Below are 72,089 nucleotides of genomic sequence, written 5' to 3'. Positions count from 1 at the left end.
GATTTTAAAAACATTCACGACTACGACTGACCAAGGATGATATATGTATATATATTAAACAACAATGCTGTGATTTGTTTTCAATTTGGTTATTCTTTTAGAAATAACATATTTTTTTTTATGAAGATGAATGATCTCACAGTCTGTGAATAAAGCTTGCTCCCATGGTAACACAAATTTGGATCTGTCGAAATCATCTACCATTTTTAATTTCAAATTTAAAGGGGTTATTTCAAATTAAATTTTATTGTACATACATTAAAACTGTCAACATTCGTACCATCTAATGCCACTCTATACGTCTGGAACAAGCTTTTTGATATAACTGATATGTCACCAATAAATACCTAGAAATGAAAATTGAAATCATACTCAGATTATAAGTTGAATACCTTATCAGAAACACAAAAATTACTTAACAGTTAATTATGAGATATTACAGCATCACGAAGCACAAACAAAATTAACATAAAGACAAAACACACAAAGTAGAATTCAAAGTACGCACAGTTACTGACAGTGAGTTCAAGAACCATTCTTATAAATACACGAATCGTGTTCTCTAAATCTAACGCATTAATCAGAATACCTCAAAAGGATGTGGTAAAGAGAAGTCACCAACCAAACAAAGTATGTAATAGTTTGAATATTACTGAAATACAGAAGTCAGTCTAATGATTGTCGTTTCTCGTAAACAAATATTGTATTAGTTTACGTAACGATATGGTGACATATTTTGTTGTTGCATAGCCTTTAGCTATTTTGGTAAAATTATTGTTGATCATATTAATTATTTCAACATTTCACATGTGCAGTAAGAAGAGTCATGATAATGATACAAAAAAAATAAGTTGCAATCATAATAACAGTTAATATTGAATATATTTTAGTGTTCAGCTATTTAAAAATATATATTTGGCTTTGTAGGTAACAATGCTTAAACATTGTGAAAATGTATTTTATAAAATTTAAGTAAATATTATCTCTTGTGAAGATTATAATAAAAGTATCATGGATCGATCCTGTAGAATTTATACTGACTTATATAATTATATTTTTAAAAAATATGAGTTTCAAATATGTGGCATTTTTCTGTTTTATTTAATTTAAGGCGTCCATTTATATAACTGAAAGGATTGCTACCTTCAGTTACCTTTCAGAGGATGAGCTAAACATTGTGTGATTTTATCTAACAAAATGATTAAATGTATATCAGTAAGGTGTACCCTGTCACAATGAGTTTATACTGAGATGATTGAAGCTGTTTATTTTCTCCTTGATAATATGAATGCATGTTTTCTGCAAAAAGGATTATTGGCAGATATTTTAAAGCATCCATATTGGCACTGAAATATGATATCAGAGGGACAGTCGAACTCATAGATTGAAAATAAACTAACAAAGCCATGGCTAAAATTAAATGACAAGCAGACAAATAATAGTACAGAAGACACAATATAGAAAACTAAAGACAAAGCAACACGAACACCCCCAAAGACAGGGATGATCTCAGGTGCTCGAAAAGGGAAAGCAGATCCTGCCCCACATGTGGCATTCGTCGTGTTGCTTATGTTATTAAAATAGTTATTAAATACACCAGGATTATAAATCTTGCCAATAGTCTAATTCGGTAGGTCACTATATATAGCTAATTGCGACCCTTTAATGACAGTCGTGTTAGTACTGTTATGACTCACATGATAAGACTAACCTCAGTAAAGACCCGTAAACAGTGCATTTAATTGATAAATTAAGCAATATTTACAGTGATCTGGATGATATATTTTCGTTAAATAATCAAGAATTTTCGTAATATACTGCCTTACCATTATTTCACTGGACTGGGCGGGCTTAAGACGTTTGCTTATTTAAGACCAGTCCAACTATGGACAGGAGTTTTATGATACATTCATCAATGAAGTGTCCAATTATTCGTCCTATATCATACACTCAGTTCTTTTAGTCCATCAGCTGGTAGGGCAAACAATCAGTTCTGTGTTACACTCAAGGGTACCACATTTTTTTGTATAAATTTAAAGAGTAATATCTGAAGAATATTTTAAGAGGTGTTAGACTTTTGAAAAAGTGTCCAAAAGGGACTAAAAAGGGACTTATTTAAGGGTATATCAAAAATTTTGTTTTGCACATATTTACAGAAAAATGTAAAAATAACCAAGTAGTCAGTACTATACTTTTTATTAAATTGAACACATCATATCTTATTAAAACGCAGGCTTATTTTTCATAAACTTTTAAATCGTAGAGGACAAGAAAAAAAGGGGGAGGGTAATTTCCAAAAGTCATGATTTTGAATGAAAAGTAGCATACGTACTAATTTTCTGGATAAAATGGCATATCCTTTTCACATTGAAACATAGAGCATAAAGTATATACAAGCTGTTGAAAAAAATTAAAGGTAAGAAACAAAAACATTGAATCAACGACAAACACAAACATAAGCAACCAGAAATTCACGATTCTGTCACAAATTTATACATCGCATTCATTAAATAACTCACATATTAAAACACACAAAACTGTCAGGGTTTCTAGATTTCTATTTTTTTTTTAATTTAACAATCGAATCACCATATTTTAAGGTCATTCCATAGAATCATCATTAGTTTGGTCACCTGCATCTACCGAATTATCATTATCATCATTTCCATCATCTTCATCGTCATCGTTAGCAATATTAACGAGCTGATTATGCTTACATCTACAAGCTTTCGAGCATTAACAAACAGCTATCTGTTCAGGATAAACCTTGTTGAACACCTGAACATCTTTTTTGGCACAACCAGCTTGACATGAACAGCACATCAGAATTATCAAAGCATCTAACGGTTGTGGTTGGTCTAGCAAATTGATACTGGTCAAAGCGCTCTAAAACATCCAACCATAATTGTTTGGCAACAAACCAGTGTTGTGTTTAAGAGCAGATTACCAAATCTTCGTCTGAAAGTTGGCTTGTTTAATATGCTTTAACATTGCATCTTTGGCATTTCAAAATGTTCTGATCTTTATTCATCGATATTTTAAATTTCGTAGCCATATATATAACACGAAAACCTCTCCAGTGTTTTGACAACTCGTCGCCAACCTGTTCAAAGGTTACAACAAGATGGAATAGACCTTCTGAAAACTCCACATAACGTGTCAAAAAGCCGAATGCTTTGCTTTTTTTTCTTTACCAGACAAATGACTTACTGAATCACAACCTGTATTGGCGTGAAATCCTGGCAGTTTTCTACAAACATTCTCACCAAATTTCTCACACATTGATTGCACATTTAATAATTTGCATTGATATGCAACTGTGAAAATAGTATGCCAATACTTCCACATCAGTGTCAGAAGGGCTTTTAACAATGGAGTCATAACCTTTGTAAGCTGCATGTTTTTGCATTAAGAAACATTTTTAATCGGCTTCTTCCAGTTAGATTAGAAGCAAAAACCATTCTACGCTATATCATTTTCAACATATATTTTGTGGCACATACTTCCATGTGATACAAATAAATCAATACATTCAAGTGTAAATCTATAGGATTGTTTCTCTTTTCAAAACCAAAGAATTCAACGAAACCAACTTTGTTTCCCCCAACTAACAAATATTTCTTCCATTCCCAATACACGACTGTGATGGTTTAGAAATTATCGTTATGATTTGCCCTCCCAAGGACTTGTCGTTCTAATTTCTTTATTCATATTGTGGGATACTTATCAGTGCCAAAATCAATGCCGGACCATTTTTCGAAACTAAAAGGATGGTTTTAAAAATAATAATTACCAAATCGAAAACAATGCTTGGTATCCTAGAAATGGTTTGAATAACTGCCATGTCATCAAATATCCACATGCTTTCCTATGGAACCTTTTCTAAAAGACCACTCAGGACAGATTTTGATTTTTCATTACATGTGTACCATCAAAGTTTGCAAGAGACATTGGAAGACCTAATTCAAACTGGAGAACCTATCGCATAACCAACTATCTTGTCTGGGCTATGACAAGCAGGCGACATTTTTTTTCATCTGCTTTCAATGTTTTGTTGTTCTTATCAGCCGTTAACTGCTTGCCTTTTGTTTCCTTTTTTAAAAATGTAAGCAATGTTTTTCTTTTGAGTGTTTTGAAGATATCGGTTGACTTTTGAATAAGCCGTTCCGTAATGAAAATTTCTGAATAAAATTTTCCCTTTTCATAGGCTTTAGAAGGTCGCACATTTATTCCGAAGAAGCAACATAACCCGAGAACAAGCCATATAACTGCTCAGATGTTATAATGGAATTGGCCAGCTTTGCAGTGTCTGAAACAATTTCAAAACATCAGTTTCATCTCGCTTCATTTGAGTTTTTCTGAGTTCTTTTTTGGCGGATGTTTCAGGGTATTGAAGCTCTTTTATGTGCCATGACAAAAAAAAATGATTTAGCAACCAACGTTTATCAGAATCTTTATTTAAACTGAAACCAACAAAATCATTTTTTTTGCATCTCTAAGAAACCTAAGAAAGTAAAAAGTATTACCAAATCCCACAACTGACTATTTGACTTTCGTTCAAAGCGATGTCTGTCGATTGAATGACTTAACAATCGTTAGTCAATCACTACATGGCTAAAACACAAAATGTTATCAAGCACACCTTTATTGAGTTCGATAGAGTGCACCTTTTCTGAACGCAAAACAATCACCTTAATTTGTAATTTTTTCATATATATTTCGTTACACATTCACTTTATAAAATAATTTGTCTCACAAAAACATCATAAATCGACAATTAAATGTTTGTTTTCAGTTGCAAATTGATAATGCTTATGTGTAAATACATTGTACATGTGGTATACTGAATCAAAGCCGGTAATTTGATGATTTCCAGTATTTCACGAGTATTTGCACGTACATATATTTTATTAAATAATTAAATAATTCATATTTTTGACGATATATAAATACTGCAAATGAATTAAACATTGCATAATGATTAGTTCGCAAGTTTAGTTAACTAAAACGGGTAATTGTATAACGAATTTCTTTATGAAAGGAGAAAATATGCCTTAATTTGAACCCAAAAAATTAGATTGTTTGTAATGTAAAAATAACCAAATTTTTAAACAAAAATATCTTCCGAGTTACATTTAATATAATAGTTTTGTATCTGTTTTAGTTGTTTAAACCATTACTTTATTTTTTTTAATCGCTTTATATTAAAAATTTTAATTAAAAATTATTTAGTCGTGATTGCTGAATGAGGGAACCATTGGATGGGACGTTTTTAATCCTCTTTTGGACACTTTTTTTTTAGTCTAACACCTTGTATTTTATCAATAAGATAATGAAGTTGAATTCTATCAAAAAAAATTGCGGTACCCTGGGGTGTAACACAAACTCCTTAACTAGCGCGCTTTTGAGAACAAGCTGATGGACTATTTTGTATATGCGTTTGGTGACACTGATAGGTGATTAGAATTCAATTATAATTTGACGGCAATCATCTATATCACACATCTTCAAATAGACTGTCCTTACGCAAATTAAAGCATAAACTCCGCCAGATCAGTTAAAATAACATTGGTAATAAATGGTAATAACTGTCCTTTCCTAGATTAAGATATTTCAGTTTTACACAGTCAGGTAATTCCACATTAAAATTTACGACAAAACATTTCGTTTTATAAATTTTCTTTTTTGGGATAATGATTTTACTTTGTCACAATATCATATTTAGGTGTTTATATTTCACAAGACGCCTTTTATGCCTGTGTTTGTTTTTATGTTTTATGTTTTAAATTTTAACGAACATAATCTATGTATTACTGGTAAATTATTAAGTAAGTGATTTCGTTACCACAAATTATTTTCAAATTTTACCCAAAAAAGTCCATAAATATAAACGTTTCTTTTGAAATTAGGTTGTACCTATAGAAAACTTATTTCAAACGGGATAGCACATCCTTTTTTTTCGGAGATGTTGGTAACCGTGTCTGGAAAATTATAAAGGATCATGGTAATCTGATCAATCTTTTAAATAGATTTATTAAAAAAAGGTTACCAATTCAATAATTTCATTATCTCTTTGAATATTGTTTTTATTGGTATTGCTATTGATTTGTTTATCACTCAATTAAAAACAAAATAAATAGTATAGTTATATTCATATGTACTTGTATGGACCTACAATATTTCCACTTCTGAATATTTGTATGCACAAGGGGATCTTTTTCTGACTTTTTATGACGTATTCACATTAAATCCATTCGATGTTGAATGTGTCCTGGCTTAAGTTTTATTCTTAGATGCATGATTGTTTTTTTTATATTAGTTGTTATCGGCTCTGAAGTACCTTCTAGAAACTGCTAGTACTCTCAGTTATTTACTTTCTGTATGAATGTGCCTGTTCCAAATCAGGACCCTGATATACAGTGGTTGTCGTTAGTTGCTATTACATATTTATTAACTGACTATGCGGTATGGACTTTACTCATTATTGAAGCCGTACGCTGTAAATTTCTGTGTCATTTGGTCTCTTTTGGCGAATTGTCTCATTGGCAGTCATACCACGTCTTCTTTTTCTTAAACATGTAAAGGAAATTTATCCATCAATATTTTTGAAATCGAATATACACGAAAAGACTACTACTGGGTGAAAATTAAAAACAAATATTTTACTTTAAAATGCTAATTAGGTAAGAGCGTCTTTATGATTTTATCTAGATTGTAGGAGAAAATTGTTTTTTGTTTTTAAACCCTAAATGCTCTTCAACTTTGTACTTGTTTGGCTTTCTAACTATCTTGATCTAAGCGTCACTGCCGAGTCTTATGTATACGAAACGTGCGTCTTGCGTATTATAGTATAAGCCTGGTACATTTGATAACAACATTATATTGACGCAACATATTATATTTACAAGTCCGCGTATAATTATGAAGAATATATTGAAAACAACTATAGGTATCCAAGAGCTAGATTCTGTCGTTCACCATTTCAAATTATAATGATATTCAAGATAATTAAAAACATAAAATAAAAAAAAATCCTTTCCTCTGCTCCAAATTTATGCTTTTAAATGTTTTTGTTGAACAACCTTAAACAAAATGGGCAGCTCTTTAACCTCGGAAAACTTTCCAGGTCTCGGTTATATTCACCAAATATAAGTGTGCTGAAAGAAAAGATATAATAATGGTTTATAGAAAACGTAAAATCGATTATCCCCGGCTTAGTATATATCTAGGATTGTGATTGGTTAACGCACGTCGTTACAACACCCATAGCCCCTGGGTGTTGCTAACCCATATCCCCGGACGTTGTTAATCATTATCCCGGGGAACTTCACGCAAGTTTTCCTTAATTTCATGATTGCTCCTTGTGAAATATTGAATTTTGTAGATTATCCATGATGTTTGTAAGTAAAAATTTAATTCATTTACGATTTTGTCCTATTATGCTGATCATTTACACTAATTTCATTAAATGCATCACTTGACTGCCTCACTTTCAAGGAATGGGTCACCTGTCCTAGCTATGCAAATGACCCACGTTGACGTCACACCATCTATGACGTAACTCTCACAACATTCAACGCCAAGACTCAATCCATTTTCTCTGTCTCCGTATTAAAAACATCTTATATTTGACTACCTGTAGGGTTCTACCAAAGGTAATACCATACACCCCGTAAAAAATATGTAATCTTTTTTAGATGATGAAAAAACGTTGTTTTCACGTTACCCTTTGTATCCGAATTTCCATAAAACTCGCCAGATTCGGACTAAGAACGGGTATAAGTTCGTTATCTACGTTCATATCCGTAGATGTGGATATTTTAACAGACGTCAGTACACTGTACACCCGTCGGCTACGCCTCATGATGTACTGGGGTACTTCAGGCTATTAAAATATCCATATCTACGGATATGAACGTAGATAACTTATATTATTTTTTGTGCAGCAAAAATACTGCAATCTGATTGGTTAATAACCACTGTGTTAATAACACCCCACCCTGGTTCAACCCGGGATAAATAAAATTTGGCCCAAAACTTTCAAAAAATTTGAAATATAAATTTTGCCCAAAAAAAATTGAAATTAAAAAAAAAAAATCTTGAAAATTCAAAGGACACAATGATTTTTCTGAACCTTCCCTAAAATACAAAAAAAAAAAAATATTTGAAAATGCACAACAGCATTGACTTGTTACACTTGAAATTTTATTTACCATTTTCAATTTTACATCTTTGTTTAAAAATGAGTAAAGGAATTGTTCATAAGAAATAAATTCGTTATCTTGGTGTAATAAGGGGTGTACGAAATTTTACACCGTTGTTGACAATTCATACACCCATTCGGCTGCGCCTAAGGGTATATGAATTATCAACAACGGTGTAAAATTCTGTACACTCCTGATTACACCAAGATAACTAATAATATTTCTGAAACAATAATTTTAGAGGTCTTCACTACTTATATAGGTACTGAAGACCTCTTATCATTATCTAGAAAAGTTCTCAAGTTGTGACCATTTGCAACTGTTTTTCTCTATATTTCCAGTAGACTTTGATAGTACCCTTCTGTATTATTTTACCAATTGGGACTATGTTGTTTGTAGAGCAGGGCCGTCTGATACATTTGTCGATCAAGATGCTCTATAGTAATATAATAATTGTGGCTATGTTTAATTTAATTTTGCCACTAAATTTGAATGTCATAATGTTTTTCAGTTAAGCCATTTGCGTTGTTGTTAATATTATACATGCAAGCAATTCAAACAAGACGGTGAATGAAATAAACAGGTTAGGAAAAACAAAGGTGAATAGGTTATGGCACTGTTGAATGTTTTTAATTTTTGAAATTTTGCTTACAACTTTGAATGTAAAACTAAAACTGAAAATCAAAGAAAATAAATGGTGCATTTATTTCGAGTATTGATATTACTTAATGAATTCCTTCATGCTTAATGATACTCGTTCGATACTTATATGCGGTATGGGCTTTGTTCATCGTTCACCGAACGGTGACCTATAGTTGATAGTGTCTCTGTCATTTGGTCTTTTGTGGAGAATGGTCTCATTGGCAATCATACCACATCTTCTTGTGTATATAAAAACACACAGGATACTGCAAAACAACAAAAAATATGTTTCCATCAACGACAAACACCAGAGGATATTACAAAACGCCAACATACAGTATTAGCATTATGCCGAATGGAACATGTGTTATGTTATTAAATTGATCTCTCATTTCATATCAAAAACCTTCTTTAATATTTTAAATGTAGTTGACATCAAAAGAACCAATCGATTGTTTAGGTTTAAGCGTACCTTATAAAGGTAAATCAGGAAAAGAACAAAATTAATAAACAACACAAAGAATATATTAGGTTATTCCCATTACCTTAAGTGGTGAAGTCTTCAAATGAAAAAAATCTTTTAAACTTCCATGTTTCATCATTTCAGGAAATGTTTTCTCATCAAAATCATACGTTTTGACCTCATTTTGAATACAGAAACCGACCACTTCATCATTGATCATATGACATCGAACAAAAAAGATTGATACTTTGGGTCGTTCTGTTGTCATTTGGTCCGCTTGACGTATACTTGAATTTGTCTCTGAAAATGATAGACATTAAGCTTGACTGCAGCGTTTAAATTGTCATCGATATCATATTATAAAGTGACTTCATTGTTGATCAAACTGAATACGTATTTTAACCATTATAATACTACTGGTTATGTCAATCACAATTGTCCAGTTTGGTCATCATCAGTTCAACATTTTAAAAATAAACGAATATTATGTGTGGCGACATCTACACCGATTAGAACAAACTGTCTTCGACAGATCACAATCAAGCCGCATCATGATAGTTATGATCAATCATCTATCTCATCTGCATACAAATAGTTTTATATGATACACACTATGACTCTTAGAAGAGAAAAACCCAAATCGACCTCTTTGGCTTAATTATAAGGTCTCATTAAGTTCATTTATAGCTCTCATTGCCTCACAATTTCAATTTATTTAGGTCAATCAATTAATTAAACTTTTGGGGTAACAGTTTCTCATTAATGACAGAAATGGGATAACAAATTTGTAATTTAAACATCCAAGCTGATGAACTATCCATATATATATATATGTTACCCCAAAAGTTTAATTAATTGATTGACCTAAACAATTATTATTACATTTTAACGGCCGTTTGTTCGCGATGTTTAAATATTCAGACTCTGTTGTAGCTACTGTACTTAGCATATTAATATATTGCAATAAAAAATCATAATATCTAATAAAATTTGTAGATTCAGCTAACTAAGTCCTTATAATTGTATAAGGTAACATTCGTTTAAAGTGAATAATTGTTTTAACGTTCAATCAGGTACAATTAAAAATTGCACTTTTTCGAATTGGCACATAATACAACGGAATGTCACTCTTGCATACAAATGGCACATCAATAGAAATAATTAACTGTGCAATCGTCCTCCACCTTCAATGATGATTCTAAATTATAAATATAACCAAAAGTTGTTTATCTATAGATAGTGAAGACTAATGAAAGCTAACCCACTGTAAAAATATTGCTTTGCAATTTTTTAAAACTTCCTCAGAAAAATGCTCGAGCCACTTGACTTTCAAAGCTCAAAATTAACGTTTTTACACAATATTTGAATAAAGTAGTTAAAGAGTATTCGCTTCTCAAAGTGTAACACGCAATAAAAATCGTATGCTTGCACCATCCTACCGAAATACGGATTTAATTAAGTCCTGAACATTTCGACATTTCTTCGTATATTTATATCAAAACCGGTTTTAACCAAATCACAAGTACGTGTTAAGATCCGACTAAATACCTATTTCCCAATATGGTCAGGTAAAGTTGCTACTGAATTTACTCTGTCAATTTCAAATATTTCAAAATTTAGATCGTTCAGTGCTGTCTATTTGGCAATTTTACAGACGTTATCATGCTTATACATGTTATACCATCATAATTGTCGTTCCCGATAAAGTTTTAAAATTGTGCTAGTTCAAATCGCACATAATTATTTTATTTAAAGCATATATGTGAGCTTTCTGTTGTAATTAGCCGTATAACCTATGTCATGTTTAACAAATTTTTAGAATGGTGCAAGCGTCTTAACTGATGTTCGGTTTGACTTTTTTTATCGATACATTTCAAGATTCAGTAAAAGTTTGATTTTTAGGAAGACTTAAAGATGCATCATTTAACAACAGAATCCAACTGACGAAGGCTATCTGTAATCCGAAATATTTATAATAATTACATTTATAGTTACCTTTTTTTGTATTTGGAGTTTTTGTGTACACTTTTTGAAGCGTTTATATAATTTATTTACTGTGTACATGTAACGTTAAATAGTCCCGTTTGTTTTTACATACAATCCAGCCTTTACTAAACTTTCACGTTTGATCCGTGCCAATTGACAAACTATTGCCAAACACCCTATATTATCCAAGATCTTTCCCAATCCTCCTGTCTTAGCTTTTCGGAGACCAGCAAGTCTGAAAGACTTATTCGTTAGAGCTGACTTTTCCTCAAATAAAAGCTGTTAAATTGCAGGATGTCGCAAGTCATGTGGTAACAGACGTAGTCTGACTTGTCAACAAATACTGAATACTCAAAAATTTACTTGCCACTCGACTGGGTCTGTGTACACTATATATTGCAATGTAACTTGCAAAACCCAGAATGTTGTATACCTCTCTCAGTGTCGATGTGGCATGCAGTATGTTGGCGAGACTGAGCAGCCATTCAACAAACGCATGAATGGTCATCGAAGTGACTACACTTGCAAGCCCGACCTACCCGTAAGTCGTCATTTGAGATCACCTGGGCACACACAAGCTGATCTCAAAAACCTTACTATCACAATCATAAACCACAACGAGGGTTGGTCGAAGGTCGACATACTCGCTCGGCAAAGATTTTGGATAAGAAAATTACGGACACTTTCCCCAGAGGGCATAAATGAAAAAACATAGAATGAGTCCCTCATTTTCCTGTCATCACCTGTTTCTAATAAGTCCAGCTTTAGTACTGGCTTTACAGTTCGAAATTATTTTTAAAAATAACAGTTGAAATTGCAGGGCTCCATTCATTCGGGATGGATGTATAAGTACGTAGCCACGTTCAATTATTTTACCTCATTAGATTATTTTTCTTATCATTATTAAACTGCTATTCATTAAGGAGGCTTATATATGTAGTTTCTGTTGCAATTGCCCTACCGTTGTTAAATTTGAAATATTATACCAACTTGGATCGTTTAGGACATTTTTTAACTTTTCGTTTGAGGACTGCCCTCAATGCAGCTATAACATCAAAACTGTCACAACCTTTGGAAATTTAGAGTTGTGCCAGTTCACATCGAAAATAACTATTTTTATTTGGCATAACTTAATTTGTAATCTTTGAGCCGTGTTTGGAAATTTTAGAATTGTATCAGCGTCTGGTGTTTGCTTAGATTGTATAAATTTCAGATTTTGAAAAAGTTTCTCAGTTTGAATATATTGACATGATTCATTTGACATCGTGCTATTATTGAAGCAGGATATATGTTATCCGAAATATCTAATATTTGTTTATTTTATAGTTATTTAATGGTGATGTTGTACCCTTTTTGAATTGTTATATATTATATTTTGTAGTGTACAGAATCATATTACATGATCCATCGCCCTGTAAGATTGATCGTTGACTATTTATTCATTTTATATATATGTCGTGTACATTTTATTATTTTGTACAGGTTATTACTTGTACAAAATTTTCATACCTCAAGTAATTACTTGTATGATGCCATCATACAGGTCATTATTTGTATGAATATAATTGTACAAGTAATAACCTGTACAAATTTTGTGGAGAAAAAGATAATAACATGTACAACTCACTCACTATCTTTCGTATTTTTTTGAAATTTATAGTGTGTTTGTTTTTCTGTTATTATTTTCAGGTGTTTATCTGTATTTTTTTTAAATGTTAGAAGTTTGAAGATGAAAGAAGGACGCAAAGTAATACTATAAGCTAACGTGACACCTTGTGCAAATTTATCTAAACAGCTAGATGCCACATAAATACGGACTTCTGGTACAAAGTGAGATGGTCATTAAAAGCAAAAATAAATTGGTACCCTCCATTCATTTATTTTCAAACATACATCATGACAAAAAATAACATACATAACATCACACATTGGAAATATAAGTCAAGCCTAATGGATTAAAAAACCTATTTGTTTGCACAAGACAAGGAAGCATTGCATCTTGAATTACACAATAAGTTCATTTTTTTGCATTTACAATTGCCTGTTTTACAGCCACCCCGACAGCTGCAGTGAACATGACCTTGGCCACCACATAAAGAAAGCAATTGTACTGCTTTTCTGACGTTAACCTCTGTGTTCTATGTTATGTCCAATATTGTCAATTCCTTTCTCTGAATCTTTTCAATTTGATTTCGACTCATGAAACCGAACATGATTCCAACTTTGGTACCTACTTTATATCCATTTTCTGCAATATCAAGCACAACACCTTTGATGTTCTTACAGTCCATCGGTCCACGGTCTACTCTTTGTACTGGTATTATAACATCGTCTCCAATTTCTAAATCTTTTAATCTTTTTTTGGAAGAAGACAACATCTCATCGGCTTGTATTTGTTGGCCTGACAGGGCTCGTTTTCTCGCGCGTATTATTTTGAAATTTGTGTCTGTGTCAACATCAGTTTCAGTGCTAGTACTAGTTAAAACATTAATTTCCGTGTTTGAGTCCAGATTGGTGTCAGTTTGAGTGTTTGTGTCCATATCGGTTTCCATTTCAGTGTTTATCTCCAGATCTGTTTCCGTGTCAGTGTTTGTGTCAAATATTGTTTCCGTGTCAGTGTTTGTGTCAAATATTGTTTCCGTTTCAGTGTTTGTGTCAAATATTGTTTCCGTGTCAGTGTTTGTGTCAAATATTGTTTCCGTGTCAGTGTTTGTGTCAAATATTGTTTCCGTTTCAGTGTTTGTGTCAAATATTGTTTCCGTGTCAGTGTTTGTGTCAAATATTGTTTCCGTGTCAGTGTTTGTGTCAAATATTGTTTCTGTGTCAGTGTTTGTGTCAAATATTGTTTCCGTTTCAGTGTTTGTGTCAAATATTGTTTCCGTGTCAGTGTTTGTGTCAAATATTGTTTCCGTGTCAGTGTTTGTGTCAAATATTGTTTCCGTTTCAGTGTTTGTGTCCAATATTGTTTCCGTGTCAGTGTTTGTGTCAAATATTGTTTCCGTGTCAGTGTTTGTGTCAAATATTGTTTCCGTGTCAGTGTTTGTGTCAAATATTGTTTCCGTTTCAGTGTTTGTGTCAAGATCAGTTTCTGTCTCAATGTAAGTTCTGACATTGTCGTCACTAGTCGCTGTTGTCAATGCAATTAAATCTTCTTCAGTTTCTATAGTATCAAGTAATTCTTTTGGAAGGGCTGATGATGACAAGCCAACTTTAGGGTCACTTCCGAATAAAGCTTTATACGGCGACTGATCAATTATTCTATGGTGTGACCTGGGGAAAAAAATAAAAACATGGAATTATTTTAAAAAATAACTAGGGAATGCTAATAGTTCAATATCAAACATAAACAACAACCACTACAACAACAAATTGAATCATTAATGTTAGTTTTCTGCTTAAGTCTGATTGGTATGAACTTCTTGTGACTGGTCAATGATATTTTTTATGAAGTTGCCTTAACATCATAACATATCTATTTGACGACTATTTTGAGACACTGTATGAGCCAGTGACTTTGACTTTATAAGTAAATTTCAATGTTGATTTTACTGCTTAAGTAACTTTGATATGTACTACTTTTAATTACAGATCAATGCTATTGTGTCTGGAGTTGCAATACAATCAGTTCATCTCAGATAATTTCAAGACACTGTCAACGAAATTATTGTCAAGTAACATTGTACATGTATCAATAAGCATTGATGCTGTCCATCAGATATATACGCGATTCCCTTTCTTAAATTTAGGTGAACAATTGAGACATATCTCTGTGTCAACAATTTATTTAGAAAAAGTCTATATTATTTTTGAAATTACTATTTTTGGGGTGTGTTTTTTTGCTCTTTTTATTTTACATGATTAAACAAAAATTTCTTTTTAAAAAATATATACCTGTTTTCATGGAATTGCACAAATCTTACTCCCTCGGACCAGTGTGTGTTGTTGTTTTGGTGTGTCCAAGAAATCATCATACTCTTTATGTCAGCGTTTGCTCTTTCGACAGACCCCTGACTTTGAGGGTGACGTGGTCTACCATGCACTAATTTCAGCTCTGGCCAAAGGAGTTAAAGTTCTGTAATAACATTAGCCGTACATTCCCTTCCATTATCACTTTGCAGTATATGTGGAGCTCCCAAAAGTAGAAAAATGTCAGTGAGTTGGTAAATAAAGGCAACAGTAGTATACTGCTGTTAAAAACTCATAAATCCGTGGACAAAAACCAAAATCGGTGTAACAAACTAAAACCGAGAGAAACGCATTAAATATAAGAGGAAAACAACGACACAACACCGTAACGCAACACACACAGAAACGGACCAGGCATCAGACAAAATCCCACGAGAATAACAAATATAACATCTAAACCAAATACAAGAATTTGGGATAAACAAGTATCGTGCCACGTCTTATAGTAATATCTCAAAAATAAGAGAAAACAAACGACACAACATTAAAATGCAACACACACAGAAACGAACAATAATATAACAATGGCCATCTCCCTGACTTGGTACAGGACATTTTTAAAGGGGAATAAAAATGGTTGGTTGAACCTGGGTTTGTGGCATGCCAAACCTCGCACTTTAATTGCAAAGTTAAATATAACATTGAAATGACAACATAATATTACAGGACTACAATACAAATAAATAGGAGAACATATTAGACAAAGAAACACATGTTTAATAAATAACAAAAAGAATCAGGTTTAAAATTCAATACGTCAAAAACGCGCCTCGTAAGCCACTTCAGCTGCTATTTTTGTCTTTAAAGGGCACAGTACACTGAATTTGGTAAAGTGGTTCTGGTAGTGCATGATCCACTTGTATTCTCCATCTGGACATGACTGATAGTCAACAAGGTCTACTTGACAACGGGAATTAAAGTCTAGAAGTGATAGGACGAACAACTAATATTTTGTGGTTTCAGTACGACTTTTCTTCAAAATGCACTGTTCACACATCTGAATGAAAATTCGGATAATTTCTCTGCTGATATTTGCAAATTATTTTTAACTCCTTATATGTCTTGTGGATGCCTCCATTGCTAACTCCAGAATGTGCAGTTCTAATCAACGGATAAAGTTCATCAACTGTAGAATAGTACTATTTTAAATTTCGTCACCTTTACGAATGAGTTTTTCAGTGCCTGCTACACTCAAAACATCATATTGCCTTAACATATCTTTGAAGAGCAGTCTTTTTGGAACTAAGTTTTGCTTCCTTTACATTCCCAATAGTCTCTCTGTATCTTTCACAAAGTAATGAACTATATGTTAAAAGGAAAACAATTTGTTGTGAACTTCAAATAGGCCAAGGTAAAATAAGGATCTGAACAAGTTCTTATCTTTTTCTCCAAAAAAATTTGTACAGGTTATTACTTGTACAATTATATTCATACAAGTAATTACTTGTATGAAAATTTTGTACAAGTAACAACCTGTTCAAAATAATAACATGTACACGACATATATATATATATATATATATATATATGTAGAGCATGCCATCATACAGGTTATTAAGTCGGCTTCATATCTTGACTTACATCTAGAAATTGACAATGAGGGTCGGTTGAAGACCAAACTTTACGACAAAAGAGATGATTTCAGCTTTCCAATTGTGAACTTTCCATTTCTAAGTAGCAACATTCCAGCAGCACCTGCATACGGGGTATATATCTCCCAATTGATACGATATTCCCGTGCTTGCATTTCCTATCATCGTTTTCTTAATAGAGAGTTACTGCTCACAAGGAAGCTATTAAACCAAGAGTTCCAAATGGTGAAGTTGAAATCATCCCTTCGTAAATTGTACGGACGACATCACGAGTTGGTTGACCGTTATGAAATAACCGTTTCACAAATGATATCGGCTATGTTCCTTACGTCGTAACTACAATCCCCTTCTCTTTCATGAATTTGACCTACCGAATTAGACTTTTTACCGGATTTGTAATCACATAAGCAACACGACGGGCGCCGCATGTGGAGCAGGATCTGCTTACCCTTCCGGAGCACCTGAGATCACCCCTAGTTTTTTGTTGGGGTTCGTGTTGTTTATTCTTTAGTTTTCTATGTTGTGTCATGTGTACTATTGTTTTTCTGTTTGTATTTTTCATTTTTAGCCATGGCGTTGTCAGTTTGTTTTTAGATTTACGAGTTTGACTGTCCCTTTGGTATCTTTTGTCCCTCTTTTATTACTTGTATAAATATACTATGGTGGAGGAAAAGATAATAATTTGTACAAATCATTATTTTACCTTGGCCTATTTGAGGTTCATAACAAACTGTTCCCCTTTTAACATATATTTCATACTTTGCCTTAAGGTATAAACTCTCAATATGTGAGTACATTTATATATCAAATATATGAACAAAACTGTGCATTTAAGTAGTCAAAAAGAGTGGTAAACGTCAGAAAAGCAGTTCAATTGCTTTCTTTAAGTGGTGGCCAAGGTCATGTTCATTGCAGCTGTCGGGGTGGTTGTAAAACAGGCAAATGTAAATGCACAAAAATTAACTAATTGTGTAATTCCATGTAATTGTCTTGGGTAAAAGCTTGACCTTTATTTCCAATGTATGATATATGTATGCAATTTTTGGTCATGATGTATGTTTGAAAATAAATGAATGGAGGGTACCAATTTATTTTTGCTTTTAACTACCATGTCACTTTGTACCAGAAGTCCGTATTTACGTGACATCTATCTGTTTAGCTAAATTTTAACAAGGTTTGACAGTCACGTTAGCTTATATTTTCACTTTGCGTCCTTCGTTCATTTGTAAACATTTCAAAAAAAATACTGATAAACACTTGAAAATAAGAACAGAAAAACAAACACAATACAAATATAAAAAATGCGAAAGATAGTGAGTTGTACAAGTTACATGTATTATCGTTTTCTCCACAAAATGTGTACAGGTTATTACATGTACAATTCTATTTATACAAGTAATTACTTGTATGAAAATTTTGTACAAGCAATAACCTGTACCAAATAATAAAATGTACACGACATATATATAAAATTATATAAAATAATAGGTCAATGTCAGGAAAATTAAAACTTTTTTGTATGAGGCTGAGACACTGGGGATGGGTGAGGTTCTTCCGAGCCCTTTCCCAGTTTTGCACCGAGTACAAAAAAGTTTATATCTATATGGTATTGACATAATATTGTTTTATATTGCAACTTAGATTAATACATTGATAGCTTTTAAAATCGTAACTGAAATGTCAAACTTATTTTCATCCCTTTATGGATTCCTGATTGTGGAAAAAGTGTCCCAGAATGAAATTGGCAATATACAAAATATATCTACGTTACTATATTTAGGAAATAAACACATGTAGTTTCAGTATAAACTAGTTTACTGACTCCATGATGGTTGTTATAAGTCTTTACGTGAAACCTAAATTCACGCCGTGTTCCAAAGGGAGGAAAAAAAACATAGAAAAAGTTTATATCGTAGTAAAAAAAAAGAAGAAGAAATAGTAAAAAAGAAATTCTGTATGGAAGTATAGTTTTCGATGTCTACTAATAATCATGGTATAGTCCTTTTTCTTATAAAATATGTTTTTGAGACTCAATCAACTCAGAATATTTCATTTTTATAATATTTCATTTTAAGATCATGCAATTTTAGCAAATGAGAGTACAAACAAGGTCAAAGTTGCACATGCAGCTTATCATTTATGTGTAATACCACCATTGATTTTTCCTTAATAGTCTTCGTTAAATTTTCACTTTTCAACAACATTGTGCAGAATTTGTCCTTGTTTAAAAAGAAGAAATACTTGGCATGAGTTAAGTTTTATTCTGAACAGTTTAATGATATAGACAAAATTCCCTGTTACATTTCATCGCATGTAAAAGAAAAACAACAACCATCTCTGGAAGTTCATCAATTTAATGTTCACCTCTTTGTAACCTGTGTACAAGTTTTAGTAACCATGTAACCTCAGTTTTCCAAAATATTCTATACAAACACGAACTGAAAAAAATAATGCTGCTTTGAAAGATCCAAGATTTATGTATATGTAATGAAATGTAGGATTGATTTCCTACAACTGTAAAATTTAATGTAATTGTTTTTTAACCTTTTTTCGTATGCAACTTGATACGACGTACTATGAGTTGGGGGTATGACACATTAAGTACGGATTATTTCCACCACTACTGGTGTTTATAATAAAATAAAAATAGTAACCTTGTTTTAATATTATAGTCACTGTGTCAAAAATACCGTCCATAATGTTGCATAATGTCACTCATCTTATATGTATTTCTCTCAGGCAAAGATGTACATCAGCTAATCCTATTGGATTGTTTATGTATAAATTCTCTTTTGGTTTTCATACCGCGAACGTAGAATGTTTCGACAGTACCTTGTTATTTTTCAAATAAATGCTGCAACTATTTCGTAAACAAATGTGTCGTTTTGACTTTGGCAGCTCTTAAAAGGGTAATTAATCTCTTAGTAAGTCATGTTCAGTCTTTCTAAACACTTATTTACTGGGGAAAATCATGATTTTTCGACATTTTGCTTGCCTTAGACAGAGGAAGATGTCTTATGATCTGTTTCAGCTGTGTTCTACCCCAACTAGAATATAAAAATAAGCAAAAATCATACAAAAAGAAGTCGGTCAAAATCTTTGATAACAAATGTGCAATAAATAATATAAATTTACTTACGACGGTGATGACCTTTTTTCTGTGGTTGAGCCTTTATATTCTGATGTACTTGCTTAAGAAGGAAGATACTATTATTAAAATTTAGTGTACTGTGTTTTGCGAACACATTTTGTTAAATTGTAATTGTTTGCTTAATTTCAAATGCAGTGTATAAGTATGCAACTATAAACTATAAGTGTTGCAGCTATCAACTTCTAACAGTGATAAGTCAGTGTATGTAGCCGGCAAACGTATCGTATGATTGAATTGAAGACGCATATTTAAAAAAAATATTCATCCCTTTATTTTATAAAAAAGAAGATGATGTATGATTGACAATGAGACAACCGTCCACAAGACTAGTGATTGTCAATAAAAGCTGAACACAAGTCCAAAAAACAAAAACAAAACTAGAGGCGCCAAGAAGCCTGTGTCTCTCGTTTGATATTTTTCTCTACAATTCATGCATGAAATAATGCAGCCATTATACTTTTGCAAAGTCCAGCCATGTCGGCCATGATGGTTGGCTTGTATGGTTATTGGTCCTTGGAATTATATGTTTAAACTAAACACCACTTTTTGTAAAAGATAACAAAAGTTACGAAACATTGTTAAGAATTTACTTTTAAAGGGGTGTCGATTGAAAATGTTGATCATGTTGACCTATTTGTTCTTTCTTTGCACAACGTTATTGCTGCTGACAGATGACAGTTTATCTCTATTTGTAGATAAATTCAACTCGATGATCAAATTCTGCACAACTTTCTTAAAATCATTAATTTAGGGCAGCAACCCAACGATGTGTTGTCTAATCGGTCTGCAAATTTGAGGGCAGACAGATGTAAACCTCATATATCATTTAACTTCATGTCAGATAACTCGAAATATGAGTTTCAGAGATATAAGCAAAACACTGCATTTTACCGTATGTTCTACTTTTAGCCATAATTATTTCTAAAGAGTTACTTTGACTTGAAATTATTTCAGTATAAAAGGTAGTATGAATTTACAGATGAACGCTCAGCCTAGAGTTAGTGTAAACACAAGCATCAATAAAAAGTATCAATTAGTAAGGTGACCACATCAGACGATTCAAAATAAAACATGACATTTCTTTATTACGACATTAATCTTACCGCTTGCACAGAAGGAATAGAAATTTTAAAACCGCTTTTTCCGGAATGCTGTTTTTTTATATCCATACTTTGAATGACAGCATCTAAAAAGTTCACAAAATATGTCAGAATAAAGTATTGCCAAAAAAAAATGAAATGGTTACCAACATTTCTGATAACATATACATGATCTACAAAACATTCTTTCTATAAAATCAATGCATACTAATACGGTCGGCTTCCATCTAAATTACGCAAATACATGTTAACATCAAATCTTTAATCAAGGTATATGATGTCAAATTTGTTTTTATGCTTTAAAGGGGTGTATATTGTACGTCAATGATAACGCAACCATCAAACAATAAAACTAACGAAATCACTTTTAAAGGGCGATGTACAGTTTCCAACTATATACTATTGTCCATGCAATACTTTTGATTATTAAGTCTATTAAATTTGAGTACATTTATGAAAACCAATCATACATTCGCCATCACAACACATTTTTAACCAATGCACATACATATTGTGTATGATTAAACAAGCGATCTGAGACTTCAACATTATCTCAACACAGTCGGTTTAAATCTTTGATAGGATACACAAACTTTCAGAGAGTAATGCAATTCGTTCAAAAGACAATACATCTTATTTAAGGTGATTACTTGTATGAATTTTATTTGATCATTATGACTGTTTTCATATCATATTCCAGTGAACATAATTCATAAAATACATTTGTAGCAATAGGATTGCTCCATCTCATGATATTTTAAAAGATTTTAACACAGATTGAGGATTGGGAACCTACAAATATACACTGCACTACAGTTAAGAAGTTTGAGGCCATAATGCCAATATGTAAAACTCAATTCGAAATTATAAATATACGGTTGTCTAACAGAATGATGTATTTTGAGCACTTGAAGAATGTTAATTTGTAAATTCATAATGCTTTTAAAATATTATTTTCGAATGGCAGAACACTTAGTTTTAGTATACCTCCTTCGGAAGTAGTTACCATATTTGTGTATGTGCTTGTTAAAAAACAAATACATAGTAATATATGACAATGTTCAACCGTTTAAAGCTTTGTGGAAACACAAAGTTTAACATCCATCAGAAACAAGAATCTGAGACTTCAAATTTTTTGACTTTCATGTTTAGTTTAATAGATCAAATGTACCAAAAATAATATATACTGTGGAATCATTATTATTCGTTGGATAACAATTTTCGTGGCTTTCGTGGGTACAGGTGAACCACGAAGTTAAATGTTCAACGAATAACAAATTTTCTATAGGCTTATATGCAGACTTCAGCAAAACCACGAAATTAAATATCTACGAACATGCAATTTTTTCGTAATCCACGAAAAATGGTACCGACTAAAATAAATGAATCCACAGTATTGTTGTTACTTACTTTCTTGTTGAAATTGATTCTGTGGTTGCACTATTATATTTTGTTGTTGTTGCTTGAAAGACATGATACTATTATTAAGGTTTCATATGTAAAATCAATTCTGTAATTTGTCTTTGATGACGCATTTTAATTACTTTTCAATTTATGTTAAATTCATAATGCAGTACTACACGTGTTGCAGATATATATTTGTACAATTCAGTAAGTGTGTAACCTGCAATCTTATCTCATGATTGACTAGAAGATACATATTCAAAATCACTGTGGACTATTTATTGCAATGTAATGTTAGATTGACCCCAAATCGGCACATCAATCCTAGTACAAAAATATCTGTGAAAAAAAAAGTTGTTATTTTATCAATAATGAAAATATGCTTATGGTTGAAATGCGTGGTGCCTGAAGCGTTACTATTTAAGTTAGTACTTATTTTCTATGAAAAAAATAAAATCACAAAAAAAACTGAACCCAGGGGAAAATCAAATCGGAAAGTCCCTAATCACATGGTAAAATCAAATAACAAAACACATCAACAACGAATGGACAACAACTGTCATATTCCTGACTTGGTACAGTCATTTTCAAATGTAGAAAATGGTTGATGACACCTGGTTTTATAGCGCTAAACCTCTCACTTTTGTACAAAAGTCTCATCAAATTCCGTTATATTACAATCATGCGTGAACTAAAAAGACATTATAAATAAAAAAGTCAAAATATGGGTACAGCAGTCATCATCGTGTTACAATTTCGCGTGTCCGACGTCAGCAAATTTATACGTCACATATCTTTGTTGTAAAACACGTAAGACGGGAAAGATATACATTCGAGATTGACTGAGTATAAGTGAATGTAATGGACACTCAAATGATTAATAATTAAAATGACTTATATATTTAGAATGAATTTAAAGTGGAGTAATATCAATTTATAAACATGCAAATTCCTACCCGAATGATCAGCCTTGAAATAGTTTTAGAGCAAACACCACATAAATGTCTTTCTTTCATAAAAGGTCTTTCCATCAAACCAATGTTTTTTTATATGAAAGTTGTGAAACTAACTTTAAAATGTCATTACAATCGTCAAATGATAGCTCCTAGTAAGCTGATTCCAAAAATATATTGTTTCCATACATTTTTTTTTAATAAGGGAGATAATTTTTTACTTCCGGTTTGAAAAATGTTACTTACGATTATATTTGAATATTTACTTGACACTGATTCCAAAAATATCTGGTTCTATATACTTTTATATTTATAAAGTACAAAAATAGCTACTTCCGGTTTACAAAAGGTAACTTCCGGTTGTTATTTTCAAGGTTAAATGGTTTGACACCTTTTTCTAAAAGTTTCATAGCTTTATCATGTATACATATAGAATAAAAGCAAAGGTCAAAATCTGGAACGTCAAATTAAGCTATGACCTTGAGATCAATTTCAAGGTCATGAACTAAGGACCTCAAATCAAAAGACCATAGGTCTTAATTATATTTGGTTAAGGAGTTATATCACTTAACGCGTATTTTTAAATACAAGAGAGAAGAAAACTCCCTTTAACGTTCATCGTGCCCTTGCAATAAAAAATTATGTGTTACGACATATCGCAACTAACAATTTAGTAAAAATAATTTGTTGATATCTTATACGGTCTTTTGATATAAGCGAAAATAAGCCAAATTCAAATATAAGGATATGACCCTGACCTTTGACCTTGACCTAATTTTCATTTTTTTGGACCACGGACCTCAAATCAAAAGATGCTAGGTCTCTCAGATGCATAAGGGGAAATAACTCTCATATGGAGCGGTCATATTGCTTCGGTCAAAATAGGACAAATCATGCGAAGGATATAACGAGCAATTTTGTAAAATAAATTTGCCGTTATCTTTACGGTTGCGAAGGAGTTGTGAACACAAGGAAAACAGTGTTTGGGGAGATAACTCCTACATAGAAAAGTATTTGGTTACTCAGGGTAAATTTCAAAAGCGCATAAACTGTTCGATATCATATACCAAATATCAAAGCGACATATTGCGAAACAAATGTTTGAAGAAGAAGAAAACTAATCAGAAGAAAAACAATAGGTCTTTCCACAGAAAAGTGGAAAGACCTAATTAAAACATAAAACATATCATATGACATGTTTTCTACGAAATTAAACTTACTGATTGCACATCAGGAGTAGTTATACTTGAACTGAAATGATCATCGACTTCCATACTTTCACACGGAGGATCTAAAAAGATTTTGAAATATTTTAGACTAAATAGAATTATATCCTACATCGCATTTCGAATAATAACCACAACATAACATAAATCAGAACTTCAACACATTACTCCTGTCTGATCCTGTCTTGATTTGATTAATATCATTGTTGTCAACGGTTAACTGGTTAACCGTCGGAAGGACCAAATACTGAATACCAAACATGCAAACCGGTTAACCGGACTTTTTGTCAATTTTATTAGATACTATATAAGTGTGTATTGAAATCATTTATAAATTTGCTCTCTTTAAAAATAATCATCGTGTAATCAATTTGACTGATCAATTATCAGCTATTGTTCATTAATAAACATGAAAAAATTTATAAGAATTACATTACATTACATTACAACTTGTATATCAGCTGGGGGCAAGATATTAAGTAAACCTATTTATTTAACATGATTTTTTTTAAAAGTAACTTTAAACCAGTAATCTTTTTAAATTTTACGGTTTAATTCATTATTTTATTTTTGATCTAATACTGCGAAGACCTACATGTACATCTGAATGTGCAACCTTCATCGTGGAAAACTTTGTCATACTTTTAACCTAATGCCATCTCTAAACATGTGAAATGCAAATAAACCTGAATGAAATTAATGTAAACTCGATGGTACGAGTAACAATCTTAACCCTTTCAATTTCAATCACACCACATTATTTTGTGAGACTTCAAGAAAATATGAAAGTATCATCGGTTTCAGGCATTTTCAATTTGATGAGACCAAGAAGTTTTTTTTTAATTTTCAATACTCGGACGCCATCACGAGTTGGTTGACCGTAATGGAATAACCGTTTCACAAATGATATCGAATATGTTCCTTACGTCGTAACTACAATCCCCTTCCCTTTAATGAATATGACCTACCGAATTAGACTATTCACCGGATTTGTTATCACATAAGGTACACGGATGCGACATGTGGAGAAGGATCTGCTTACCCTTCCGAAGCACCTGAGATCACTGCTAGTTTTTGGTTGGGTTCGTGTTGCTTATTCTCTAGTTTTCTATGTTGTGTCATGTGTACTATTGTTTGTCTGTTTGTCTTTTTTTTATTTTTAGCCATGGCGTTGTCAGGTTATTTCCGATTTATGAGTTTGACTGTCCCTCTGGCATCTTTAGTCCCTCTTTTAAATACATTATATTAATCCTTGACATAATATAAAAGAATTTTACCACTTGATTTTTTAACAGAAATATATTTATTTTTTGTAACAGCCTCATTTGCATGATGATGTAAATTTATTATGAAACAAAGGAATTATCCAATTTTTAGACCTTTTTAGACTGACCCAGAAGCATATTGAATAGGGTAGTTGCGTTTGAAAAGAATTATAAGCTGAAACCCATCCATTTTACTATGTTATGATCAATACAAATAAAATGCATTTACTTTTAACTTGCAAGACCCATTCCAGATATGTTTTAAAGTTTTATGGGGATTAACCATGAGGTATTTTTTATATTACAACAAAATAGTAAGCTTGGCAAATGACTATTATATCTTCATTATATAATTTATGCCTTTGAAGATTGGTGATCTAAGTCCCAAAATAACACATTTTTATTTGAGTTTTAATCAAATTCTAAAGACAGTTGGAAATTAAATACCATATAAAATTTAAAACAGTATAATCAATCTGATCAAAAAGTGAATAAGACATTAATGACTGCAAGTGCAAAAATCAATAAATTATCTGAAACTAGAGTCCATCTGCTATGCTCTTCCTTAAATTATCTCCCTTGGATAAGATCACAAACATGTCAGCTTCCAATAATGTGGTTTTGCAGACGACGGTCTTAGATGAAGGACAGGGAATTCAAAAAGTGGTTAGAAATTTAAATGAACAAAACATATCAATATTCCTTATCATTCTAAAACAGTGATAGAGAGGAATCACCGTTGAAAACTGTATATATATATATGCTTGCAGCAGGAAGTGAGATTGAGAGAGTCAAATAGTATCAAGATTATAATTTAGTACGCTAGACACCAAAACTGCTCTGGCGCAACGTCAATCATTCAACGACACATGTCTAAGAATATGCTCCAAGTACGGTACAGGGAATTTTATAGAATTCATTGGCATAACACTAAATAGCCTAGCAAGATGTTAACATCCCGTCCAACCCTGATCCTTCAAGGAAAGCTAAAGATGAACCATTATATTTATCCTTCATAACCGGCTGTATAAAGGACGAGTTATTCCAGTAGGAACAGGTACAAATCTTACACTAAATTTTCATTGTTCCTTATAGTCCATCTGAAATAAGGAGACCATATTTGATAGACTAGATTAAAAAGAAGTGGGGATGGGAGGGGGTGGTTAGGTGTTGATGAAAGGGCGTGAATATTAATTTACACCTCACTTAGTTTTTAAACATCTTATGTATATCCTATGGCAATGGAAACAAATAATATCACTTTTATATACATTTTTCTGTCTAGGGCAGGGTAATGGTACGACTATTTGATTCTAAAAAAGCAAAGGGGAGGGTAGGATGGTAAAAATCTATATGTCTGTGGCAGCTTAGAACGGAATATTAATTTTCAATCTATTACCTAGGGTACACTATTTATTTTCTGCTTAAAAAAAAGACCCCAAAAAAACCCAGGTTTTAATACAATTTCCAGACCAGAATTATTTCAGCATGTTCAAGATTTAACAGCACCAGTTTGTATTCCCTTCCCCTTAGTTATGTTTTAGTTCTTACTGGACGTTGTTCAGTCTACTAAAAAATATTATCTCGTGGAAAAGCTCCATATATACAAATACTTATTTACATACGTTGTACAACATGCATATTACACTAGACAACTTAATCTGGAAAACAATATTTTTTAACGGACAACTAGGCCATGGAGACTAAAAAAATCAAAAGCATTGCAAACTTTGGTAAAGTTGTTCTATTTTAGGACCTTACATGTACAAGTTTGTAGATTACTTATCATGATTATAAGGCTTTTTTAAAAAAAAAATACCTATTTAAACTACATGCACATGCACAGAAGTGCTACTCAACCCTACATTTCCTGTCTGATATATTTTGTGATATAAAACAAAATTGGAGAATCATTTTACAGTTTTACACTTTTTATAGGGATATGCAAGTGCTCAATGCTCAATTAAGAATTGTTTAGATAAAGTGACACTATCTAGGTCAAACTAAATACATGTGCATTATAAATATGCATAGAAGAATATGGAATAGATAATAATACAAATTTTATGTAATCACTTATATGATAACATAATAGTACATGTTATACACCTGTTAGATTAATTGATAAATTGGTGGTTGTTGAATGTCCAATAGCAAATAGTTCATGCATGTTTAGGACAAGAACAAATTGAAAATAGATACATTATTTGCATTCTTTGATATGTTAAATATTACCATGTATTTAAATTGTAGAGTTGCAATTGAGCCCAATTTTAAATTGGTCATTTAATTGCAAATGGTCCAAAAATAAAAACTTTGTTTGATTTCTACTAAATGGAACTCTTTGGGTTCTTTTCGAATTTTGTACCAAGTCAGGAATATGACAGTTGTCCATTCGTTTAATGTGCTTTGTCATTTGATTTTGCCATTTGATGGAATACGTTTTGAATTTCTTCGGAGTTTGAATAGTATTTTTGTAATTTTACTTTTCTATAAACATATATACACTATACCAAATGCAAACATGTATTCAGATTCTGAATTTAAGTCCGGTTTTGAATTTGTCAAAATTGTAAGGTCCAATTGATTTAAATTTTTTAACTTAGTTTGATTTTAACAAAATATTAACTCTTTTTATGATTCTTTGATACATGTGTATAGAAATAATCAAATATTCTGAACATAAATATGTTTTTAGATTTTTTATTTTTATTCCAGTTTTTCAAGTTTTCAGTTTTTGGATTTTGGGTCTTGTTAATATGAACTTGATTCACATTGAGGTCTTAAGGGTTGAAAATTAAACTCATCAAATTTGATCAAAATTTAAAATCTTGGGATTCTTTGATATGCTGTATCGGTTAAACCATGTCTTTATACCATATTTATTTTGTGTTAGAAATCTATATTTATATGTTTTTTTCAACAACATGTGTCCATCTCTGAAATAACTGGTGTAATCATTTTTAAATGAAACTTTAAAGAAAGATGAGTAAAATATGTAGATGATTAATCGGATGTCAAATATTTTTAAGATGGCCACCAACATGACAAAGGAAGGCAAGAATTTTCAATTTATTAATTTTTTTTGTGAGTATCAATCACTATGTAATCATGATCAACGATGTATTTATAAATTTTAGTTCATAATTAATTGGTATGAAAAATACAAATATATAGACAAGAACTATTAGTTTTAAAATATCAGCTGCAGTTATACGAGGCTAAGACATCGGTGTAATGCGAGCTTATGTAAGTTATATCTCCTGTTTGAAGATGAGCACACATGCATCGGATATTAATACACGACATACAGTTATTATCATTACCGTGCAATTACTTCTGTTTTTTTTTTGTTTTTGCTGTGAAAGACATAATTGCTTACAACTTACAACTCTCAACAGCAATACATAAAAATAGACCGACAGTGGTATATATGTATAATATCAATATTTATTTTTATGAACAAGTCTAATTTGAAAACTACGTGCAAACCTATGATTGCGTTGGATAAAAACCGCAATAAATATACGTGTGCATGTAAAACAAATTTCGCTGTAAGCTTTCCTCTGCCAGAACTATATGTGAAAAATTCCTATTGAGTTTTAACATACATGACTTTTATATGCAGTCTTTTCCACTTATTTTGTGTTTTAGAACAAATTCTTATTGATAAAATTTAGAACCTATTACAGCACAAACAACATTATCCAAAAGACAAAAAAAGTGAAAAAGTATATTTTAACAAAGCGCATTTGACTCACAGGTCTTACAACTGATGTTCTTATACCTTGCTGACTGTCATTGGCGATTGCCAAAAAAAATGACTACAAGATGTAAACAAATGGATCTTAATATTAATTAAATACTTAACAGAGTGGCAAAGCTGTCATACAACAAACATGCGGTGCATTTATGTGTTACACCAGATCACAATTTCAACAAGAAATGTCTTGTCAATGATATTAGGGATCGAAACGGTATTTGGAAGAACATATAATTTATCTAAATTTAGGAAAGACTCTTGAATTCAAAAGCGTAAATGTAGGATGTACGGATCATATAAAACCGATAGGGGGAATATGATACAAGCCCAAACGAAAAATATAAACAAGTATAAATTGAAAACTATGTTCAAATCTATGATTTCGTTCGGATAAAAACTGCAACTTTCAAACGTGTGCATTTTCGTTGTGAAAGAGTCTAATACATCACAAACATATTTTCCAAAACACCAAAAAAAAGTGAAAAGTATATTTAAACAAAACGCATTTGAGTAACAGGTCGAACACCTGATGTTCGTAAACCCTGCTGACTGCCATTTGCGATTGCCAAATAAATTGATCACATGATGTAACAAAATTGATCTTAATATAAATTAAATACTTAACAGAAAATAATTTACTTATATGTATATATTTATATATATTATATACACCTAAACTTATATGTTTATATATATTATTGACATCTAAATTGTAAGTATTATAGCTTCTATGATATAGAATTTAATCTGCTTCAATATTGGTAATATGAACTGTGTTTATATCGACCAAGTAGACTTAAGAAATCATTGTTTCTGCTTTGTTTGTGTTAAACTTTCAGTCGGGCTACGATGCATGATCAGTAGATCAGTTTAATAGTTAACTATAATAATTACATAAGATGTATGTTTCATAATAATACGTTATTATGATTGGCTAACTGCACATCACGTGTTATTCCTTAACCAGTTGCATTACACAATAAAAGTTATCATTCATGATGACACGAGGTCCCATAATAAAGTGCACAAAAAAAATGGCATGATCATAAGCTCATACACATTAAACGAAATGATACTAAAGGTCATATTCCTGCCTTTGTACAGGCAAATCTTTACTAGGTTTTAACTTGATTTCAGCACAAACCCAATTTTCGTTGATATATCTTTCTCAAAATCTTAAATGGATTCGAGATCGATGGATGCCTATGTAGATTATTTATAGTGAAATTCTAGAATTTGAGCTGCGAAACAAATTGTTTTTGTCTTTACGCTTTCAAGTAAATTGTCTGAGTGATTTACTATTGCCGAAGCGTAATTCAACAGAGGAAGTGTTCCTTTACTACATACCCACAGATGATCCTATATCTGAATACGCTGGGCTGAGTTGATCCGCTTTTCTTATATAAGGTAAAGCAGCTTTTTTGTCAGGGTCACTTTTGAATGCTTCATCCAATATGTAACATTGTTCATTCGCTATCAATAATCCTTGTATTTCTTCATCAGAAAATGAATCGCATCTGTAATGCAACATTACAATATTTCAATGATTCCAATCATAAAAATAACCAAAATAAAATTGAAAATAAAAACTTAAATAAGTAACTAGATGTTCATATACAAATACAAGTAGAACTGTCTTCTAAAATATAGATTGCAATGTTTTCGATCCATGTAGCTGCTCTTAAAAATAAACTACATGTATAATAAAATATTGGCTCGAACTTTTATTTAAAATTTAACAATAAATAAATAATCCATTGATGTGGAGCTCGTCAAGTTATTATAACCATCAACACATTGAAAAGTTACTCTAAATTGGACATAGAATCGTTAGTCGATCGACAATACGTCATATGCAATAAAACAAAACCTTTTATCTGTGGACCATTGCATCTATATATTTAAGAAATAATTCATGGGGGCTTGAATATGTCGTGATTTTACCACGGGTTGGCCCTTTATGACAAATATTTTACCGTAAGCGATAGCGAGGGGTTAAATATCGGCGTAAAGGGACAGCCCGTGGAAAAATCACGATATATTCAAGCCCCCATGAATTATTTCGATTGTAATAGGACGAAAACGGCAATTGATTTTGATCGAAGAGCTCTAGGTGAAGGCATTATTTGCCATTCCCATAAATAAACCTACTATTAAATTGACGTAAACGAACGGAGCAAACTGCATAAGTGAAATGCTTAAGCTATTTACCATGACATATTTAGCATGTTTAGATAGGTTTGGATAAATCTTAATGATAGTTGTACTCATTGATGCCACTGCTGGTAGAGATTTTTTTCCCCGAATGTATTACCAGCCCAGTAGTCAGCACTTTTGTGTTGACTTGAGTTATTATCGATATGTTCATAATTATTGATCAACTGTTAACAAACTTTGAATTTTTGAAAAAAAATAAAACTTTTCTACCTCAGGAATAGATTACCTTAGCTGTATTTGGTAAAACTTCTAGGCATTTTTGGTCCTCAATGCTCTTCAACTTGGTACTTTTTTGCCCTTTTAAACATTTTTTGATTCGAGCGTCACTGATGAGTCTTATGTAGACGAAACGCGCGTCTGGCGTAAGTATAAAATTTTAATCCTGTTATCTGTGATGAGTCTTTTTTCAATCACTGGGTCGATCAACTTCGTACTTTTATGGCCTTTTAAACATTTGTTTATTCAAGCGTCACTGATAAGTCTTATGTAGACGAAACACACGTCTGGTGTAAATATAAATTTTAATCCTGATATCTGTAATGAGTTTATTTGTACAAAAAAGGCTTATATAATACGTTTAAGCATTGATTGTTTACGTTTACTTTTTGTGATGATTTTAGATTTCACAAGCGAATAGTTTCCCGTAAAATGCTTTTATTTTGACATCATGTTCGATGACATCATACATTGTAGAACAGCATATGACTCGGGAGTACGATCCGAACAGCCCAAACAATATATTCATATTTTACCAAGGGTGTATACTCAAAGCGTTTGAAGGATGTAATCTTATAATTGTAATTAGAAACTGATTCTCACAATGATGTTTTTTTTTCAGATACCTACTTATAAGAAAGCGATGAATGTGTTTATTAAGTTTCATCATATTTAACCAGTTGTAGATACGTAAATGAGTGGACACACATATTTTTAATATGTTTTACCCACAACTGAAACCTGTTATTCAGTGTTGTCGTTTGTTCATTCTTGAGTTTTTTTTTTATTTATTAAATTTGTTTTTAGTTATGCCGTTAATTTTTTTCGTTGGAAATTTTTCACACTTTTCCTATCGGAACCTTTCAAGGCTGACTAAAAAAGTACTGAGTTATATAAAGTTATAATCAGACTAATTTGAAAATGCAGTGAACTACTAGTTGTGCCAGTTTCAGTTACTAACTAGTATAAAGTGAATAGATTTGTTCATGAAGAAAACCCCAGGTCAATCCTCTTTATTGCATTTTTTTGCGCTGTTAACTGTAACTAAGTTCGAACGATGAATATCAAAATCATTTATTTTGTAAAAAAATGTCCTTCTTCAATTTAAACTGTATACATAACAACAACATTAATTTCATTTACCTGTGTATATTATTGTAAATGGCGGATTTTTGTACAAGGTTTTTTTTTTCTTTTTTTCTAAAAAACTGTTTAACATTTACATTTACAGCGGTAACTTACTGTTACTTTATTGATTCGCCCCTTGATTTAATGATTTTGTATTTACCTTGTTCATCATTGTATGCTATCAGTTTATATTCACTTATGTTAATATGTCTTTTTATTGAGTAATTAGATACGCCATTTCAATTGGTAATTTTATATGTGTCTTTCTATGCTGTTATGTTACACTATTGTTTCAGATAAGGGTGAAGGTTGGTACTTATTAAAACGTTTAAACCCGCTGCAATTATTTGCACCTGTTCTAAGTCAGGATTGTGATGTTAAGTAGTTGTCGTTTGTTGATGTGGTTCATAAGTGTTTCTCGTTTTTGTTTTTTCTTTTTAGATTAAACCTTTTGTTTTACAATTTGAATGCGCTTGCTTTGATTATTTTTCAAAGCTTGCTGTTCCGTATGAGGCAGGACTTCGTGTTGAAGACCGTACTTTGACCTATAAGGGTTTACTTTTAGAAGTGATGACTTAAATTGAGAGTTGTCTCATTGGCACTCATTCCACATCTCCTTAATTTATTTGATGCTATTGACCAGCTGAAACATTTGATTAGGAGTCAATCTTACATGTCAAATTATTTGTATATAACCATTCAAAATATTACCAGACTGGTTCTTAAGATATACCCTTATCATATCGACAAAAGCTGTACTCAGTATGAATATTTCAATACAAAAAAGAAGACAAACGTCTTTGATATGTGTATTGTATGTATCCGAAGATTTTCAATCCAGCAAAAGCATAAATATAACTTTCCCGATTTTAGGATGAAGAAGTTATCAAAGATTTAATTAATGAAGGCAACGACAAATTTTATAGTTGCAATTCTTTATTTCCTAAAATTGTTGCGAACAGAAACTGTCAATCCTAGTATTCTATAACCATTTAATTTTAAACGAATAAAATACAATCTTAAAGACACATTCAGAAAACGACAAACATAAGTTGCAAGCTTTCTGAAGAAAGAACATGTTTTATCAAAAAGTCAACAAACCTTTGGATTCAAAATTCATCATCATTTCCGACATATTCCTATAAGCATGATAAGGTAGCACAATACAAAGATTTTTTTACTTTCAATCTCCAACCTTTAAAATGCTGTTACTTTCTTTAGACTGCATATAAATTAATAAAATATGTATATGTTGTGTACAAGTTATCATTTTCTACAAATTATAATTTGTACAAAAATATTGTACAAATTGTACAAATTATAATTTGTATTTTGACTTTGTACACATTATAATTTGTACAAAACGTGCCGGTACAAATTACAATTTGTACAAAATTTGACCAAAATTCACTTATAACTTGTACAACAGTTTTAAATATGAATTTTGATGAAAAATTCAATAATTCACATGATAGAATTGTAATTAACTGACCACACTTTAAGCCTTATTAACAAAATACAGCGTTTTTACACAACTACAAACGGCAGATTTATTTTTAAAATTTTTGAGAGAAAAAAGTAAACAAATATGATTTTTTTTTCAAATTTTTAATACATTAACTACTTTTTCTAAAAACATATCATTCAATTGTACTGATTGATGAATTATTTGGAGGATTTATTTTTATTCAGAAACTTTGCAAAAATTATTATATTTTAAATTTTGTAAAATTTGATACTTTGAATTGTGAGAAGGATCTCGAAAGATTTGTTGCCACTTATTCGTTATTTCAAAGAGTCCATGGAAAACTTTCTTTAAACAAGTGATGATTAATATTTGTAATTGGTACATCAAAAGATTGGATTTGCATGACTTATTTCCCTTCACTTTTGTTTGTGAAAAGATTGATGGTTCAATGCAATTAGGTCTGATGATTTTATAATACTACACCAACTAGTTTATAATACTTGTCCGTTTCGTTTCCGTTTTGTATCCGTTACGTGTCCGTTATACATCCGTTAGAGGTCTGGAAGATAAATTGACCAACGGACGTCTACCGGACGTTTAACGGATAAGACGTGTGTTGAACGAATGAAAAACGGACTTCTACCGGACGTATAACGGATAAAACGGATCTGAAACGGATAAATGCCAATTGAAAGTTTCGCATCAGAAATGCCAATTATTGATATGTCAGATTTCTTAAGGTTCATGAATTCTTTTTATTCATAATCGATCTTAGTGTATAAGCACGTCTGCACAATCAAGCAGTTCTTATTCAGGCCAGACACTGGCCTTTGGAGGAATTTTGAAGAACAAAACAAAACCAATTACCCAGAAATATTTTAAATACTTATGCGATGTACATGTATTATTATTGTCGCCTTTGATTTTTCTGTATATCTTGTTCATCCGTTTTATCCGGTACGCTTCCGTTAGGTGTCTGTTTTAAGCGTTACTCGTCCGTTGGATGTACGTTCGACATCCGTTCTGTCCGTAACATGTCCGTTTCTCGTACGTTGCATATCCGGTGTGTGTCCGTTATGCATCCGTTACACGTCCGTTTTATTCTGTCAGTACATCAACGGACTCCCAACGGATAACAATTTTGTCAACGGACAACTTTTGTTTTCATCCGTTAGTCGTCCATTCGTGCTATCCGGTAAGGTGTGACCGAGGCTTAAAATGCATTTAACACAGGTCATAAACGATTTGAGAGTCAAAAAATTTTGTGCAATACCTGATTCAATAAATCACTAGATCATCTGCTTAAACGAGTGATAAAGAACTACTTTTGAATTTTGTAACTTAGGTTAACTGTGTGGTCATTTAAAAGCAATTCAATAATGTGTATCAATGCTTTTTTCACAAAAATCCATGTGACAAATTATTGTACAATTTATAAGTGAATTTTTGTCCATTTTTGTACAAATTGTAATTTGAATATTTAAGCACTTTTTGTACAAATTACAATTTGTACAAAGTCAAAATACAAATTATAATTTGTACAATATTTTTGTACAAAATGTAATTTGTACAAAATGATAACTTGTACACAACATATAAATATGTCGTGTACAAGTAGCGATTTTGTACAGGTTATAACATGTACAAAAATTAAAATATTGTACATGTTATAACTTGTATAATGCAAGAATACAAGTTATAACATGTATCAAAGTACCTCATACATGTTATAACCTGTACAAAATATTGCTTAAAAATGGTTTTAACTTGTTCAAAATTTAAGATAAATCTAAATGAAGTAAAAAATACATTTTAATTCACCAATGCATAAAGAACAACAATAAACAGACCAGAACGTGTCTTTTTCTGTAGAGGTCAATGATCAGAAAGTTTCAGAAATATATGTTTCATGACTTATGTTGGCAAAATGTGTTTTCATGTAATTGTATCTGTTATGTAGTCCATCATGGCTTAAGTAAGTGTGAAACTATTTACTAAAAGCTTTCATTTTCTCAATGACAATTACATTATATACTTGTAAATAAATTCTTCCAAACTTTTAAAGAACGATGCCTAAATGTTTTGGGTAAAACTCCTCCATCTCGTTTTATAGCATGCAAAGACTAAAACAATGTCTTATATGCTTACTCTGTAAAAGCAAGAGAGAGCTGAAATAGTTTTCATTGGACCACGCTTCATTATCAATATCTTTGGATCTACTCTTCAACATGTTTGGCCCTCAACATGACTTATGTAAATTTATATATATTTTTTTTATATATAAACTATAAGATCATTGCATGAGGCGGATGTCATATTGATGATCCTCTACTTTAAAAGCATGTATTTATGTCCTAAGGATGTCGTCTGATCCAAGGGCTGGTTGTTGTCTTTTAGAAACATACCCCATTTCCATTTCCAATTTTATTTGTAGCACATCTGTCGTGGCTATCCTCTTATGTCTTTTATTGTCAACTAGAATGAGAGTATTTTACTATTGGCCTCAAAGTAGACACTCACAATTATAATTCATCAAATAAAGATATGGTCATAGATAGTCATAAGAGGATCATAAGACATGTTCTAAGATATATCTTAAGACCCCTGTACATTAACTGTATCAAAAAAGGACAAAACACACTAACATGAAGGAATAATAAAAACGTTATGAAAATATTTTTGAGGTCAATAACATCTGTTGCAATATTCATGATAATAGAAACATATCCTTATTTTTCGATTTTGTACAAGTTAAACCCATTTTTAAGCAATATTGTACAGGTTTTAACATGTACGAGGTACTTTTGTACATGTTATAACTTGTATTTTTGCATTATACAAGTTATAACCTGTACAATATTTGTGTACGTGTTATAACCTGTACACAATCGCAACTTGCTTGTACACGACATATATAGATATAAGATTAATCTTTTAAATATATGCAATATTTTTGTTATGCAATTATTATGTAATCAATTATTATGCAATTTATGGCAAAATCTTGGTCAGTTCACTTTCACTTTCACCTTCACTTGAATGCATTGAGCTCTATTATTTCTATAACTATACAGGAAATTTTAATAGTGTGATCGATCCAGTAAATACTATGTCCAGAGCTTATTTCGTTGATTCACAGTATTTCTTTTAAACAAAGAGTCATACAACTAAAGTCTCCAAGGATAATTGTGTTTACAATTGATGCATGAAGTAATGCAACCATTATACTTTTGCTTTAATTTCAGAGATAGAAGACAAACTCTATATTTTACCATTATGTGTTATTAGTAGCTATATCTACTATGCTGACTTCCATAAAAAAAAACAATTCAGGGGCAGCAACCCAACAAAGAGGTTGTATGGATTGTCTGAAATTCGGGGCAGATAGATATTGACAATTTTACCCTATGTCAGATTTGCTCTCAATGCTTTGGTTTCAGATATATAAGCCAACATCTACATTTTATCATAAAGTTTTATTTTTAGCCATGGTGGCCTGTTTTGTTGGCGGACGACAAAGTACGAAGGACGATGGACGCTTAGTGATTAAAAGCTCAAAATATAGTTTAGACCGATAACTGACTGACTTCGGTGCTGGTATGCGTTAATGAAGTGTTCATTTTATATCCTCATAAATTGTCATTTAGATAAAATAAAAAAATTCAACCAAATTAAGTTTACAAGAAAAAGTACCTTGTGTAGCGTTTATATGTACCGGTCACTGCTCTCCCTAAGCGACTAAGACATGATTATTGTTTAATCAACACCTTTAATGACCGTTTATCTGTCGATCAAACAATCGTGGATTGATAAGTGTCATCAGTTCTGATCAAAGAGTGAAAGAATTAAAATGTTTACTTAGCAATTTGGCCTTTTTCAGGAAGCTTTTATCCTATTGAAAGTTTGATGAATGTTGCGAGCAATAAACAAACGAACAAGTAGATAGAAAGAAACACCCAAGTTTGCAGTGCCCCAGAAATAATTATAAAACAACATATGAATATATACATGTTTTTGTTTAAGATGGCTGTCAATTATCTATTCATTTTTTTTATGCTCCCTTTATTGGCCTTATGTTTTCTGGTCTGTGGGTCTGTCGGTTCGTTCGTTCGTCCGTTTGTCCATTCATTCGTCCGTTCATCCGTCTTTCTCTCTTAAGGTTAAATTATTTGGTCGAGGTAGTTTTTGATGAAGTTGAAGTCCAATCAAATTGAAACATAGTTCACATGTTCCCTTTGATATGATCTTTCTAATTTTTATGCCAATATAAATATTTTAACCCATCTTTAAGGACCACTTAACATAGAAAATGATAATGCGAATGGAGCATCCGCGTAATTGGGACACATTCTTGTTTCTTTCAAAATCTAAAATCTACGATTAGAAAAAGCAACAATCGTGCAACTTTTATTCTAACCACTAAAGTTGGTACCCATCCATAGAAGTACGTCCGCATCATGTACAGAGCACTTTTGTTTCCGTTTCATTTCCATATGGAATTTTTTTCACAGATAGTTCAAACGTTGAACAGAACTTATAATGTGTATTGTGCAATATTCCTAACATATTGTAAAGTAAAACATCAACTCATTCTCATTAGACAAAATGTTGAACAATATGGATGAGGAATACAATGCAAGAAATGATCAGAAACATGCATGTTCATCCCAAATAAATCTTTTATTTCCAATATGTATATTTTTACTTTCCGCTATATAGATGACGTTCTTTCACTAAACAATTCAAAATTTGGTGACTATGTGGAACGCATCTATCCCATCGAGTTGGAGATAATGGATACTACAGATACAGTTAATTCGGCTTCATATCTTGACTTACATCTAGAAATTGACAATGAGGGTCGGTTGAAAACAAAACTTTATGACAAAAGAGATGATTTCAGCTTTCCAATTGTGAACTTTCCATGTTCAAGTAGCAACATTCCGGCAGCACCTGTATACGGGGTATAAATCTCCCCATTGATACGATATTCCCGTGCTTGCATTTCCTATAATGATTTTCTTGATAGAGGATTATTGCTCACAAGGAAGCTATAAAACCAAGAGTTCCAAATGGTGAAGTTAAAATCATCCCTTCGTAAATTTTACGGACGCCATCACGAGTTGGTTGATCTTTATGGAATAACCGTTTCACAAATGATATCGGATATGTCCTTTACGTCGTAACTACAATCCCCTTCCCTTTCACGAATGTGACCTACTGAATTAGACTATTTACCGGATTTGTAATCACATAAGCAACACGACGGGTGCCACATGTGGAGCAGTATCTGCTTATCCTTCCGGAGCACCTGAGATCACCCCTAGTTTTTGGTGGGGTTCGTGTTGTTTATTCTTTAGTTTTCTATGTTGTGTCATGTATACTATTGTTTTTCTGTTTGTCTTTTTCATTCTTAGCCATGGCGTTGTCAATTTGTTTTAGATTTATGAGTTTGACTGTCCTTTTGGTATCTTTCGTCCCTCTTTAATCATTTCTGACTAAACAGTTGAAATAAAGATTTTATTCTGAAAACACATAGAGAAAAATCACATATTTACATAATTGACAGTCTGTTAGTTTTGACACGAAACAGCAACCCAATCTGAATAAACTGTTGTATATTAACCACTACCTAAAGTTTTACGATATATCTATTCAGATTGGTCACAACATTGGAAGTAGGAAAAAGATTCAATTCTAAAAATGTGAGTTTTTCATGATAATTGGTAAATATGTTTAGCTGATTAGAGGTGTACATCCTTAAGGTTACAATACACCATGAGATTGTAAGGGCGCAGCAATTTTATGAGCATAACATGGTATTCAGAATTACGAGTATGGCTAATCCTGATTGGTTGCTAAGTGCGCCCGTATATTTTTATTATTAGGGACTTCGCGCATTCTGCATGATATGATAGGCCAAACAAATTATGTTCCGTAGCCTCAACGTAAACAAGACGTCTTTTCAACGCTAGGACGAAACACGTATTTTAAGGTGCAAAATTTATAGGCATTAGATATAAGTACAAAATACGCTAAGAAAAGCAACACGAACCTATATTTTTTGGACCAAAAAATACTGTCCGAATAATTTCTCTGTAGTTCTAGCAAGATGTCGTTAAAAAAATTAACTTTCTAGAGTGTGTATCTCAAAAAAGGCTGTCATTATCATGGGAAAATTAATTGTTTATTTCAATCTATAAGATAGTAATTATATAGAAAAACAAACAATTAAAAGTAATTTGATTAAGTTCTTGTCTTTGATGTTTCTGGAAAGAGATGTACTTGTTTGATATTCAAGATATATAATGAAAACGTTTCGGAAACCAATGAAATTACGGATTTCGAAAAAAAAGAACATGCATTTTTTTTTTCAGAGATCACTCATTTGAAATTCAAAATATTGTTTAATCATAAGCACTGACGGAGTGGGTATCTGCGACCACGGAATATAAGTACTAGATAACATATTTTTGACCCGAGACCCCGAGTTGGTATATCAAGATCACGGATTTATTTAACCATTATTTGTATCTTTAGGGCTTCCGTGGAATATTGTGGAACACATCATTACGTTTAACAATTGATTTCAAAGAAAAAAATCATTGAATTTCTTACAATATGCAAACACTTACTTCTCCACTCTATTTTTTTCTAACGTATATGTTCGATTGTACAGTACTTCGAACAAACTATCCACATAGGCTTTACTTTTCAACTGCCAACCTTCCCTTGGTATGACCCAGGCACGAGTAATATCCCTCAATTGTTGGCGCAATGCCTTTCGACTTCCACTATCAAAACATTTCAGTTGGTAACTGAGCGCTAATATTTCAATTTGAATTATCGCTTCTACCTGGAAATAAACAATTCGACATTAAGTAAGTCATTAAAAAATAATAGGTAGCCAACGTTACCATAAGTAGTTCTGCTTAAAACCAAAGGCCACATATAACAGAGGGACGAAAGATACCAGAGGGACAGTCAAACTCATAAGTCGAAAATAAACTGTGATCTCAGGTGCGCAGGAAGGGTAAACAGATCCTGCTCCACATATAAACTTCTTGTATCTTTGACAGCTAACAAATTATCCTTTCTATTATTAGATTTCAACAACTGACGACAACGTTCCTTCTTGGGCATAACAACCATAATTGTTATTATTGCTGTTATTCTATTATATCCTGTTCAACATGAATAATATTTGTAACAAGCCACATAACCTATTTTTCTTCATGTTTAACCTTGAAATTGTATATGAATATCTCAATGCATGTATATTAACACAATAAATATTGAAGAACAGTTGTATTTTCGTAATATTAATTATTTTTGAATACACTGTCGGGAAGTCATCGAAAGCTCTCTGTCAGGCACATGTGGAATTGGGAATTGACAAGATTGCTAAATGAAATAATTTATGAAAATATTAATCTTTAAAGACAATACTGGTGCAGTATATGAATTCAAAACGGAAATAAACATATGCATCAATGTTTTGAACGACTCAGGCTACAAATGAATGCGAGTTCAGCATGTTGAGCGATAAATATACATTCGAATTCTTCTAAGTTAACTGTGAAAAGGTTTTCCATTTTTCAGACCAGTCAACACAAAACTTTATCTATGGACTGATTTCTATGACTTGAAAAAAGTCAACTGTCAACAAGCTGGTACTGAACACCATACTTCCAAATCTTAAAGCGTTTTTATATTTTTATTTTTGATTTTTTTTCTCAAAGTCATGAAATATTAAAAAAAAACATATTTTTTTAAATGTTGAAAATTTCACCAAATGATTCAAAATTTATAATTATCAACTTCGTTTACAAATTTAATAATTAAAGATTTAAGCAAACTTTCAAAAGACTAAACTGAACGTTCAGTTTAATCGTTTAATCCGGCCGATCGGTCATAAATTGCTCAAATAATGAGGAAAGCACCAAGTTTTGCATGATGGTACATTTTTGTGTACTGAGCAGTAGTAGATATGGAACCACCCTCAATATTTAATGTGGCGGCGTATTTCAAGATGGCTGCCATACAATCTTAAATATTTTCCAGTATTGCACAAGCCACAGTAGATTTGCAGCTGGAAGCACAAATTTAACATATTTGAATAATTTGGTGTACTTAGCAAGATTTTGTTTTGCTCTATACTTAAAATTCAAAATGACGGATATCTTCAAATGACCGCCTTGTAAAAAAGCAAATATTCATTGAGGAGAATTGACCTGAATTTAAGCATTTTATTAAAGTTAAGTGTTATTACGTCTCTGTTCAAGTTCTGTCTTTTTGATTTTGCCTGGCTTGTCATTTCGTATACAAAGTAGTAGCTTTCATAAAAAGCTGCAGTAGTAGCTCTCATTTATAGCTGCAATATTTGCTATCTTGGGTTACACAAAGATGGTGTAATTTGAGATTTATCTGCCCTAAGGTATTATTCATTGCCTATTATTGCTTGGATTGCAATATTTTGCAATTTTTGATATTATACTGTGATTTGAGAGTTGTATGAACACATATCAGTGAAATGGCAGGAATGCAGGACAACAAGGACAAGAACATTCAAATGGCAGAACTAAATTACTTGGAGACATGGAGAAATACACAACTAAAGACACTTTACATGCTTTAGCACAGGACAACTTCATCAATTGTACCAAGAAATTTTAGCAGATACAAGTAGGTAACAATTGGCAGGAAGTGGATCCTATCAAGTTTCTCCAATGCTGACTGCAGTGTCTACCAACAGTATCCTCCCTGTCCGGTCAAAAGCAAATCCCCCTCCTTCCAAATTAATGACTCCAACTATGACAACCTCGTCAGCTCCTGGAGCTTTAGAAGGCTTGCCACAACAGCAATCTGACTCTACTTAACGATCTAGGAAAAGGCAGAGGACACAAAAAGAGCGTGACAACAGCTCTTCTTCAGACTCCTCTCTGGAGAGAGAATATACTCGATGGCAAAAAAATTATTGTGTCAGTGACCAGATCCGACAGCATCCAAAATAGCAAATATGTAATGGAAGATGATCCATGACTTTGGAGGCGTTCACTTACCAATTTCAATCGACTGTCGGTAGACGACAATGGGAAAACAGGGAAAAGGTTTGTATATTACCTGGCCGATGTTGCCTTATAGTATGCTCGCAAGGTAAACACAGACGATGATTCCAGGCATGTAATATAGAGGAACCGAGAATCGATCAACAAGGCGTTAAAACAGTTGAAAACTTCAAAAGCAAACCAGATTGTATTCTTTAAGTCTTTAAACAGCAACGGGTCGGCCCAGTAGGCCACGCTCGACTCCCAAATCTATTGACCATGAAACATCACCTCATGATGAAACCGAACAAAGGCTCACGGGCTCGTCCGATATTGTCTTCTGACAAACCATTGGAAGGAGACTAGCACACTACTGTGGATTCACTAATTTTCGTTGGATACCAATTTTCGTGGATTTCGTGGTTACAGGTGAACCACAACCTTAAATGTTCCACGAATGACAAATTTACTATAGGCTTGTCTGTAGACTGCTTCAAAACCACGAAATTAAATATCCACGAACATGCAAGTTTTCCTAATCCACGAAAATTGGTACCGACGAAAATAAATGAATCCACAGTATATATGATCAGAATATGAGCATGATTGTGGACACTGCTGCAGTGATAAAATTAGTAAATGAGATATTAGTTCCAGCAGATAATTAAGATTCTGAGACCATAACGCTACGTGGTTTGGGTAAACAGCTGCTTACTGGGAAGATTATAAAAAACACATCTCCCGACATTGACAGAGAAAACATGCAATGGGATGAGTGCAAAGCGACTTTAACAGACGATTTTAAAGTTGGGCTAGATATTTTGGTCACACTGGGTGCAGTGATACATCTGACTACTCCCAGACTTATCATCAACAACAAATTGATAAATGTGGCATTTTGTAAACAGTTTAGACGGGATTTTCACTCAGCAAGTTTGCATAATAGTTATCAAATGTACCCGAATTATAATTTAGTACACCAGACGCGCGTTTCGTCTTCAAAAGACTCATCAGTGACACTCATATCAAAATATAAATAAAGCCAAACAAATACAAAGTTGAAGAGCATGAATGATCCAAAATTCCAAAAAGTAGTGCCAAATACAGTTAACGTAATACATGTCTGGGATTAGAAAATTCTTAGCTTTTGTAAAAAGGAAATTAATAAAAATGACCAAATTATTGATATTCATGTCAAAACCAGAGTGTTGACTACTGGGCTGGTGATCGACCCAGTGGTGTGAATATGATCAGGTTTATATGTAGTACGCAAGACGCGTGTTTCGTCAACATAAGACTCACCAGTGACGCTCATATCACAATATTTATGAAGTCAAACAAAACGTTAAAGAGCATTTAGAATAGAAAATTTCATAAAATGAGCCATCACAGTTCCGCCAACTCTAAAAAGACTGTTACCATTGAAACTAATGAAATTGCTGACCACGAGTGCCTTTTAGAACCATGATCGCTGACTTGTTTCGTATTGGTTTCGCATGTAATTGGAAAAGAAAATTGTTGTCCCTCAACCATTTTAAATGATGGCATTCGTCACATCCGTCTGAAGAAAGGTTACATATAATAATTTGACGATATAGCGGGTACGGCAGATGAATAGCCGATAAGTGACGTTAGACGTGGCATTGAAGAGACCCGAGACAAGGTGCCCACAACACTGCCTCAAAGTTCAGACAGGTTACATAATATGCCACCACATTTAACCGACCGATATCAACATTCAATCGACTCACTTCAACCTATGTCATTCCAACCATTAAAACAGAAAGGAATTAAAGAACAATTACAACAAAATGTAACATATTGATTAACATTTAAATTTTCACTATTTGCTTTTGTATAGGCAGCAATATTTGCAAATGTATGCGTTCTTGAAATTAACTGATATCAAATTCAAGAACATAAAGACCAAGAATCAAAGAAATTATATAACATTCCTTGCGGACAATCTTGATATTCATAAGGTTTTTCCGCGATTTTAAAAATGGCAGCCATATTGGATTTTTCTGAGTGGGTTCATAGCTGAAACCATAGGGTATACAATAAAGAACTACTGTGCAAAGTTTTATTCTCAAGTGAGCAATTTTGCACTATATCTGTACCTATCAGCCGGACTGTTTCGATGTTTGAAAGTTTTTGATTATTTCGAATTTTGTTTAAATATGGGTGAGGGGGACCGGACTAAAAAGTGGATACCTTTTACAAATATGAAACGGAATAAATATAGAAAGACACGAAATCAATCAAAACGAAAACTATATAACCTTAAACTACTTAATATAATATAAAGTATGATGCTAACTTGTTTGAACTACAGCGTGAACATGATAAATATGTTTCCTTAAGTCGAAATGAATAATAAGTAAGGTAAGTTCCGTATTTGATATTTGCCCATTTATAAGTTAACGTAATACAACCAACGTTGAACCAAGTACACGTATACAGCAACGTCTTGTCATAATGGGGAGTGTAAGGAGAGCTAGTGCAAGGCTCTCTGCACGTTAAGATTCCCTGTAACAACTCGTTGATTGTCTGTACCAAGTCAGTATTTGAGAGTTGTTATACAGTCGTTTGACGTTTTTGAACTTTTATCATTTGCTTAGTATCTTTCCGTTGAGAATTTACCTCGGACTTCGGTATCTTTTTTATTTTACTTTTTGCAAGTTAAAATGTCTGACCCTATATAAAATACCCCACTTGCAAGTGGTGATTTAATTTTCACTGACCATCATTCTAGACAGACTCTTTCTTCTTCGGGACCTATATATTGCATTTATGGTTAATTTGGTATCGTCCTGAACATGAATGAATTATTCGCAACTGGACGTTTCGTAACCAGTAATGAATCATTTAAGATAGACTATTCATAACTAAATTATAACAAATTCTTGGTTTCTACTACCTCATGCAAAAGTGAGATTGGGTGTGTTTTGCTATTTATAACGTCCAATTTAGCCAAACACCTCTGCAATTGTTTCGGTTATATATACTTGGTTTTCAAATTTTCAGTTTTGTGTCTTCCGGATATAGGTAAATACAGAAAAGCGCGTTGGACGCATGCAGTCACGTATTGTTTGAATTTTTATCATGATATTCAATGCAATTCAAATGTTATTGTCAACTCCAGTAAATAGATTGTGGATTGGATTTTTCAAATATAAATATATGCTTTACATTGCTTATCCGCTATATATCTGTCTTAGAGATTTTGACCAATTATTAGAAGCTTTAAGATATTTTCTTAAAAAAACGATTTGTTTTGTGTGTTTATGGCAAGCTTAGCTTACACATATGGGTATATTACCGTCACAAAACACGTCTATTTTTTAAGATCAAACGTGCAGGATCAATGCATCACCTGAATGATTCAAAACGCTTTAATAGTTTGTTCAACCTCGTACAAAAGTTTTAATATAAACTAATATTTTAAACCGTATCTTACCGCTGAAAATATTCTAAAAATAATCAGAACGTTTATCAAATCTAATATTCATCTTTAAAAATGAGGGGTGAAAAATATCAAAGGGATAGTTTAACTATTCGATCGAAAATAAACTGACATCGCCATGACTAAATAAGAAAAAGACAAACAGACAAAAATAGTATACGAGACACAACATAGGAACTCAAGACTTAACAACAGTAACCCTGTTGAAACTGAGGTTGATCTCAAGTGCTCCTGAAGGGTAAACAGATCCTGTGCCACACGTGGCCCTCGTCGTGTTGCTCATTTTATTATAAATCAGGTAAATAGTCTGATTCGGGAGGTCACATTCGTGAAAATCAAAGGGGATTGCAGTTACGACATTTAACTCATTCGATATCATCTGTGAAACGATTATTCAATAACAGTCAACCAAGTGATGGCGTTAGTTAAATTTACGAAGGGATGACTTCAAGTTCGCCATTTCGAACTCTTGGTTCAAAAGCTTCCTTGTGAGCAACAACTTTTTATCATGGAAATCATAATAGAAAATACAAGCCAGGGATTATCGTATCAATTTGTATGCAGGCGCTACTGGAAAATTGCTACATAGAATTAAAAGTTCACAATTTGGAAGCTGAAATCATCTCTTTTGTCGGGAACTTTTTTTTTGAACCGACCTTCATTGTCAATTGTAGATTTAAATGAAAATATGAGGCAGACTTAATTGTATCCTTTATCTCCAGTTCGATGGGATAAATTCGTTCAACATAGTCACACTATTTTGAGTTATTTAGTGAGCGAATATCATATAGCGGAATGTAAAGTTAATGGAAATTGCTTACTTCTGATCTTTCGTCATAAGACGTTCTGTATGAAGTAAGCATCATAATAATTAAGAAAGTTGGCAAGAATTCAAAGGGGCACATTTGGTTCCCATTGGAATGCCGACCGTCTTTTGAAAAACAAGTCCTCAACATGTAACAAATATGGTGTCAATCAGACAATAAAATGTTCTAATCAGACCGATTCTTAAGAATGTAATATGTATCCCTACCTACTACATTGTACCATTCGTTTTTATGAAACAAAGCAATACCAAATCATTCAATTTGTCTTTAAGTCTTTTCCTTACTTATTACGAAGGCAAATTTGACAATCGCGAACAGAAAAACTAAGGTATTACACGTGCCGCCGCTATAATCTATAATCCTGTATGACATTATAAATATTGCTTTAATAATTTTTAAACCATTCAAATACCTTAATCTGAGAAATAAGTCAGTGTTAAGCTGTTCTACGTTGTAACTGTTACTTATTATTCAGTATCAGAACGCTCTTATGAGGGTGTAAAATGGGCATGACGAGGTCCTTCTTTCCTTATATATTTTCCAATCTGTTCTATTCCTTATACATGTATTATTAGGACTAATGTACTTAATATTCCTAACTATTAGTAATTTCGTATCGGCAGCTGACTCACCCCGCGTTCGGGAAGTATTCCATTTAACTATCTTTGAAGATCATTCGGGATAGGTATTTCTTTTTTTTTCCATAAGCACGCAGTATACAAGAAAAAAGTTTGAACACAGATCAATTTGTTGTAAATACCATCAAATAAGTGTACATGAATTTGATTGTTTTTTTTTAGAAATGAAAATGTTATAAATCGTCTCCCGTTATTAATATATGCAGTTGTCCGTTTATACATCCCTCTGCAACAGATTCCCAAAAAAATCATAAGAGAAAAAAAATGGCCCCATGTCAAACACACATGTTTGCATGTTCAAAAAATGTCCCATGGTAAAAAATATGTTCGCATGTTCATAATGTTAATTTCCAAGGCAAGAAGAAATGTTTCAATGGGAAAACATGTTTTCATAAGTATATTACTCATATCAGAACAAAACCGGGAATAAAAAAAAAAATGAAAAAAGTCACCATATGCATAGGTTTTCATGAATTGACCACAGTATAAATAAAGGCAACAGTAGTATACAACTGTTCAAAACTCATAAATCCATGGACAAAAAACAAAATCGGGGTTACAAACTAAAACCGAGGGAAACGCATTAAGAATAAGAGGAGAACTACGACACAACACCGAAATCTTTAGCCTAAACAATTTATGTAATGCTTGATTCATTATCAATTTTATAGTTTATTATCATTTTTAAATATCATAATTATAATATTCATATCATAATATAATCGTTTTGCCAGCAACTGTATTGACAAACTAATTTCGAAGATTTGTGTTTTGACATCTAGCCGTGATTTAGTCGTTAGCGCATCGGACTACAAATACAAAGGGTTATGGTTCTAATCCTGTTTCTGGGAGAAAATTTCTGAGATTTAATTTTCGGCTCTCCCATGACACCATTTGCAAGTATGGTCTTGAGTAATGATGATAGTTCATCGGAAAGGGACGATAAATAGTTGACCCGTGTTAAGAGAGAGAAATAATCCTTGCACGCAAAATACACCCTTCAGGCCTTGTAGATTTCGAAAAAGAGCAGACTGACTAAAGCAGCTACAAGACAACACTCGCATCCGCAAAGTGGACATGGGTTCATTCAAGTTGTTATAATGTTTTTCCTATTCCACTTTTAAAAAAAATATGTTGAAACTAACAATTAAACTCTACCAGATAAATAGTTAGTTGATGTGTTGATAAATATGAAGCAATCTGCATGCATCCTTTCAGTGTATTGCCTAGTGAAAGGATAACATAACTGTTTATATATAAACCAATATATGCTAAATTAGTTGTACATACGTCTTCGTCCATTTTTTTTGTTTGATCAGGAAGACGAATATTTGATTTTTCAAGTTGCTCTTTGCCATAACCTGTAAGTTCTCGCGTTTCTAGCTCTTCAAGTAATCCAATGATGAAACAGAATACATCATATACCATTTGCTTCGATGCTGAAAGATAATAAAATTCGTCTAAAAAGTAATGAAGTTGTTTACAGCTACAGCTAGCCTACTTTGAATAATTCACACTGCATATTGCTCTTAAGATACGTGTTGCAAAAAAAAATAACTATGTAAACTGTCATAAACTATTGTATATGCATTGCACCTGACGGTGTGTCCAATCAATGAAAGTGTTACATGTAGCTACTGAAATCAAAAGAAACTAATTTTTTTAAATTTATTTACTAATAAGTTTAATTATCTTGGGATATCAGATAGAAGATAAGAAATTGAAATTTGATTTTGAATAATAATGGTCGGCAAAATTTCAAGATCAACGGAAAGAGTCTTTATGTAAATAAACTCATCATATATATACCAGGACTAAAAGTTGTATATACGCAAGACGCGCTTTTCGTCTTCAAAAGACTCATCAGCGACTTTAAATTATGAAGTTTATTTGATTACATTTTGAATGTTTTTACAGCTATTATCAAAATTTTATACAAATATGTTATCTTGTAGTAACCTGAACATAGTTATCAAAGGTACCAGGATTATAATTCCGAACGCCAGACGCGCGTTTCGTCTACATTAGACTCATCAGTGACGCTCAGATCAAAACAGTTGTAAAGCCAAACAAGTACAAAGTTGAAGAGCATTGGGGACACACAAACTCTCAAAAAATACCGTTAAGGAATAAAAAAAGAAGATGTGACATGACTGCCAATGATACAACTATCCACAACAGACCAAAACGACACAGACATTAACAACTATAGGTAACCGTACGGCCTTCAAAGTTTTGTAACAGGAAATTTATTAAAATTACCATATAATTGATATTCATGTCAACACCGAAATGCTGACTACTGGGATGGTGATACACTCGTGGACGATACGTCCACCTGAAGTAGCATTGACCAAGGGGGTGTAAATAGTTAACATATGTAATCATAAAACTAGATATGAATAGCAAACGCCGGGCAAGAAATCAGACACTTGCATAAGGGGTATATATTCCATGATATTTAATAATTTTGAAACATTGTGTTTGTACGAATCATTCAGTTGTGTAGTATGTGTTTGGTGTGTGTTAAACAGGTTTTACCTGCTGAAACCCAGATACACACATGTTAGGGACTGTGAAATATTTATCGGAGGATGGGAACGGTGCAAACATGGACGGGACACATACTTTTTTATGCAACAAATGAGCGGGGCGAAAAGTTTTTTAACAAACATTTGGCGAGGCGCACACTTTTTTACAAACCCTTCGTGTGTGCATTGAATAACAGCACATTTAACACCCACCGTGTGTGCATTGAATAACAGCACCTTTAACATATCAATCGATTGCTTTAGATGATGTTAGTTCATATATTTATATATTATCTAAATGCAACATGTTTAAGATCCAAATGTTCTTACCAATACATATATTTGTGATCTCTGTGGAAAAAAGAATCTTTAAAGAAAAAAAGCACAATTGAATTGAAAACAAGATGCCTAATACAGTCCTTTAATTAATGTGTTTGTGCTAATGCTTTTAATAGTCATATTGTGTTTCTTAATTATTATTTATAACTGCTGAATCAGATGTAAATGTCCTTTGGTTTTGTGAGTCTTTTTTTACTCATTGGTTTTGATTTTTATTGTCTTATAAAAAACAAAAAAAATTCTGATCAACAGAATGTATAAAATATAAGGCCATACAATGACCTATATTGGTTTACTTTTATAAATTGTTATTTGGATGGAGAGTTGTCTCATTGGCACTCACACCACATCTTCCTATATCTATGTACAGTATTTATATATATCGGAGAGCAAACTTACAGATCTAACATTGTTGGGTTGATGTTTAGACGAGTTCAATATATATATATTTATATACAACTCGTCTAAACATCAACCCAACAATGTTAGATCTGTAAATTTGCTTTCGCAAATTTTTGGTTCTTCCCTCGCCGGGATTCGAACCGATGCTACTGTGATATCGTGACATCAAATCGCCTGCACTGCAGCCGTCCCGCTAGACCACACGACCACCTGGGCTCTCAAAAAAAGAGCTTTCGCTGGCCGTGTGTGACCTTTCCACGTCAGTTTTAATCTAGCGGCGTACTACAGTACATGATATATAAGGCATGCAGATGTTATTGTTACAGATCAGCTAAATTATCTATAGTAAAGGATCCTACAAATTAATGTAAGATACAGTCACAGAAAATAATTATATTTATAAGTACATCTGAGTCAGTGACATCTCTACAACAGATGTATCCATCGGATCGCCATCCCTGATGGTGATACATGGCTGTGTACATAATGTATATACAACTCGTCTAAACATCAACCCAACAATGTTAAATCTGTAAATTTGCTTTCGCAAATTTTTGGTTCTTCCCTCGCCGGGATTCAAACCCATGCTACTGTGATATCGTGACACCAAATCGCCTGCACTGCAGCCGGCCCGCTAGACCACACGACCACCTGGGCTCTCAAAAAAGAACTTTCGCTGGCCGTGTGTTACCTTTCCACGTCAGTTTTAATCTAGCGGCGTACTACAGTACATGATATATAAGGCAAGCAGATGTTATTGTTACAGGTCAGCTAAATTATCTATAGTAAAGGATCCTACAAATTAATGTAAGATACAGTCACAGAAAATAATTATATTTATAAGTACGTCTGAGACAGTGACAACTCTACAACTGATGTATCCATCGGATCGCCATCCCTGATGGTGATACATGGCTGTGTACATAATGTATATACAACTCGTCTAAACATCAACCCAACAATGTTAGATCTGTAAATTTGCTTTCGCAAATTTTTGGTTCTTCCCTCGCCGGGATTCGAACCCATGCTACTGTGATATCGTGACACCAAATCTCCTGCACTGCAGCCGTCCCGCTAGACCACACGACCACCTGGGCTCTCAAAAAAAGAGTTTTCGCTGGCCGTGTGTTACCTTTCCAAGTCAGTTTTGATCTAGCGGCGTACTACAGAACATGATATATAAGGCATGCAGATGTTATTGTTACAGATCAGCTAAATTATCTATAGTAAAGGATCCTACAAATTAATGTAAGATACAGTCACAGAAAATAATTATATTTATAAGTACGTCTGAGTCAGTGACAACTCTACAACAGATGTATCCATCGGATCGCCATCCCTGATGGTGATACATGGCTGTGTACATAATGTATATACAACTCGTCTAAACATCAACCCAACAATGTTAGATATTAAATTTGCTTTCGCAAATTTTTGGTTCTTCCCTCACCGGGATTCGAACCCATGCTACTGTGATATCGTGACACCAAATCGCCTGTAAGGGAATTACACTGCAAAAAGGGCAGTTAAAAGATATTTGTCGCGACATGAATTATGATGTTCCCAATTGAATTATTCAATGCGAAAGGTGAAAGCAATTAAAAAAAACACTATTGTTTGGTGCATTTTATACAGAATTAAAGATTTGTATCAGTACCCATTAATTTGACCTATTATGACGAATCAGCACTTTTCTCAACACAGTATTGTCCCCAGTTAATAATTTCTATTCTTTGTGATAAAAATCAAATGCACTTATCTAAAGTTACAAAAAAGTAAAACATAAGTGAAGTTTGATGCCCACCGTCTTTTTATACCTATGAAATTGGAGAGTCTTTTCGAATAATTCTATAGAAAATATTTCAACAGCTTTCAAAATTTATATTGTAAATATAGGCATTGCAGTTATTCATAAATAAATTTAAAAGAAAATAAATTATAGCCTTAAATCCAAGCACAGTGCTCCTAATTTGACTTCCCTCACAAAATATAATTTTCATAATATTGTATATATGCATTTGGGTTGAAATATCAACTCTGATTTACATGTATTATTGAATGTTGTGCATTTTGGTTAAAAATATCATGTATCCATATATGTGTTTCATTTTTGTCAGGTGGGCAAGGGCATTTTTTTCATTTACATGTATTGAAGCGGGGCAAGAACTTTTTTTATAATAAATATTGACATAATGTTTTATATTTTTTTTATTAATATTTGCTGTTCATCGGCCTACCCTCAGATTTATACTGCACAGTCCCTTAACCTATAATGTCTTTCGGGAAGGCTCATACATTTTGACAATATAATGAACATAATCTTTTATTATATCAGGCATATATATATATTTGTCCTTTTCTATTGTTTGTAAGTACTTTTGTTTGAAATTAATACTCCAATAGGACAAAATTCAGCTTTTTCATAGAAAAAAATATGGAATTGTAAACAGGATATTTCCATTTCTAAATACAAGTATGTCCCTAAATTAAAATGCCAAATACAATTTCGAGTTATGCGTCAATCATGTCAATATTTAAGACAGTAAAGATTTAATATTCATGACATATTCCTCTTCACTTTTCTTTGTGAATAGGGTTAAAATGGTTAATGCGATTTGACCCGAGTACATGTATGTAATTGAAATACATCGAAAAGCTACCGTATAACAATATCAGTATGTTTGTTCTACAATATACAAGGAAAATTTCTGTACCAAGTCAGGAGTGTCACAGTTGTTATCTTTCGTGTGAGCTTTTTATTTTGCCATTTTATAAGGAACTGTCCGTGTTGATTGTTGCTCAAAATTTTACTTTATTCTCATGCATATGTTTAATGACACATGAAACAACTGTCCTATTCCTAATATGGTGCATGCATTTTCCGAGGATTAGACTGCCTGAACCTAGTTCATGTAGTTGTAAAACCAGCTAAATCAGCTACATGTACTAAATTTTTGCAACGTTTCGATATATTGTCAAAATGGATGAGCCACATCAAAAGACATGCAACAGGTAAAAATTGTTATATACACACCAAAGACATACTACACAACTGAATAAATCGTACAATTTTTTTGGGGGGAAATGATTGAATATTAAGAAACGTATCTCTCTTGCCCGGCATTGGCTATAACTGTATGGTCCTATCTGGTTTAAAGCTCTTCTTAATTTGATAAGCTTTAAATTTTCAAATATGTCGCCCTCGAGCATCACTTAGGAGACATTGATGGTCGAAATGCGCATCTGGTGCAGAACAATTGGTATCGTTCATGTTATTACAATTAAATCAAACAAAAACCATTTATATAGTTGATAATACAGTAAGTATAGTAAAATGTAAAATCACAAAAAATACTGAACTCTGAGTAAAATTTAAAACGGAAAGTCCCTTATCAAATGGCAAAATCAAATGAAAAAACAAATCAAACGAATGGACAACAACTGTCATATTCCTGACTTGATACAGGCATTTTCAAATGTAGAAAACGGTGGGTTGTACCTGATGTTATAGCGCTAAACCTCCCACTTGTAAGCAGTCGCATCAAATTCCGTTATCTTTACCACGATGCGTGAACAGACATAGTTGGTAAAATAGTCAAAGTATGATTACAGCAGTCATCACTGTGTTACAAACTCAAAAGAAACCAACATTTAAAAAAAGCACAAAAAGCAACTATCAAATTAAAAAATAATCATTGTGAAAGAATGATGACATATTAACTTTTCCAATAAAATAACAAATATGTAAAATATAGATTCAAAGCTATACAAAATTAGATAACAATATAACTCCGTGAGTGCAACTCCGAGATTCAACAGCCACAAAAATGAAAGCTGATATACGAAGCACGTCAAGGGTCATACGATCACATTGAGCATAGCAGTGCAAAGATAAATAAGGGTGAGAATGTAACGTTGATATAATTCTACACAGATTCAGCACATAGAATCTATCACTTCATATTTAAGAGAAGATGTGATATCATGCCAATGAGACAACTTTCCATAAGAGAACAAATGACACAGCAATTACCAATTAAGTTAAGACCATTTTGTATTATATGTTCAGTAGACACTGAAAATTTATCAATTAGACATCGGTACTGTGCAATGAACGTTTTTAGAAAAAGTATGAACACATTGTTTCATAAAATTCTGGCTCATATTTTTTTTTAACTTTTCACAAATTCTTAGAAACAACTGCAATCTCCTGTATACCGTATGCGTTGAGAAATGTATAGTCGGTATGCAGAAGTAGTTTTTAAATTATTGCTAAAGAGAGAAACATTTATATTTTTACAATTGAAATCATGTCGCTTGTCATAAACTTGAAAGGAGATGATTAAATTCGAGGTATTTGTTTAAAACGAATCTAAAAAAGCAGTATGTGAGTGGCTCTACTCTTTAGGTCAGGACATTTGTTGGGTCTCAATAAAACAGATTGTATTGCTAATGAAAATAAACTTTGATATTGAATGAAATACCTCCTTCAAACTAACCCTTACGAAAACAAAACAAAAATCACATTTAGGTAATTCAAGGAGTCCAACAGCTTTAAACGACCGTGAAAGGGCTAAATAGCCTGTTAAGGTCAAGGTCGTTAAAAACTTCCATAGTCAGCAGACCCCTCTCTTGTTTCATTCATTCGAAAATACATTTAGCATTGTAAATATGTTTTTGACCCTGACGATTACCTTCCTTCGGGTCTTTGGTGCCGTGTAAGCATTGCCTCTCACATGAAATCAGTACTAAATAGTAATCTTAAGGTACTTATAGATATGTCATCCCCAAAACATGAAAAAAGCAGTATTTTATTTTCTATGTAAGTACTTGCACATTTGAACCAATTTCAGGTCTATCAATCCTGACAGACATCACGTCTAGTGATGAATTGTCCTTCATGATCAAGATTATGCCTTGACGAATCTTTCACGATCCAAATAAGGCCTTTGCTTCTCTTTCACGATCAGTTTTGGTTAAAATTCAACAAAATAACTCTTTTTTAAATTAATCTGATGTATTTTCTACTCGAGTATCTAACACAACAGTTTTTGCGTTAACGGTAAGAAACAGCAGAAGCTAATTTGATTTGATATCTAGTAAACATAACACAACTCTTGTAATTTATCTGGACCTAGTCCGAGCCTACAAACAATTAAATGCCATGAAAATTAAAAGTGAATTGAATCTATTTCACCAAAGCTTTATCGACACTAGACGGTTAAGACTTTAGTTGTGAATACAAAAACAAACATAACTGCAGACAATTAGACAGGTCTGAAGAAAATCAAAATCTGCACAATTTTGCAATTTGTCAACTCTGAACTCCGCAACATTACACATACAATAAATTTTACCAATTCAGCTATTAAAACAATATCCAATGCTGTAAATTACAAAACTGCAAGTTTTTGCAATCTATAAACTCAGAACCCCCAAAGAGTACTTATACATTTATTCTTACACGTTGAGTTGAAAGTATATCCAATGCTTTAAAATACAAAAAATGACAATTTTTGCAATCTTAATTGGAATGTGACAATGATATATAAAAATTGTGATCTTTTTCTAAATGATTCTCATAAAATTGTTTAACGCCTTTCGCCTTTTGCATGGGTTTGTATTTTCATGAAATCTGTTCTATTACGTACACAATGTAGTGTTCATGTTTACTCAAGAGGTTCCATCAGATATATATTTTTTTTTAATTGATGAATCAAACAAAATCTGGAACAATTTCGACTGTCCATTAGCCTGTGTTTTAATTATCTGTGAAAAGTATACATTTCAATAATACAGAAACTGCGATAAAAGTGATTACCTTCAAGTGAGCGCTGTTGCTTGTCTTGTGTTTGAGCCTGGATGAGGGCGTTTTCTTGATGGTTTAAACATTCAGCCATCATTTATCTTGTCAACTGCACTTTGTACTTCTATTACGTAAGTTGATATTACCTGAATGATAACTGATACATTTGACATAAGCACTATATATAAATGTAAAGATTAGATAATACATTAAACATTGATATACTATTCATAGTGCAAAAAAAGATTTGGCTACATTAAAACTGATGTTTGAATATAGAAAACTATTACAGGCACATTGCATTTCTCATTCTTCTTTCCTTTCTTGATAGTCGCAAGCATCCAGTGCTTATTTATTTTCTCTATAGCAGAAATTCCACAATGTGTTAGATATAGCCTTCACAAGTTTTTGCTGAAAGAAGATACAGACTTAATATTAAATATCATAATTACAGTATACTGATGCAATACACTATTTGCGGATAGGTTTTTACAGCTTTTTAGAATGCAATAAGAACTTATAAGAATAACCGATTAAACGAAAAGCATAAGATAATAGCTAGAATTTGGCTTCTAGGAGTACGACAGTCTGCACAAACGTTTGTTTTATTGATTGATTGAATTCGCAAAAAGATGAACTTAAAAACAGAAGCACAAAATTGAAATAAAGGTGCAATATAACTATTGGCATACAGGACACATCATAATACATAAACACACACAAAAGCCATACTGATGATTCTCAAATACGTTAGAGACAAATATGACAATGTGTATGCAATGCGTTAATATAAAAAAGACGATGTGGTATGATTGCTAATCAGAGAACTCTTCGTTCCTTCAACAATGAACAAAGTCCTTACCGCATATTCAGCTATAAAAGGCCCCAAAATGACAATGTAAAACAATTTAAACGAGAAAACTTTCGGCTTTATTTTATAAAAAAGAGTTAACGAAAAACAAATATGTAACACATAAACAAACGACAACCACTGAATTACAGGTTCCTGACTTGGGACAGGTACGTACATACAAAATGTAGGATGAAACAAGTTAGCCGGATTCCAACCGTCCCCTTAACCTGAGACAGTGGTAAAACAGTACAACATAAGAACGAACTATAAAAATCAGTTGAAAAGGCTTATCTGATCAGATGGACACAATTACAAGTGGGCGTTGCCGGGAACTTGTACATCTCAACAACACAAAGACAATAGGAACAGATCTGAGAGTTCTAGCAGTTAACTTGTAGCTAGTTCAAAGCCACTAACAACTAATAAAAAAATATGCATCCAAGACTAGATTACCAATCACTACACATCCAATCTCCAATGGATTTAGTGTAAAGACGTCATAAACAGACAGAGAAAAATATGATCTTGTGCAATGCCAAGATAAAGGTATCGACAGATTGTCGATCCATGAATGTGTAACATACAAGTTATATTCAGTTTGCTTTTAATTTATTGATAACAAAATCAAGACTTACTTATCAAAATGCGTTTTATTAGCGGTTATGTTTCAAACTATCTGCTAGTAACAACAGTGGATGCATTTTTTAATCACAGATCTAGACATTGTGTTTAAATTACCAGACACGTCCGGTCTGTACTTGTCTTTGTTGTTTTATGTTTTCTATCAATCTGATTAAATAAGCTTTTAATAATTGATTGCTATAGTTTGTTCTAGTGGTATGCTGGTATTGCACTGTCCTGGATTAAGTGGATGGTTTGGCACCATATTCAACCTGCAACATTCTGTAAATGCCTGTTCCAAGCCCGAACCTGTAGAAAAAATTAGTTGAGTATTTGTCGTTGGTTTATGTATGTCTTTTTTTTCTTAAATTGATTTGTTATCAATTAGGCGATTTTGTTTTTCAATAGTATTGCTACATATTTTTCATGTCGGGCCTTGTATAGCCGAACTTTATTTTTTAGGCCTTACGTTTTGACTTATTTTCTATTCTTGCTTACATCCATTTAAATTCGTCTCTTGCGCATCATATCATATCCATTTATATTTATACAATGACTAAGCCGACAAATTAAAAGTGAAGGTATACGCATAATTGATGATCTGTCTTAGTATACAAATACAATAAGGTGCTTTCATAATTTCGTGTGAGAGGCACTACAATAGATAGATACTTTATTCTCTAAAAACTAGATACAAGTTTACAGAGAAACATACAAAATAAATACAGACACAATAGTTAAGGTAAACAAATACAGTTATTATGATGACATACATGTTTAGTAACATGTAGAATTAATGATATAAGAAGGATAAATAATCGGTAAGATGCTTATGCGATTACATTTTCATGGAGGGACACACTTTTTTTTATTAATACACTTAATAAATAAACACAGCTTCCTTACACAGTTTCCTTACGAAGATTGATGCAGTCCTTTCCCGTAAAAAGTTAACTTGGAGCAGACTCTTCGACAGCTCTTCGATTTAATTTGAGAAATTTTAAGCAGAGAAGCAACTTTATTTCGTCGTTAGTAAACCAGACCGAGGACTGCTTTTGATGACTGTTGCAGACCTATTAGCAAGTCTGCTCCAGACCAGTCATTCAGACAAGTCTGATATGGACCAGTCCTTAGGACAGGTATGTCTTAGACCAGACATGATGACAGGCATGCTCTAGACTTGACATGTTGACATGTCTGTTACTGACCAGACCTGCGGATAGATCTGCTCTTGACAGCTTATCATGTTGAATAATAAATCAAAAGTAGTATACCGCGGTTCGAAATTCATAAGTCGATTGAGAAAAAAACAAATCCGGGTTACGAACTAAAACCCAGGGAAACGCATCAAATATAAGAGGAAAACTATGACACAGCAGAAACACATTAAAATGTAACATATACAGAAACGAACTATTACAACAGCCATTTTCCTGACTTGGTACAGGACGTTTTAAGAAAAAAAATGGTGAGTTGAACCTGGTAAATAGCCATGCCAAACCTCCCGCTTTTATGACAATGTTAAATATAACATTAAAATGACAACATTATATAACGGAACTACAATACAAATAATTAAGAGAACATATAAGGCAGAGAAATACACGGATGATAGCTAACAAAATATACCATGTTTAAAATTAATACGCCAGACGTGCGTTTCGTCCACTCAAGACTGACCAGTGACGCTCAGAAAAAAAAGTTCAAAAGTCAAAACAAGTACAAAGTCGAAGAACACTGAGGGTCTAAAGATTTAAAAAGTTGTGACCAATACAGCTAGTTTTTTTTCTACCTAGGATAAGAACATCCTTATTATTAACAATAATCCACAATTTAGCATATTAAGAAGCTTTTTTCATATTAGACAATAGCTTGTATTTTTTCCCGTATACGCTGAATAGATATGATATACATGAAATATTTCGTTTTTTTCATTTCATATTCTTATATACATTGAATAATTGCTACACAATAACACACATGTGAGCGACAAATATAAATCTAGCTTACATAAAAGAAAGAACAGTATTGTTTTTTTAATTAGAAGGCGGTTAGAAAGGTAAACCATCGCATCTGGAAAATATGTTGATATGATAGGATATAAACATCATTCTTTACATTGCTTCGTTCTCCACTGTTTGCAATATCTTCCGAACAATAACTATGCATTACATGGATTTGTTTTCGTTATTCGACTTGTATGCCTGAGATTTACGATCATGTTTTGGACAAAATTTTCAAATAAAAAGTGAACAGTGACCGGATATATAAAGTGATATACAATAACATTTTGATAGATTTTCCTAACCGATTATAAGATGTAATAACAGTATACTATTCACAAAAAAGTTCCTTCTAATAAATGTTTCATATTATATAATGGAAAAAATAAATCTAATGCAAAACAATCTAAAAACCTCGAGTATTTGTGTTGGATGTCGTTACTTAATATTGTATATTGTAAGGACGGAGAAATGGAAAACATCACAATATGATCCTATTTTATTAAAATATTGGTAAAATTTTATTGCAAATATTTTATTTGAAAGGCAAACATTTGTATTTTACACAAGTTTTTATCAAAATCGCAATGGATATACGCGAAATAAGTTAAAGTGAGGATAGCAGAATGAGTCAGGGTAGTTAAGGATATAATTAACAATGAAGACGATGAAATAATTATTATTTTGAAAATGAAAATGGTCTATTTCGATAGATTAAATATTATTAAATTGAATAGAATAGCCCAAGTTGTTAGTATGAGGTCAAATGACTACATCAATATAACAAATAATTGTTTTCTTTTTAACGAAATACCATAAATTTGGGGTGAATACATTGTATACATAATATACCAAATATCTTAATAAAATGATTCGAATATGTTATATGTGACGAGAAAACATACCATTTAGGCATGTATGCCTGCTGTTTTTGTAAAATAAAAGGGTGAGAGCATGGCAATCATGGTCATTATTTTATGCCTTGAAGCAAATTTATTAAAGTTTGCTATCACATAAAGATCCAATAATTAATCATTATCTGTTTTACTAAAGTACATGATTTTTCAGGAAGACATGTCTTTCAAACGTATTCAATGTCACTGTTTCAGAGGATACAACTATGATATTCTTCTAATAATTGGTTGCTAAAGAAACAGCGTTTCCTTTATTACGTAAAAGTAATGAATACTAGTACTGAAGAAATAGGACAAATACGGTCAGTTAAACAATAAAACGAGGGTTGGTTTGTCGTGTGTGACTGTTCTAGTTTAGCCCCTGTTAGATCTAAAACAAATCTAAAACAAAACAAAAACAATGTGCAGCTTGTATGAATAATTTCTGAAAAAACCGATGGAAGTAATATGTTTAATTATTATATCCCAAACCTTACATTTGCTGTTTTAAATTTACATTTGTTCTCGTAGGATATCATCAAATTTACTGTTCCCATTTTGTAACTAAGGAGCTGCAATATTGACATGCTGAAAGTAGTTGATGTGCGAACAATGCAACAGAACAGAACGAAAATTAAAAAAACACACCTCTAAATTTCTTTTTAAATCAATATAACACGAATTTGAAGTTTACTCGCCACGGAAATACCTTAAGTAATCCTGAAATGATTCAAAAATGATTTTACTTACTTCTTCAGTTTCTATATGAGGTCACTCGCGTATGAATAAAGGAACAAGGCGACAAGAAGAGGAACGCTGTGGTGCCTATGGGAATGCAGATTGTTTGTCGTGCACGTCCTCCAAGCGTATTAAAACTTTTGTCAATCGAACAATCAAGCATCTTGATAATTTCAGTTTTAGAGAATCGTTTTAGTTTTGAAGCAGAGTATTTTTCTACAAGAACATGATGCATAGTTTTGAAAATTTCATGAATGTGAAAAAATTAAAATCTTGATGATACATAAACAAATAACGATAATCATTTGTTGAGAGTCTATGCGCGTATAAATATAAGTAGAAGTGATTGAAAAACAAGGACTTAGTCGTACAAATGCAGTATTTTTTTTTTAAATCGCGTACATACATACTTGTTTAAGCGACGAAGACTTAACTTGTTCCTTGGTACAATGCGATTGTTAAATAACAAAGTGCAATCAAATCTTTTCCGAAAGACTGGAAAAAAATCAGAAAATGATATCCTCCTAATAATTTAAAAGAGACATGAAAGATACAATAGAATGTTGAAACTTTAAAGACAATGTTCTCTCACTCAATGATAAAAGAAATTGGTAACTTTGTTGAACGCATGTATCCCATCGAAATTGAGATAAAACAGACAACAGATACAGTTATGGAATTTTTTAATTGACAATGAGGTTTGGTTGAAAACAAAACAGTCAGTAAAAAGAGATGACTTTCAGCTTCCCATTTATGACCTTTCGATTTCTATACATCAACATAACAGCAGTAACTGCATATGGAGTACATAGATTCCTGTTCATCCGATATTCCAGTGCTTTAATTTTCTGTCATGATTTCCTTGATAGAGGTTGCAGCTCAGTAGGAAACTATCAAACCAAAATTTTCTAGTGGTGAAATTGAAATCATCCGTTTGTTACCGTCGTGAGTTGGTTTACCGTTATGACATATACGTTCACAGATGGACGCCGATATGTTTATAATGTCGAAACTACAATCTTGTTTCTTTTTCCTTAATGTAACCTACCAGCAACACGACAGGTGCCACATATGGACAGGTTCTGCTTACCCGTCCGGAGTATCTGAGATCAATCTTAGTTTTTAGATGTGTTCGTGTTCATCAGAATTAAGTTTTCTTTTTTGTTGTGTTTTGTAAACTATTTTGAACGCATCTATCCCATTGTCTGTTATTCTTTTTCTTTTTAAGTAATTGTGTTGTCGTTTGTTTTCGAATTTTGAGGTTGCATGTCCTTCTTGTATCTTTCGCCTTTTTGTACTACAGTTTATAGTCCAATGACGTCATTTACACATTGACTTCGGGTTCTACCTTCAGTAAAAAACAACCGGACGACGCTGGAGTTTGTTTGCCAAAATCTATTTACGTAGTCAATTAGCATATCTGTGAATAACCTATACAATCGTGCTTAAACGGCTGATGGTAATTTAAGTAACCCACATCCAAACATAGCGCCGCCTGTCGTCGATGGGAAAGTGTGTTCCTATATACAATAACAATAGATATAGGAAGATGTGGTGTGAGTGCCAATGAGACAACTCTCCATCCAAATAACAATTTAAAAATTAAACCATTATAGGTTAAAGTACGGCCTTCAACACGGAGCCTTGGCTCACACCGAACAACAAGCTATAAAGGGCCCCAAAATTACTAGTGTAAAACCATTCAAACGGGAAAACCAACGGTCTAATCTATATAAACAAAACGAGAAACGAGAAACACGTATATATTACATAAACAAACGACAACTACTGTACATCAGATTCCTGACTTAGGACAGGTGCAAACATTTGCAGCGGGATTAAACGTTTTAATGGGCCCAAACCTTCTCCCTTTTTCTGAAACAATAGCATAACATCACAACATATAAAAACATACGATAAAATATCAATTAGCAGACTTAACTCAATCAAAAAACGTATGATTACACAAAGAACGAATAAATTTGATCTGCGATATCTGAGTACAAATGCACAGTTAATTAAATATTAGAGACAAACAGTCATGACCAAAAGGCTATCAAACAAATTCAAACACACTGAGAAATATTTAACCAATCAATGTTCACTTTAGAAAAAAACCGGTTTTTTATAATCTTGAAGTTTATACAAATGTTGTAAGAATAAGTGAAAAATTGAAGATATTACAAATAATCAAAGCTGGTATACAGCCAAGATCCATATAAATAAAAAATGACAAAAAAGCATTATAAACAGTATCAACAGGTCGAATTAACAAGAAAATACGATTTGAGAGTACTCGCAGTTACTGACAGCTAGTTAAAAGCCAAAACCAATTAATAGTAAAAAATCATGCATCAGAGACTAAAATCGACTAAAACACATCACAGGGATTTAGTATTTTAACGTCATTAATAGTCAAAGAAGACATGACTAGTGCAATGCCAAAAATAAATGTATCGACAGGTAGTAGTATAGTGAAGAGCGATTTCTATAGAAATACAAGTTAACGTGGCTGTGTCCCCTATACATCTCGCCTCAAAAGGTAATGAAATTTAGTTATGTTTTAATTTGCTAATGACAAAATCAATATTAGTGCCAATGTGAACTATATTCAGAGATCTAATTACAATATTGGTACGATAACCCTTACTTATAAGTTTGTTTAAAGGTTCGATGAGTTTACAAGGACCACATAGTGATTTCCTCGCTTTAAGTACAATATTACCATAAAATGTAGGATGAGAAATACCATCTTTAATAAGCTTTCTACAGGTATAGCCAAATTTACTAATCAAATCTTTGTATCTATGAAAGAATTTAGTAAAAGTTTTAAGTAATTTATGGTATCGAAATCCCTGACACAACAATTTACCAGTGATGCATTGATTACGTTCGTTAAAATCTATGACATCAGAACACACACGGGCAAACCGAACGAGTTGCGATATATAAACACCGTATGATGGAGCCAAAGGCACATCGCCGTCTAAAAAAGGAAAATTAACAATAGGAAATGAAAAATCGTCTCTTTTGTCGTAAATTTTAGTGTGAAGTTTCCCGTTTGAAATTGAAATGTCTAAATCTAGAAAAGGACAACTGCTGCTGTTTATGTTAGATTTAGTTAAAGTAAGTTCGTTTGGGTAAATTTCTGAAGTATATTTAGAGAACTCTGGATTATTCAACGAAAAAATATCATCCAGATAACGGTAGGTATTTTTGAATGTATCAACCAAATGTAACAATGATGGGTCTTTACTGAGTTTGGTCATAAACTGAGATTCATAGCAATATAGAAATAAATCTGCTATTAAAGGGGCACAGTTGGTGCCCATAGGAATACCTACTACCTGACGATACACTTTATCGCCGAAACGTACATAAATGTTATCAAGCAGAAAGTTTAAAGCTTCAATCATATCCTCACATTTCCAGTAAGTGTATCTAGCATACTTTCCTTTTTCGTAACAGAAAAAGGCCTTAAACGAGTTACAGCAAATAAAATTACAATGAGATTTTTCGAAAGACCATTTTATCAAATACAAAAACTTTTTCTTTATAAGATTGTGTGGAAGTGTAGTGTACAGAGTAGAAAAATCATAACTGTCAACAGAATTGTAAGGACCATTGAAAGCATGTATTTTATCTAAAACCTCTAAAGAATTTTTAACACTCCAAAAATAATTAATACCATTATTTTCATAAGCTTTATTACAAAAGTTAATAACCAGTTCTTTGATAGTAGTAAGGGAGGTGGTTAGAAGCACTGATAAATTAGTAGTAGAACACTTACTCGAAGCGGAGATGAAACGGAATTTAAATGGTTTTTTGTGTAATTTCGGTAACCAGTACATGGTAGGGACTTTCAAATGTTCGGAAGATGCTTTAAGCTGGGCAGTGGCAGTGGTATGCTTCTTAACGATTTGACTCTCTGTGGTGCGCACTGACCTGAATGTAGAGGAATTTATTATTTCGTTTTGAAGAACTTTCGTGTAGTATATGCGTCACACCACCACTACATTATTTGCTGCCTTGTCTGCCGGTACGAACACAAACCGCTCTGCGAGTACCTTGAGTTTGTTTTTTATTCTAGAAATGGGTATATCATGGTTCCTATTATTAATTTCAGAATTGTTTTCTAAATGAGATATTCGAATATCAACAGTATTCATAATTTTATTCAAATAACTGTCTAAAGATTTTTTATCGGATTTTTCACGTTTGCACCAATTTTTACAATAGGCAGACAGAGCGTCTTTAATGACCTGACGACACTGTTTCCAATCTATTGTAGATGGAGGACGGTATTTCGGTCCTTTCTTTAGGAAAGTTATGACTTCACGGTCATCGACTATGTTGAGGTCTCCTGTGATAACATGACCATAGGGAACATATTTAAAACTAGATGTTTCGCAATCTCAAGTGGAAGGAACATTATTTTCTATATTGACGTCTGTTGTAATTGACGTATAATTGAAAATCAAATTTCTGCTCGGTTTTTTATAAGAATACGAAATAATGGGTTGTTCTATATTATCAAAATATGGAGGTATTAAGCTATAGACAGAAGAGTCATTGAATATGCTAGACAAATTAATAAAATCAATACCTCTATTTATATATTTTAATTTGAGAAAATGTCGTTTACGATTTTCAGGTTTATCAATAATAGGAAAAAGCCTGTGATGACAAAAGGCTGTAATAATACGGGTGTATTCATAAAATGGGCTAAAAAAAGAAATTTTATCACACTCAAGAAAAATAGCATATAATTTACTTATAGGTATCTGACCCAGTTTGCATAATACTTGATGTCTGCCATTATTCTTTATTATAGATAACAGATCAGCAAGTGTATAATTTATACGATGTTTAATACGTTGATTGCGGTTCTTGCGTTTACCATGAGACCTATTATTTCTAAGTCGTTTATCAACAATATTAATGACATCGATACGAGTTTTAGATATGTTCCCCTGCCCTAATATTTTATCATTTAGACCGAGAGGATAACCTGTTTGAAGTCTTTTTATCCAAAACAATTCGCGAACTTCGCGTGATTTTTCAAATTGCTTGTGTGATTCTCCTGGTTGTTTTTGAACGGTTTCGAGCGGTTGGAATTTTATATATTTCAGATTATGATTATGCTTATCTAAATGCTGATATACTAAACTTTTGAATTTTTTGGGTCTACGAAAGCGGTACAAATGTTCTTGATTTCTTCTGAAATACTCTCGTCCCGTCTGTCCCACATATTGAATACCACACTTAGGTTGGGTTCAAGTTACCACATATATTAGGTTTTGAGTTTTTCAGGTAATATCACAGGAAAAGGAGAGCGAAAAGGTTCTCCCGTTCACTGTTGACCTTATAGTATTTTGAGAAGTTAATCTAAAACAAGTTAGTCATTTTTTGGCATTGCACCTTGAATACAACAGAAATGTTCAGTAATTAAAAAGTAATGTCAATCTTTAACAGATACTCCGCAATGAAGAACATGATTAAATGCTACAAAATAAACTATTACAGCACGTTTTGTCAAACACTTATGATGCCCGTAATTGAAAACTAGTCCGTAAGTTTTTTCATTTCAACAGGGATGTCCGTAACTTAAGTATGATATAAAATTCAGAAGGGAAATGGGGAATGTGTCAAAGTGACAATAACCCGACTAAAAACAGATAACAGCAGAAATTCACTAATGGGTCTTCCCGCACCAGTAAGCGTCTTCAGATGGCCCCTTAAAATATGCATACTAGTACAGTGGAAATGGACGTCATCGTTCTTCCAAAATATGCACAAGAAACTAAAAGGCCAAAGGCTCCTGACTTGGGACAGGCGCAAAATTGTCTGTAACTTTATTCAGTATTCGTGGATTATGTTATGTTTAAAAGAAATGATAAATAACAGAAAATGATTTTCTGTGGTTACGCGATGTCAGTTTCAAAATCGTATTAAATGTTCGATATCATATACCCTATATTTAAGCGACATCTTGCGGAACAATCAAACAAAAATAGCGAAGGAAAGAAAATTAGTCGGAAGAAAAAATATAATAATACTTCAGAGAACAATTGAAGGTCTTTTCACCAAGAAGGATCTATTGTAATATGAAAATATTAAAATTTGGTTTTAAATGTCAATTCCAGCATCAAATGACAGTTTCTTGTACGCTGATTCAAACATTTATGGTTTCTATATCAAAAGATATAAAGAAAAAAGAAAGATTTTTTTCTTCCAGTTTGAAAAATGTCACTTGTTGGATAGTTTACTTGACACTGATTCGAAAAATATATGGTTTTATATACTTTTACAATTATATATAACAATAAACGCTACTTCCGGTTTACAAAAGGTCACTTCCGGTTGGTTTGTTCAAGGTCAAATAGCTTGCACTTAATTCTAAAAGTCCCAGGGCTGTTTCATATATACATGTATACAAAGGAAAAAGCAAAGGTAAAAATCTATATCGTTAAATTTACTTATGACCTTGAGCTCAATTTCAAGGCAAACACCAAGGACCTCAAGTCAAAAAATCCTAGGTCTTAATTATATATGATAAATGAGTTAAATGACCATACGTGTAACTTTAAATATATTAGGGGTGAAAACTCCCATTAAATGCTTCCGTACCCTTTCAACTCATATTTTCCTATTACGACTAATCGCAATTCTGTGAAAAAAAATTGTCGATTCTGCAAATTAGTGATAACATGCCATAATCTTAATTTTGACCACGACCATGACCATTCACCTAAACCTCATTTTCATTTTTTTTTACCAAGGACCTCAAATCAAAAGACCCTACGCTTATATAGAATACAAAAGGGGAAATAACTCCCATATGGAATCTCTATACGGCTCCGGTCAAAATTAAACTATACATCTTGAGGATTTAACAAGCAATTTGGAAAAAAAAGATATTTCGATTTCTTATACGGTTGCAAAGATTTAGAAATAACAAAAAAAAACAGTGTTCGGCAATATAACTCTTTCATGGAAAAGTTTTCAATTACGCAGTATCAGCTTCAACAGTGTACAAACTGTATGACGTGATATTCCAAATATCTAAGCGACATCTTGTGAAACATCAAAACAGCGAAGGAAAACTATAAGGCGGAAGGAAAAAAAATAATCAGAACAAAACCAATGGGTCTTTCCATGGAAAATGGAAATATTTTTGTCCCAGTGGGATAATCATGTCCGTATTAGTCACATTTTTTTGGAACTTTAGATCCTCGACGATCTTCTACTTTGTACTTGTTTTGGCTCTAAGTTTTTTCCCTTCTGAGCATAGTTTTGTGTGGACGTAACGCACGTCTTGCGTATTTTTTTTCTTAACCTGGTACCTTTTGATGGCTATTATTCGTTTGTTTCTCTGTCCTATATTTTCTCCCTTTTATTTATTGTAGCCCTGTCGTGCAATGTAGTCATTGTAATGTTATTACTAACATTGCCATTTAAGCGGGAGGTTTGGCATGTCACAAAACCAGGTTTAATCCCCCTTTTTGGTGACTATGTCGAATGCGTCTATCCCATTGAACTAGAGATAAAGAGTACAACAAATACAGTTAAGTCGGCCTCATATCTTCACTTACATCTAGAAATTGACAATGAGGGTCGATCGAAGACAAAACTTTACGCATTAATAGAGGATTCCAGCTTTCCAATTGTGAACTTTCCATTTTTAAGTAGCAACGTTCCAGCAGCACATGCATACGGTGTATATATCTCCCAATTGATTCGATATTCTCGTGCTTGCGTTTCCTATCATGATTTTCTTGATAGATGGTTGTTGCTCACAAGGAAGCTATTAAATCAAGAGTTCCAATTGATGAAGTTGAAATCATCTCTTCGTAAATTTAACGGACGCCATCAAGAGTTGGTTGACCGTTATGGAATAGCCGTTTCATAATCGATATCGGATATGTTCCAAACGTCGTAACTACAGTCCCCTTCATATATGTGACCTACCGAATTAGACTATTTACCGGATTTGTTATCTCATAAGCAACACGACGGGTGCCACATGTGGAGCAGGGTCTGCTTACACTGCCAGAGTTCCTGAGATCACCCCTTGTTTATGGAGGGGTTTGTGTTGTTTATTCTTTCGTTTTGTATGTTGTTTTATTTGTACTATTATTTGTCTGTTTGTTCTTTTAATTTTTAGCCATGTCGTTGTTAGTTTATTGTCTATTTATGAGTTTGACTGTCCCTCTGGTATATGTCCTCCCTCTTTTAGTTTGTAACCCGGATTTGTTTTTTTCTCTATCGATTTATGATTTTCGAACAGCGGTATACTACGGTTGCCTTTATCTTTTAATCAGCAGAAAAGCAATATGAAAGGTGGAAAGACCTAAAAATAATTATAATCAGAAAAAAATCAAAAGGTCTTTCAATGAAAAGTTGCAAAGTCCTAATAATCGAAAGAAAACCAATTGGTCTATTGAATCTTACCTTCCGAAGCCCCCTTTTTAACATAATCAATTGTGAAGTCATTTTCATACAAGAATGTTAAATAAGTTATCTAAATAGAACATGTAAATAATGTCTCAAATCAAATATCTATACTATATATATATCTGTTTGGACTTTGATATGTGTATGATACAATATCAAAATACAAAGTCAAAACTAAAATGGAGATATGGAAAAATCTTTCAAAATTCGAATGTCCAGCTGCAGAATGTCAGACGTAAGCATCTTTATTTTTGTACACATTCTTGATTAAACATTATTAATATTTGATTTGAGAATCTAAACTTCTTCATGAAGGTCAGGTTTTTGGTTTTATTTAAAATGTAGTAATACATAATAAATGAAAACAACGTTTAAGAATATCCAATCATAACAGTATACTGCTGCAATTAATAAAAAAAACTGACATTACTTTTTTATTAAATTAATTTTTTGTCTGGATTGAGAATGGAAAAGGAGAATAAGTAGAAGATTATATTGAAACCAATTTGTCATCAGTCACTGATTATGCATTATTCCTCCGAAAAATGTAATGATTATTCACTGGGAAAAACATGTAATCATGAAAAAGGTTACATTTTTTCTGCAAAAAATTCTCATTTCAACAATACATGTCTCTGATATCACTTTAAAACATCTGTTTTGGTCCAGTCATTTAAAATTGTGACTCTTTTGTGTTTATAGAAAAGAAAAGCGAGAAAAGAAT

The 72,089-nt window shown here is 32.5% G+C and overlaps 1 protein-coding gene across 1 annotated transcript; it reads right to left on the bottom strand.

Moving 5' to 3' along the window:
• Window positions 1-13,433: 13,433 nt before the first annotated feature.
• On the bottom strand, window positions 13,434-43,061 carry LOC134690171 (clumping factor A-like). The gene is made up of 6 exons (XM_063550149.1): window positions 43,017-43,061; window positions 41,380-41,600; window positions 31,063-31,232; window positions 24,682-24,752; window positions 22,515-22,582; window positions 13,434-14,565 (listed from the first exon to the last, which is right to left on the bottom strand). The coding sequence occupies exons 1-6, from the start codon at window positions 43,059-43,061 to the stop codon at window positions 13,434-13,436; spliced, it is 1,707 nt and encodes a 568-aa protein (XP_063406219.1).
• Window positions 43,062-72,089: the final 29,028 nt, after the last annotated feature.

Source organism: Mytilus trossulus, chromosome 11 (genome assembly GCF_036588685.1).
Source record: "Mytilus trossulus isolate FHL-02 chromosome 11, PNRI_Mtr1.1.1.hap1, whole genome shotgun sequence".
NCBI classification, from domain to species: domain Eukaryota; kingdom Metazoa; phylum Mollusca; class Bivalvia; order Mytilida; family Mytilidae; genus Mytilus; species Mytilus trossulus.
The sequence above is the reverse complement of the archived record's forward strand: the minus strand, read 5'-3'. Positions and strand labels throughout refer to the sequence as shown.

Bases quoted from the DNA above. Each gene is read 5' to 3' on its own strand.
- LOC134690171 (XM_063550149.1), bottom strand. From the start codon at position 43,061: ATGACAAGCCAGGCAAAATCAAAAAGACAGAACTTGAACAGAGAC. The intron at 31,233-41,379 runs GTAAGTGTTTGC...GTTGCATTACAG, and splicing joins GAAAAAAATAGAGTGGAGAA to ATGCGATTCATTTTCTGATG. The intron at 22,583-24,681 runs GTAAGTTTAATT...CCTTAATAATAG, and splicing joins CTACTCCTGATGTGCAATCA to TATCATGTCTTTCAAGCAAC.